The sequence below is a fragment of the Pimephales promelas genome, chromosome 5 (genome assembly GCF_988280905.1).
Source record: "Pimephales promelas chromosome 5, fPimPro1.hap1.1, whole genome shotgun sequence".
NCBI classification, from domain to species: Eukaryota; Metazoa; Chordata; class Actinopteri; order Cypriniformes; family Leuciscidae; genus Pimephales; species Pimephales promelas.
In genome coordinates this window covers 26431863-26503951 of record NC_142773.1, presented here as the reverse complement: position 1 = coordinate 26503951, position 72089 = coordinate 26431863, and the positions used below count along the sequence as shown (strand labels likewise).

Below are 72089 nucleotides of genomic sequence, written 5' to 3'. Positions count from 1 at the left end.
GGTTTGTTTGATGGTGGTCACCCTATTTTGGTGTGTATGAAAGAGGAGCTTCAAATATTGTGTTCTACAAAGAGGACTACTGGTCTATCGCACTGCTGACTGTGTGACTAATAGACAAAAACTAATTTGCTTCATTGTAATCTTGAAGGAATTGTCATGAAATGTCATAAAGCGGAATCGTCCACTAATGGTAAAAGTCTGCTCTAAAACCAAACGTTAGACACAGTTTCCATCAATAAATATTTTTTTCTTGCTGTCTGCTTGACAAGGATGACAAAAACCTGAGAAAGGCCTCCAGGGTTGTGAGTGACTCACACTATTAGTTTTAATGGCTTACTACTTACTATAAAGCCCAGCACAAAAATCTGCGTTACAGCACAGTGAGGTCATACGTTACACGGTGTGCCGTCGATGGACCCTGAGCAAATTTATCCAGACCTAGGTAAACGGAAGACCTTTGTTCTGTGATCACTCGTCTGAATCGGCAGGTTAAATAACTAACAGACTAACATTGGAGGAGAAAGACAACAGCTGAGTCTGGATTTGACAGGTTGGTAAATCTTAGCACAGGACATATGGCTCACACCTTACTCTCAAACATCCTCAGCCAGTCTGGAAAGTGTAATGTTTGAGCGTGTTTAGGAGGGAGAGCTGGATTGCGCACAATGTTAAACACTATTAAACACTCGCAGCTTTAACAAAGCAAAAGGAGCAGCAATGTTAACATGCCTTTTTAGTGAGCTGTCCGAGGAAGTTTACTGCTTCTTTCTGGCTGCCAGACTAAGATTCATACATGTTTCCTGTCTGATCTATTATTTCTAGATTTTTGACAATTAAAAAGTTTAAATCTAGTGGGCTACAGCAAGTTAGTGCTAGAAAACAGGGAACCAAGAGTTGTGACCGCTATGAGTGTGTCCTGTGAGCATCTAATACATTGTTACCACAATTGTTCAAATACATGAGAAAGTCTATGTATATATGTGGCACTTAATATAATCTGATCAGATCATAATGGGATGGGCCCTGGGGCACAACAGTCCAGTGTTGTTATTGAAAACTAAAAATAATTCTAAAACAACTTAAAATGACTTAAAATAGCATGAAATAAAAATAGTATAATTCAAAAGTATAATATCATTTTTACTTTAGCCAAAATATTGCCTTGGTAACTAACTAAACAGTTGATCAATAAATTAATTCATTGATTAATACTAAACAACACTGTAATTGTCTCAGAGAATAAGCACCGGTAAACAATATGAGGTTGAAAATAAATCAAGATGTACGAGATCGGAATCTGTAAAAATCAATTCTAGTATCAACTAATGTCACATGTGTAACAGTTTCACTCTGTTTTGCTACTAGACCACATAAAGATGGAGAAACCGATACCCAAAATGTTTTTTTCCCCTCACATTTCTTCAATCCTAGAAACACAAAAGGACTACCACTAATACCCCTTTTCCACCAAAAAAAGAACTGATTCGGAACTGGTGCTGGTTCAAAGTTGGTTCGGAGTTGGAGTTCAACTTGCGAACCACTTCAGAACCTATTTGTTTTTCCACTGACTAGAGCGCCCAGGGAACGACGTTGTTACGTCACTGTGTACGTCGCCATACGTCTTAGCTAGAAACGCTTGCAAATACAACATTACTTTCGGATTATCTCTAACTCGTATACCAAGAAAGCTTTAAAAACAATTGAAATATGCAAGTCTTTTAATCTTTTCGTTTGATATGTAATTTTTTATGATAAGTTATGTACCCCTGCAATTGTGTCTTTTTTTCTTTCTATTTATTCGTTCTATATCGTGACTTTTCTTCTTTGCTTATAATGTCTTCAATAAAAAAATTACAAAAATAGAAACACTTGCGTTAACTTCAAGCATAACAATTACAAAGGCGGACTCCATCGTGTTTCTGCAAATGTTTCTCTTGGCTTTGCGATCCTTTATCATGGTCAGAAAAGATGTTTAGGACACATCTAAACCAGCCCTCGACGTAAGCATGACGTGGTAAAAGAACAGTTCTAGTCCAGCAAAGAGTTGGTTCCCGCTTTGTAACCAATTCTCCTGGCCGAGAACCAGTTCTTTGGCAGTCGAAACACAAAGAACTGGTTTGCGCGCAGGCACCGGCTCCGAACCGGCTCTCAAAAAAATGCTTTGGTGGAAAAGGGGCTTAAGATGTACTTCAACACCGTTGCTGTCTCATATGGCTGTTGCTGTCTCTTATGAAGATGTAATGCTAGAAATCTATCGGTCATTGCAGAGTTGCCAACTCCCATGCATTTGGCAAGAGACACATGCTTTTTGGCTCATGCTCTCACACGGGACCTGCTTGGTCTAACACATAACTTACATCACAATTATGTGCATATTTCACTCTTGCAACAGTTTTGCATCAATCTAGTTTATCCAATCATTCACATAATGCTTCTCATTAACTTACTACAATTACATGATTAAAAAAAGTACATTCAACACATAATCATCTTTTGCCTAAAATGCTATTAACAGCAACTACGCTAAAACTTCTCTTTTTGCTTCCCTGTTTCTACCTCAGGATGGGAGTCCTAAAGATTGCACCAGCTCCAGTTCAATCCAGCCAGGCAACCAAATTTGGCAACCCCGGTCACCATCACATCGTTAACCAAACTTCCGAGATACTTCCACCAATGTAGAAGTAAAAAATTAAGGGGATAGTTCATCCTATGATGAAAAAATGCATTTACTCTCGCTATGTTTTTCAAACCTGAAACATATAAATATAATTTGTAATTTTTGTGTTTCCACAGAAGAAAGAAAGTCATATTATTTTGTGTGAACTCTTCCTTTAAGCAATAATGATACAGAGAAGGCCGTGTTTTTACAGGTCTTATAGATAAAAAGGACTGCCTTAACACATGTGGACTGCATATATAAGCTTTGCTGTGCCTGTATAAACACACATGCAGACAATGGCAAGGCTCAGAGACAACACAGACAAACAGTCTCTGAAGTAATGTTAAACATTAGCAGACATCTCTCAACCGGTACTGAGAAAGTCAGTGTCCTTGAGAGGGGACAAAAAGAAATGGCCAGGTCATATTCCACTTCCAGGTCATATTCCACTAGCCTGGCTGCGCCCTCCTACGCACTTCCGCTCAATTTCATTGTGGAAATGAAATGAACCAGGGTCTGGTTGAACCAGGAGAATTTTCCACAGGACACTTTTTAAATCCTGGCAATTATCAAAACGTAATATCAAATATTACGTAGCGTCAGATCAGGCAGAGTGTTTAGTCTCCCTCTCAGCGTACAGCATGCTAACAGCTGCTGCAACCCTTCTATTTACTAGATAAGGTTTACAGGGGCAACGACTCCCCAAATGAGCTCCCAACACAGAGCCCAACAGTTCTCTTATTCCCAGAACCCTGATCACCCCCCCCACAACCTGGAACGGCAAAGTGCTGAAAATCTGATGAGCCTTGCCAATATCAGCTCTTAAACACTGAAATGACAGCATCAGATAACATTAAAACATTAAAAAGGCGGGGAGGAAAGATGGGATTTATTTGGGTATAAAAAATATACCCGTTTTTTCTCATCATAGCAGCTACACCATTGCACTTTGAAAAAGACATCTCCTTGCAGCAGATCTTCATTTGTGCACAATTCCTGGTGCTGTTTTGACTCTTTTACACATTTTATAAACTTCATCTTTATGAATCTGGGAAAAAATAGATAGCTCTAAAACCTCAGACACAAAGAAAATCCAAAGAAAAGAGAAACCGTGAAAGAATCAGGACAGAAATGCAGTGTTGGGTCGGAAAGGAAAGACGGATTGGATCAACAGTTAAGAAAGGATGCCGTCTGCTAAAGCAGGGTTGACAGGCAGCACTTATGACAGCCCGGTGTGGAGGAGGAACCAGTTTTATTAGCCAGCAGCAAAAACAGCAGGTCATCGCCCCGTTAGGCCGCTTGAGGAAGCGGCACCTCTATGAGGGTGGCAGTTTTAAATAGTGTCTAGACAGACTAAGTCAATTTTCAGCATGAAACGTAAACCCAACCACACAACAAAATGCCCCAACACATTTACAGTCTAAAGTTTTGTGCATTAATGGCAATTTCTTACTAGAAGGCTAGATCTCAATATATCAAATTGCTCTGATTATGAAAAATTGTATAATAAAAAACAAAATAAAAATCAGGATACTCCAATGGATTGGCCTATAATCACATTCTATGACTCGATCAGAAGTCACTAATTTTGGCTGATCTTTCGGACCAATCCCAATGCGTTTAACTCCACTTTTAGACATACTCTCACAAACATCCCAAAATAATTCCCCTCAGGGGAATCTCATGGGTATAATTCAAACTACATCAAATAGCAAGATACATTTATTTTGAGTATGATATTGGAGTTATTTTGACATTTAACTTGTAGCTATACCTTAAGCTGACTGTTTTCACACAGTATTATTTCCTTCATTTTTTTTCTTTCAAACAGCTCAAGCATAGATAAGGGCTTTAGAATGCTGCATAAAAGAAATTAATAATGAAAAAAAATGTATAAATCAGCTCCATAGCGAATTGCAAGTTATCAAGAGCTTAAGGCATTTCATTTCAACCCATAAAAGTAAGTAAGTAAGTAAAAGTTTATTTATATAGCACCTTTCACAGGTATAGGGCACAACAAAAACAATTAATATCATAAAATACACACAATAAAAAAAAAAATACCCCATAGCAAGGTATCCGCCAGAAGTGGGCACTCGTGCAACGCAAGCAATGACGTACATTTGAGTGAACGAGATGGAGGGAGGGGCATACAAAAGTGGACTTAAAAGCAGCTCTGAAGTGATGTTGACACTTACTTGCGCATGATGGACTTCCGGAGAACAAGGCCTTCTTCCAAGTCTGCCTCATTGGCCATGAACAGAAGCCGTTTCCCTGTGACGTCCACACCCACAAAGTCCCTCTGTTCTCCTGCCACACAGCACAATTACAATCTGTCATAGCCATAGCAAGCTCGTAAAGTACTACTGCGAGATATAGTATAGTCAAACTGTATTTTGGCTTAAGACACATGGCCAGTCAACAACCCGAAAGATCTGCAGGAATGCAAAATTATACAGGCCATTGGGATGCATATTCAGTTTATATTAGTGAAAGAGGAAACGGTCAATAAATAGTAGTTTGGAAACGGTGCAACAACAGCACTCGTTCAAAACCACACCATCTTTTTCCTTGTCAATCACATGTGTATGAGTGATAGTACCTCCTTTCTTCTTGCCCTTTTGGCCAGGGACAGTCTCTGTGAATTCATGGACTTTGCTCATGAGCATCGACAGGGTTGCGTTGTGTGCACGAAAGAGGTCTACAACCTCATGCAGGGCAACATCCGTTATCAAATCACAGCTCACCACCAAGATGTCTGTCTGTGGGAGAGAAAAGGAGACAAATCCTATTTAAACCAGAATAAAGACAGAACAATCCAAATTTTCCACCCACAATTTGATTTTAATGTCCACTGGAAGGACGTTATGTTCTCTACACATAATTACAATGATTACATTCAGGGATTTAAATGATCAGTTGGGTTTAAATACTTGAATAAAAATGTTCTTTTGTGGCAATGGACAATTTTTTCCAATTATTTGCTACGGACACTCAGCATAAAAGAGTTCAATATACTATACAAACATACTTGATCACAACATAAAGCTCCGACACCAGGTCAATTCAGCCCAAACTGATCATTCATTAATTGTCATGACATGACCACCAACATTTATATTAATAGCAATTTCATCTTCAGAACCAGATTAAAAGTTAAATGGCCAAATGAATAATGCCAGTACAGCGATTAGTCGATCAAACCAGAGGCCATTTACATACAGGAGTCTTAAAACTACAGTAATTAATTAAATACCAGTGTACTTTTACAGAAAATAATACATACACACATAATAAAAATAAGAATTAAACGATATAGCATGGTCAAAGAATTCAGAAAAGTGGCAGTGATCCTGGAGCACAACTTGTGCTGCGATGTTAAAATTAGCTTAGCAAGGTTATTTTTATAGCCGGTTTGGGTCGGTTTTCATCTAAATAGACATTTTAGGTTCATCTTGCCATGGTTTTGGTCAATAATTCAAGGTCAACTTGTCATGCTATTTCATGCTATTTCAAGTTTAGACTACTTAAATGTTATGTTGTTCTCTTAAAACTGGATGATACATTATGACAACAACCAGGTTTTCACATATTTTAAAAGAAAAAGAAGTTCTTGCCAATGCAAAACACTGTCACAATGCTTCAGACCAAAAGATATTTCCATGGACTAAAGCAGCCAACTTCTTCTATAAAGACTCATGGTGATGGTCAGCACAGCAAAAGAAAAGTTTAAAATATGATGTGAGAAAACGAGAGACCAAATCTCTGAAATAAGCACTGTGCTCTGCCTCAGTTTGCGTGTGCACATGTGTGCCTAAGTGTGTGTATGAGTGAGCACAGGCATGGAGGGGAACCTAGTGATAAATCCTGCTCGCCTTTGCCATTGTTTCTGTTTGAGTTGTCTGGTTGCCATCTGGTCTGTCCATCTCAGGCATGTGGATAAATAAACATGGTAGCGGCAGTGGAGAACAGCCCGTTAAAGCGTGCCTGGCTCAGGGAGAGCTGCATGCCTCATTGGGGAGGCCCAGGGAGAGGCCCTGCCGTGACGCTCCGCTCCGATACAGTTCCGGTTCTCTTGTTCTGGCCCTAGGGCAGAAGGCCCAGGAGCCACCGGAGCACACATGCTCAAAAGATAACAGGGTGCACAGCGCTGTCCGTATAGAATGAGCTGACTGTGCTACTGAGGAAGGAGAACAATCCCTTCCCATTGACCACTGCAAACGCAGAATGACTTCAAGCTAATGCACTTTTAAAACCTCACAAATCCACAGCAAAACCAGAGTCACACACATTCTGCACTAATGTGTACATATTCTGCACTAATTTGGAGAGAAAATCTGAGATGCTTCAGACTTCAGCTATTGTAAAACGTATTAGTACTTATGACATTATTCGTCATTCTTTGTTCACAAAAATAGGAAACAATACAATGCAAAACAGAAAAGATGTCCATATCATACTTATTAAAGCACATTCAAAGCAACAGCTGATACATTACTTTTGATCACCCATCTACTTAAATTACTGCATTGTTTGCCAACCGTAAACTGTCAACAGCTAGACTAATGAACTACATAACTTGGCAGAAGAATTGTTTATTATATTTATTTATATTGAGCATATAATACTACTGTTGCCGGCGTTTAATTAAAGTAATCAGACCCAAGGGGCTGTGCTTTTCAGCAACGTCTATCACAGTGCTTCTCAAGCCAGGGTTATTTTAGTATCATCGAGACACTATTATAGATTTTATTAATACACTGAATTGGTTTTTATTTTTTAAATTTTCATTTAATTTTTAGGTACACTATGTAATTTTTTTCTAATAATAATAATAAAAAAAAAATCAATCAAGTCAATGCATCAATTATTCTTCTAAAACATGTTTGCGTCTTACCTTATTTTAAGTGTTTCTGGGTGTCACAATGAGTGAGAAAGGTTGACATGATGGCACGCTACATCTCAAACCTCTGGGAATCATCCATTTAAAAAAAAAAAAAAAACAGTTTGGCAAACAAACAGAGGAGAGTCTGCTGGCAAAAAGATAATTATATAGCGGCTACTCTGTCCTTGCTAAAAGCCGCTGAGCGACTTTCAACATTTTGACTCCAAAGGCCCCTATTGTCCACAACAATTTTCAAAGGCCTCATGATTTTCCAGTTGCTTATATTTTACTGGTTACAAATTTAGCATAAGGATCTTTTTTTAAAGTACTAAAAAGTTTTACTTTCAAAATTGGGCTACCATATATAACCACCTTACCCAAAACCATGGTGTTGTAAATATTGGCTCTGTGAATTTTGTCTGTTGCCAATAAATGACCAAACAAAAACACATTACAGTTGTACCAAACCATCTCATTGTAACTGCTTAATTCTATTACAAAAGAGAGAATTGACCTGTTCTGCATAAGCTTTTTTACATGTTTTTTTTTTTTTTTTTTTTTTTTTTTTTGTATAGAATTTCTGGGTTAATGTGCTTCATTTAGTGATTTCTGAATTAAAGGCTTGTTTAAAAAAAACCTCCCTCCTTATTTTTAGATATTTACAACAAAATGGAAAAACTGTACACACATTGTACACAGTTTTCCCTGTTTCTCAGTTACCAGTTTAATTTCACTGAATTAAAGGGGTAGACCACACACAGAAACAATTCTGTAAATTATTATATGTAAATCATATTCTTTTTGCTAAAGGGGTCAAAACAGACTGGATTCCACTGACATTCATGATATGGAAAAAAAACATGAATGAGGTTACTTAAATGACAACGTTTTTTTTTTTTTTTTTGTGAACTACCTCTTTAAGAATGGTGACTGCTGTGGTTCAAAGTAGCCAATGGGCAGGCAATGTCTGGAATTGTGTACTCCGCTCTGTGTTTCTTTTATTTACTCTGGGACTGAAGGCAAAGCAACCACATAAATGGCTATCGCCAAAACATTCACAATGACTTCAGTCAACCAGGAATGTATGGGATGAAATGCAAAAAAATGCCACCAATGCCAGCCCACCCATCGTAAACCACCCAAGTAAATCGATCTGTCGCTGCAGCTCTAACCACTTAACATTTCATAGCCGGGGTTTCTATTTTTGAGGGGACTCGACAAGTGGCCAAATGCCTGAGGCCTGACAACGCCGTGCCCTCTTGGCCACCGGGAGGGGAGCAGTGTAGGAAGGCTGGATCAGCGGCCTGTCTTAGTCGCAGAGCCTGTGAAGGTCTGGAGTGGGCGTCAGCTGTTGGATCATCTGAGCGCCACTGCTGCTGACGCTGGGCCTTTCAGTAGGCCGTGGTTCTGCACTGCACTGGAGGAGAGGCACAGGGAGGTCAGGCCACCCACAGACACTTCCAGTTCTGCTTGGCTGCCCCCTGGGACAGCCAGGTGAGACCACCCAAGAGGAGAGCAGAGGAAGAGATGGGAAAAAGAGGGTGGAGAGAGGAGGACAGGATAAGAGGGAATAAAAAGGAAGGGAAGGAGAAATTCGACTCACACTCGTCTGCCACTAAAGACACTTGTAGTTAAGCTTACAATTGGCTGTCATGACTGTGTTAAGTTGTATTGAATACAAACGCATTTACATTGCAAATTTCACAGGCAGACAGACAGATAGACAGAAAGTGCTATTCAACACTGAGAACAAAAAAAAAACATTTTGACAAAGTTACTAACTGAAAAAAAAAAACCTATCAAGTCTGTCAAGCTGAGAGCAACTGAGGACATAAGTCTTGGTTTAACTCAGTGGCATTCACAAATATTACTTGTACAAAAAAAAAAAGCAATGCCATTCAGATTTACTTTTTCTAGACCACTTGGTACAAACAAAGATGTATACGTAGTTACGTCCTGGGGACGCATTATATAAAAAGTGTTTTTGATATGCATTTTACTTTGTTAAATTGTTGTTGGTTATGCTCTGTCAGGCCGTTTCTCAATATGCCTTCTTGTCTGTACTTGTGTTCTTGTGGACTTGTAAAACGTCATCAGTCGCGGCCCAAGTACTTTCCCAATACACAAGTTTGCATTTAGACATGAACAGTTAAAAATCCCGGATGTGTTCTTGATACTCCCATCAGTTGATATGCATCGGTTGGTAACTTGTGTGAACGTGACGGCAGAAATATCCCATAATTCATTTCGGCATTCGCGGAAGGAGCGGGAAGCAGAGAGAGGCAGGTCAAAAGTTACCTGAATATTACCGGCGTTTTTTTCCCGCCGTTGCCTAGTGATGTACACAAACAAACAACAGAAGCAGAATTAAAATGAGACGGGTGATGCTTTATTGTTATGAATATACATTACATTGTAGTGTATGTAGAGTAATCCCTTAGGCTTGGGCACTGCAGACGGCGTCTGTGCGGGGGTACTATTGCGCAATACCAGCAAGAACACATCGTCTCAAACTGTCAGCAGCGTTCTGTGTGCTCGTCACCTCGTGAGTTCCCAAGAACACAAGTCCGTTCTTTGCATTCTTGGTTTTGAGAAACGGCCTCAGTCTCCCCCTTACTCTGATTGCTGCCAATTAGGCACACCTGAGGCTCGTAAGGAGAGTTTCAGAGCTAAAGAGCAGAGTGAACACTGCTTGAGGAGGTTCACTTCTTCCCTGCCCCAGACTTGTATGTTGCTGCAACTAAGGGTGCTGTCACACTGGCAGTTTAGTCCGTATGAAAAATCGCTAATGTGAATGCTGTCAAGGGACCCGGGTGCGCACTGGGGTACCGAACTCGAGACTACCTGGAGGTTTTCTATCATGCGCCGTGCACGTTTGCAATGACGTAATATGCTCGCAAACACACCACGGTTCGATAGAATCAAGTTGAGTGTGAGACCAGACCAACACTGCAGGGGGCGCCGGGAACAAACGCGCTCGGGCTCAGACCACAGCAAACGAGCTCAGTGTAAATGCCCCTTAAGTGTGAAACTGGTATGTTGTCCCCGTGTACAGTTGAGCTTGTTTTTGGTGAGACAATCTCTCTTTTTTCCCTTCTTCTTAATAACTTAGTTTGGTAACTAAAAGGTACTGTATATTAACTTTTTGTTTGTTTAGGAAAGCAGAAGGGAGATTGAGTCACTTTTTTCTTTTTATATATTAACACTTGTTTTGGTTAGTCACGAAGTGGAGGGAAGCATATTCTTTGCTTATTCTACTTTATTCTATTTTGAGGGAAGCATTTTCTTTTACCTGTGTAGGTCATTTAGTTTTGCTTCCAATAGTAAGCTTCCTCTTTTGTTTGTTGTTTTGGTCTGACCTCCTCCTGAAGATTGAAAGCTTCCATTTTCTTTGTTTAAATACAAGAAATGATTTTACTTTTTTTATCAAGTGTTGGCCTCACATGTCTGGGGCAGAGGACTGAAGGGAACCCTCCACACTTACGTTTACGTTCTTTTTCTTAATTTAAGTTTGTTACCCTCTCTCAACCCTAGACAGGGAGTAGATGGTAACAACGTACATTTTTCAGGAACCATTAGTACACAAGTCGTTCGGGAATGACTTGATCCCAGTGAACTTGGAGCCTTATTACTAACAAAAGAAGGCAGAATGCTACACAACACGAAGATTATTCCGTTTCTGTACAAACATTGACTCAATGCATCAGAATGAACTCAAACACAGGCTCATGAAAGAGAGCCTTAAGAGTTGGGCACTCTGTCAGATGCTTCCATTATGTCCGTGGTGTTTGCTGAAGCAAGGGAGTAGACTATGTGTTTACGCCGTACAATAAACAGGGATTTAGGGCCCCTATTGCCAGCGCTCATCTCTCAACACGTAGTGGGGCTGTTCGTGCACTGGAGGGCTCTGCAACTCAATGCTTTTAATCTCTCATTTCTCTCCAGGATTAGAAATAAAAGCATCTGTGCTGTTAGCGTGCACCAGCAAGCCCTCCTCCTCAACATTCCCTTTCCACTGCATTGAGATTTATTGAGAGTTAATCTCCTGTGATGAGCGTTCACACATGTTTAAGACATCCCACTCTCCGAGATTTTACACTTTCATAAGTTTTATGCGCAAATTAATGCATCACAATATTTTGACCCAAGAAAGAAAGTATTCTTTTAGCAGCTGCTTCTATCCAAAATGATTTCAGTGTATAGTGGGGTGCAAAACTTTTATTTTGTATTTTTCTAATTTAATGCACCTACTTTCATTACAAATTATAATATCAACATGACAATTTGGTCAAAAGTTTACAATTTGAAACTGATAAAAGAAACACCCTTTTAAAGGGATACTCCACTTTTTTTGGAAATACTCCTTCAGAGTAAAACTGTTGAGTTTTACCTTTTTTGAATCCAATCAGCCGATCTCCGGTTCTGGCCGTACCACTTTTAGCATATAGCTTAGCATACATCATTGAAGTGCACAAGACCAGTAGCATTTCTCTCAAAAAAATTACCAAAGCGTTTCGATATTTTTCCTATTTAAAACTTGACTCTTCTACAGTTACATCATGCACTAAGACAGACGGAAAATGTGAAGTTGCGATTTTCTAGGCTGATGTGCAGGGAACTATACTCTCATTCCTGCGTAATAATTAAGACACTTTACTGCCGTACCATTAGTGCAGCAGGCGCGATGACTACACAAACTTAGTCCCGGTCGCATTAGAAGCTGGGGACTATTTTCAGGTGCTGCGTCATAACATTACGCCTGCTGCACTCATGGTACGACAGTGAAGTTTCCCGATTATTATGCAGGAATGAGAGTATAGTTCCTAGTCATATCAGCCTAGAAAATCGCAACTTTACATTTTCCGTCTGTCTTAGTGCACGATGTAACTATAGAAGAGTTAAGTTTTAAATAGGAAAAATATCAAAACACTTTGGTAATTTTTTTGGGAGAAATGCTAATGGGCTTGTGCACTTCAATGATGTATGCTAAGCTATATGCTAAAAGTGGTACGGCCAGAACCGGAGATCGGCTGAATGGATTCAAAAAAGGTAAAACTCAACAGTTTAACACTAGGGGAGTTGTAAAATGAGCATATTTCCCAAAAAAAAGTGGAGTATCCCTTTAAGGTTGCAATGGATTTCCTGGATCAAACTAAGTACCTGTGCAAAAAACAAAACCCAAAAAAAAAAACATTCAAGGTATTTGATACGAGAAAACTTCAGAGACCATTTTAAACTAATATTTTAATTATTTGTATATTAAAGAATTGACAGATTTAGACAGATACTTTTTTAAAGTACAAATTTAATGAGACTGTGATATTTTCCACAGTACTTAAAGAGTACAATACTGAAAGCTCATGGATCACCACTTGTGGGGTTTGATCCAACAGCCTTCTGGTTACTAGCCTAGATCTTTAACCTCTAAACTACACCACAGCCAAGGAAAAGCAAATAACACACACAGCAGTATGTTATTTAACTTATCTTCCCATTCCATCTACACAACAACTCTCACACATGTCCAGTAGACCCATGAATGCCAGTTTTAGGGTTGAAAAAGGGTTCTGACATCATGTGTTTGTGGAGTTAGTGGTCTCTGGCTGCTGGGCTTTCAGCAGGAGAAGGCACTCTGTGGAGTTGGACCCATCGGTGCGGGGCAGCACGGATCAAAGATCCCCCTGTAGAACACAGGATCTGCCCCTCACATCATTCCACTGACCCCAGGCCAGCTCATAGGGGAGACAGGTGAGGCTATGTTTACGCCTGCCAGGCTTTTACACGCTTCTGGGCACACGCTCATGCTTACATGGACGTGCATGCTCATGCTGCAATTATGTTTCTTCCATTTAGTCACCATACTATGCTCTGAGCATAATGTTTTTCAGTTATGAAAATCCATCACATCATTGTGTTGCTAACTCTTTTATGACCCCACCGTCATCGCTGGGCACTCCTCACGTCAAATGAGTTGCTACATCAATAATGGCTACAAACCAGATTACAAATATTATCTAGGCAGTTCTTTAAAGCAGTGAAATGCTACATTTCTTCTGTAGATAATATCTTTATCACATTCAACATCATTTCACAGTCCAAATATAAGGTATAAATTATGATCACAACAAGGAACACAATAGCTTTCCAGTCTTGATCGTCTATGCAGTTGATAAGCGAAACATTTCTTGAAATAGTGCTGCTAGATGACTAGAGAAAACAAGAGAAAAAGGGCTATGGTGTTCCCTTTTGTCAAAAACGTCAACAGCCATAATACACTTTTGATTTTGGCACACCCCCTGTTGATCTGACTGTCCATGGGCAGGAATACAAAAATATGGATGTTTAATTGTCAAACTTCTTTGATCTGCCCAAGAGGCAACATATAAACGCTAAAAAAAACAGGACCCAAAACTGACCTCTGAGGGACACCGTGACACAGAGGCCCAGTCTGAGATCTGTTAGTACCCAGGTAGACAAATTGTGAACGATCTGAGAGGCAAGCTTTAAACTAGTCTAAGGCCCCGTCCACACTACTGCGTTTTCGTTTAAAAACGGAGAATTAAAACGAAAACGATCTCCGTCCACACTAGCGTTTTACCTGCGTATTAGAATTTATCTCCGTCCACACTAAAATGACTGAAAACGTGGATCACGTGACCATTCACCAACACTGGGCATGCGCGCGCCGGTGTAAACAGTGGTTGGCGAATCAGGGAAAGATACGTCATGACTGATGACACCCAATCATAGAGCTGAGCGTGAGCCTCTGCGTCATCGTTTGTAAACTCCTCCGTTTTGTCTCGTCCACACTAAAACGCCCTCCGGAGATTCAAAACGCAAAACGCAGCTGCAGCGTTTCTAAACTTCTCCGTTTTAGGTCTTCGTTCTTCCCGTTTTAGTGTGGACGGGAGGTGCAAACGTAGCAAAAGGTCTCCGTTTTTAAACGAAAACGCAGTAGTGTGGACGGGGCCTAACACAGCTCCAGGCAGACCAGTCCACATATGCAATCTGTCTATATGCTGTGACATATGGTATCGAATGCAGCACTAAGGTCTAACAAAACCAAATTGGCACAAACCCCAGAGTAGGCTATAACGAGGAGGTCATTCAGGACCCTGAGCAGTCTCTGTACTGTGTCCAGATTAGGGCTGCACGATTAGTCACAATAAAACCGCACGCGATTTGGCAAAGGCTGCGATATTTTATGCCCCAGCTTTTCAGTGCAGCACGGCTGACCGGTAGTAAATTCTGCTCCATTTGAACGCCAGAGGGCGCTCTCACGCCGACACGCCAAATATGCCCCGCCAGAAGTAGAATGCTGCGCATCATTCCAGGAAATCCCTATCGCTGTAGCTGAATAAACAGAAGATTCAAATGCTTTGATTGATTAAACATATTTCACAAATTATGCTCATCTGTCGTTATGAAGTGAGTTTGGAGTAAATACATGTTATTAAATGTTGTCTTTTGTTGGACAAGAGGTTCATAAATGCTTCCCATGTTTGGAAAGATGTTTGACGCCAGTTGCTTTTTCAAATGCACGTTATAAGCGACTCACTCAACTCAGAGTGCTTTCAGATTGAGCAGTGTTTATAGAGCGTATAACAATGACGAGCTGTGATAAAAGATAAATCGCAGCCTTTTCAATTTCAAAATCGCGATAAGCCATCTCGATTTAAGTGCGATTACATGTAAATTGCGATTAATCGTGCAGCCCTAGTCCAGATCTAAACCCATATTGAAAAATTTCTGATAGGCTATTCGTACAGAGATGAGTAACGAGTTGGCCAACAACCACATGCTCAAGCCCTGTTGCTAGGAAATGTAAATTGGAAATGGGTCGATAATTTGACATATCGGTGATATCGCTCCCTGGCTTTTTAAGAACTGGTGTAACTGCAGACATTTTTTGAGCAGAAGAAACATTCCCTGCATCGAGTGGAAATAGCAATAGCAATGATGTGGGGTACATTAACAGGCAGACAGTTTTTCTAAAGAGTTGTAGGGAATTCATTGACAAAACAAGTTTAGAAATAAAATCTAAATCAAAAGCACTGAAACTTGAAAAAGAGAGACCAGAGAGATGCAACAAGTTCAGAAGCATCCTCACAGGCAATAGCGTTATAAATATTTTACATTTTCGTTGTAAAATAGTTGAGAAATGCGTTATACTGCTAGGTGGTAGGACAGTCAAACTGCAAGGTTTAATTCGATTATTGACTTTTCAAAACAGAACTCAACATTTGAGATGTTACTACTAATAATATGCCACTTTTGTAGCTTTGAGAGCATTATGATACTCAATCTGGTGCTGGTCAAACATTGATCTATGAACTGTTAGGCCAGATATTATTGCTATACCAAAAATGTACTGTCGATTAAAATGTTAAAGGAGCTATATGTAAGATTGTGGCCAAAACTGGTACTGCAATCAGTTTCAAATTACTGTAGAGCGGTGTATGCCCTCCCCCCTGACTCGAGGTTGCCAGATAGGCTGCAGGATCCAACATTTTTTATCCCACACGTTTCTATCTGTAGCTGTGGTAACTAGAGCAGAGCTGGCAACCCGGATGCTGCAACACTACTGACTTCGTGATTGGTAGATAGCTGGAGGGTGGAGCATCAGACCAAAACACAACATGACAGTTGAGGGCTGCAACTTCACTTTTTGAATGACAATATCCTGGCCGGACTATTGTTGTCAGTGATACAAATATTTGAAATGAACATGATTTCTTAATGTCTAGTGACATATCAGGGCCAATTTATGATTATTTGAAATACATTTCTTACATACTGCTTCTTTAAATTTGATATTACATTCATTGTGTTTGTAAATAAACAGGCTTGGAAACCCAATGCACAGGACAATAGTGACACCAGAATAAAAATATACACGATATTGAAGCTGAAAATACAGAATTAGTTTAGACGAATATGCTTGCACTCTGTCACTCTCTAAAATAATGTAGGCCACTTTTAATTGGTAAAATAAGACATTTGACATTATCAGCAGATTCAGCACCCACAAATATTCCCTCATTGCATTATTATACATTAAATATAGAAGTTTAATGTAGTACTGACAATACATTTTTTTTATCTCACACAGTCATTTTGGGTGAACTATACACAATAAATATTGTCACAATCCACGATACATATTGATGGATATTTTATTTTGCGATATATTTGCAATACAACATAGTTACACCCCTACCAAACAGCAAAGCACAGTCTGATTTAGATGATTGTTTGCTCCTTAATCAGTTGCTGATTTAAGTAAATATTCTTTTAATGAAGTTTAAAAGGACCTCTTATGGTAAAGATAGTTTTGCATGATGAAAATGAGCGCCTGACTGAATTCATTAATTCATGTTCAACAATCACTAAATGATCGCTATGCTTTTGCCATAAAAAGAAGCATAAACAAAATGAGGGGTGTCTGTTTTGTCAGTTTTTGTGACTAACGTTTCTTTAGTATAACCATAGAGTATAAAAGCCAATATAAATTGTCGGTATAACATTGGAGTCTATGATCGGTGGAAGTAATCCAGCACCCCAAGACCTTCACCGGAAATACCACCGTGCATATAGTCCATTGCTTTTATCATGAAATGATACCAATCAGAGCACACAGCAAGTGTGTTTTTTTATGAGCTACGCAAAGTTGTCAACAGAACTCAACTACAAGCACGCTGGAAGTAGTAGCAAAATAATGAGTGTTGCTTCTTTTACTTGGTCCTACATGAATGCAACCAATGAGAAACCACAACGACCAAAGGGTTTTCATTGAGTCCCATCTTCAACTTTTGCCAAATCCCATAAGAAGGACGGCAAACACATCTTTCCGATGGACAAAAGCCTTGATTGCAGTTCTCTGTTCATCTTTTAAAATAAATGCGCTGTCGATTTCTTTCACAACAGACACAATAGCGGAACCTATACATCTCAATTCTCCAGCTGCAGTCACCTTTGCGGGAAAGCAGTTCAACCCAAGCGCTCTTCGATACCAATAACCTAGCATTAAACATAGCTAGTTTTATACATGTAATGTCTATTTTTTTTATTGTCTCCTCTCTCTCCTTTAAGAAGTCTTAATCTTCTAGATCTAGACTGTACCCAATTATTGTATCCAGTTAATTCTATCTCATTTTTGGAAAGTCAATGTAATCTTATGATATCGACACTTGACGCACCTTGATCTTTTGCTGGATGTGTCGAAGGGCATCTGCAGTGCCCATGTCAGATTCCTCCTGAATACACACCACATCCAACTTCATCTTCACGTCCGTCTTCAGCCGTTGATCGGTGCCCAGGGCCTTTTGAACCTCTTTAGTAGTGATGACAATCACCTCTAGAAAAAAAACAAAAACAATAACACTTAGGTGAATTAAGGATCAGATGAATAGAAAGTTTAAAAGAATATCATTTACTTAAAACAGAAATCTTTTGTAACACTATGAATGTATTACTGTCACTTTTGATCACTTTAATGCATCCTTCCTAAATAACAAGTGCTAATTCTTTAAAAATAAAATATTACTGTCCCCAAACTTTTGATCGGGTAGTGTAATTAATAAAATTAGATTAGAGATAGTTTATTACCATTCTATCCATATACTACAAGTATACAGTGCAACAAAATATTCTTTCAGTAGGAGTGGAGCACAGTTTACAAAAATGACAATAACATTATAAGGACACACGGTGAGTAATTCACTGTAAACAAAACACTGTAAACAGTTCTGACATGATCATTCGATTTTGTGGGAAATGGAAGAGATATTTTTCCTTGACACCATTGGTTAAGAACAGCACGCATTTTACCTGTGATACCTCAGACTTGTAAAAATATATTAGACAAAACACCTTCAATCGAGTTGTGAGTTATTTGTGTTACCCGTTGAAACAGACTTTTGGCCAACTGGATGAATTTTGTCCTAGAACCCTGCTTTATTGCGTAAACATTTTCTAACGAAGCAGCTTACTTACCATAGTTTGTGCTAAAACTTGTAAAAGCTAATTGCAGGTCCTTGTTGGCTGGCAGTCTGGCTGTTAACAGGATAGAATGTGCCACACATAAAGCTGCATACTGTACTGCTGGGCAGGCAAAGGGCCATAGCCACAAACTCCATACCAGCTGGATCTCACCGTAAGTCAATACAGCTAGGTGTGAACAATAAACATTTCATTATCATGAAGACATTAAACACAGATTCTCAAGAAGGTACACCTTCTCTACTGGCTCTCAAATTTGCTAAAGCAATGAAGTGAACAGAGAGTTCTAAGTTATCAATTTTGGATAGAACAAAAAATAAATATTTCAATATTTTAAATGTATGGATGATTGTTTTTTCTTGTATTGTAGCATAAACTTCTCTAATTTATGATATATGTGGCTTTAGGACAAAGACCATTTAACCATAAGTAAGGAGGATCAGGACTGACACTTAATTCAAAAATAAAAATGGAAATGTACAGATTAATAGACAGTTAAAACTGTCTACAATTAGAAATAAATTGGCCACACTTTAGATTAGGGCCCAATTCTCACTGATAACTAACTACTAAGTAACTTAACCTTTGCCTCAATAAACTTAAGGCTTAATAATAGTTAGTAAAGTATTTGTTAAGTTTAGGTATTGGGTAGGATTAAGGGATTTAGAATATGGTCATGCAGAAAAAGGCATTCATCGGTGCTTTAGAAGTACTAATAAACAACCAATAGCCTAGTAATAATATACATGCTGACAAGCAAGAACAGTGAGAATTGGCCTCAAAAATAAACTAATGTATTATCAAAATTTTTATATGCACATTTTAAATTACAAAAATTACCAGCTGTTTTTTTGTCCATTTGCCAATTCCTTTTCTTTGTCATTTTGTCTAACGCTGTTCTTTCATTATTTGTCAATTAAGTTTTAAACAAATCCCATTGGAGAATTCACTTGCGGAGGGCAATCAATCCATCATTTTTTTTTTTTTTACGAAAATTATATATTTATTATTTAAACATTAAAATTAATTAAAAGGTTTTAAATGTTTATTATTTTTAACCATTTAGAATGTGATTATTTCAATTTTATAACTTACTAGCACTATTAAAATTGTTGCTAGTGTCAACTAGGCAATACACCTTCACAAAGAGTTTCCATTTAAGCACATGAATTTAGGGCACATAAAACATTAAAATTTAGGACTTATAAAATAAAATATGCTACCAAAAAAAACCCCCAGCAAAATCTAGTTGGTTTTATCAAGCTCCTGTACCCTGACAAAAAGAGTCTTGATACTAAAAATCAGAAGCAAAATGGGTGCTGGTCTGTGCGAGTGGGTGTAATGTGGAAACCATGCCATTACAGAATGCCAATTGTTAAAATGGCCCTACCTTTCCCATTTAGGAAATAAGGACTTTATTAGTTCAAATAAAGCAGCCTGCGAAAATTATTACCACCTGCAGCTTAAGTGTGTAATAAGCAATTTCAGCATTTTGTTAACCACACACACACACACACACACACACTCATCAAAACCCGCCCCCAAACATGTCATCCAATCCAATGTCAGCTAACCTATGCAAAGCAATTGACAGGCATAGAGTTACTGTTTCTGGTAAAGCAATAGTCAGTCTTTTTTTAACAGAACTGTCAGTAAAGTTAATTATTTGTATTATTTATTAATTCAAAAATAATAGTCAAACCATAAATTAATGGGAGAAATCCAGCTCAAAACACTTTCCAATAAGAAAATAAAATTAAAACCATGTAACAATAAAAGACAATGTAATTGTAAACCAAATATTTCAGAAACTAGACTAGCTGACATCATGTATGCTATGAAACTGCATTTTGTATTATTATTTCATTTAAGAATATAGATTGTATTGTCCTTGTTTCCGATTAGTCAAAAAAAAAAAAAACAGAGGGGGGGATGTTTTGAAACCTTTTTATTTATAAAAATAAATCATGAGAACATGAACTTCATCACTGCATTTGCAGGAATTGTAAAATATTTTTTCTTATTAATTCATGAAGTAGCCTGACGCAATATTTTACCCACACATATGAACTGATCATGCACAACGAAAAAACATGCTATTAATAAATGAAGGAAATATATAAGCCTCTGCTGAACACGGATTGATCGCAAAGTTAAACCATCACAGCAAAATCATCTGTGGTAGTCAATTCGCCTCATTCGCACATCTACCACGCTAAACGCCTCAATCGTGTAAACGCATCTTTACATTGACTTGAAGGGATACTCCACTTTTTTTTAAAATAGGCTCATTTTACCACTCCCCCAGTTAAACAGTAGGCTTTTACCATTTTCTAATGTATTCAGCCGGTTTTTTGATATTTAGAAGAATATCAGTAACCAGACAGTTTCTGGAAGTCTATTGAGAGGCTGCGGCTGCTAGTAGAGCCAGCTAAAGTAGCACATTTTAAAATAAAATGTACTTTAATAAAACCACGGACCCCTAATAAGTTTAGTGTAGTAGCACTGATGACTTGGAGGGGAGGGGTAAAAATTATTAAGCAGAGGCAGGGATACATTCACACAAAATGTGGGCGTTGATCAAATTAAATTAAGTGACATACATTATCTAAAGAATTCCCCTTAAAATAAACATTGTAAAGTAATTTCAAGCCACAATGTCTTATTCATTATTCTTAGATCTGTTAACAGCGGTCAAACAATCTTCTGCAATGTGTCAAGCAATCTTCAGTGATTTGAAATAAATTTGTTCTAGAAGAACACAGATGAAAGATGAATATATCTGTGGATGAATACATCTATGAATATATCTATTCATAGATATATTCTATAGTATATTTGAATATATCTATAGTATATAGATATATTCTAGAAAGATGAATATATCTATAGTATATTTTAGTGTTTTATTACTTTATTGTGTGAGTATTGTATTGTTGTGTATCTATCTTGTAAAGCACCTTGGTCAACCTTGGTTGTTTTAAGAGTGATATACTTAAATAAAATTGAATTGAATATCCATAAAGCTCTATAACAGGATATATCCTAAAACTATACTAACATACTACAACGTTTCTGATATGACAGTAGCCTATATTTACCTTCAAAGCCCACTCTCTCCAGCAGGTTGAGGGGGTACCAGATGAGGGGTCTGTTTCCCACAGGTAGCAGAGGTTTAGGGGTGTTATAGGTGAGATCCATCATCCTGGAGCCTCCACCTGCTGCCATCAGCACCGCCTGCAGCTCCATCCCTAACACCTGCAAAACAAACAACACATTCAGTCTTCGACATCAGCACTCAGAAAACACTGAATCAGACTGACAGATATGGAGCTTTCTATGATTTAACATTCTTTTCAAGATATTAGTTACTCCCGACATGCCTCTTGTTTCATCATCTACACTAACTACATTAGTGAGACGTTAGACGTTCAAACAAATAACCGCTTCTGAACTTATTAGTTATTAACGTTTAAAAAGGTTTAGAAACACACAGTCGACTCACCTTTATTGGTCGTCCAAATGAATATAATGAGTATCGAGTTCGTGCACGTGAAAATCTGCAACACTGTGTCAGACGCTCATGTGGAGCGGTCTGTCACTAAACTCGCTATCTTCAAACACTTAACGTTGCTGCTAAAACCGATAGAATCGAAGTATTTAAACACAATGAATACGAATAACAAAAAGAATACCTCTGGATATGTTATATGTATTAGCCTACAATAACTAACAAGACATTTTGAGATAATGACATGACACCGTAACTATTAAATAGGTCGTACTAAAACAACGAACAGAAACTTTGGTTCCGCAGAGAGATCAGTTCCTCTTTTGAAGAAAATAAAAATACAAATAAAAAAATAGAGGAAAGCGTGAAAATGGTCTGATGACTTTCCCTTTTCTATTATTTGTTTATTTTAATTTGTATGTATTCAAAGATAATTTGAACTGATATTTGGATTTATATAGTTTATATAAAGTTATATGCTTTTGTTGTTGTTTTATTTTATAGCCTACACTAGTAAATAATACTGTAGTCTTCAAACAAGTTGTTTGCCTAAATGTAAAAAGGGCAAAAGGGTGTTTACAGCATTAAAAAAAAAAAAATTGTAAAATATATTTGTTTTTGTGTATGCATTATGCAGTGACTGATTTTTTATTATTACATTTTTGCACTTTTTTGTTGTTGCATAATTTAACCAAGTAAATGATTTTAAGAAGTGGTTACGTAAATGCTATTCAGCCTATGTTTAAATTAAAAAGAAAAAACGTGCTGACATTTAAAAATACGGATTACAATAGGCTAGAATAGCCTACACATAATGCAATATGTTATGTAAACTATTATTTAACAGTTTCATAGCATCCGCCACTATAACAACATAAATTGGCAGAAAGAATATTGAATACTTCTTGGAGTGTTTAAATGTCAAATATTAATGTATTATTTACAGCATAAAAAACAACTGTAGCTATAAATATTTGGGCAGAATATTACCATGGTACTTTTTTTGTAATAGATTTTTCCTTCCCACATCAACAATACTCCCTTGTCTTAAAGTTCACTGGGAACCTAAGTGTATAGCCTATTAATAATATGTCCAGTTTCATAGTCAAAATTTAAAGTCTTCTCTCCAGCCCATTCCTCCACCCATCCCCTCAGTCAACAGACATGGCCCAAACCCCAATTCACAGACCTCCGATGTAACAGCAAATTGAACTCTGGGAATGTGGCTTAGCTTTGTTTTCTCTGGATAGGAGATGAGCTTCATTGGTCGCTGCCTGCAGAAGAAACTTTGGAATAACAGGGCAGGCTGCCTCCATTAGAAAAAAAAAAAGTAGAAAGAAAAGTTAAAGAAAAGGAAATATTGATGTTAAAGCTCTGAGTGTTTGTGTGCTGAATTCACACCTTTGCTATGTCCCCTAACACCAACTGTTTGTGATTCACACTCTCCAAAAACTTTGCCCATGCATATTATCTTTTCTTCTTTTGTAAAGTGAAGCAATATTTTTTAAAGGATAACCTGAGAAATCTCATATGGATTACATGACCCAAGTTTAACATCTGGTGTAATGCCTGAACGGACTGCTGCAATTTCTGTGGGGTCATCATGTTAAATGATCACAAACAGAGAGCAAAACAAACATTCTCATTTACATTTTTATGTCCAGCTAAACAAGCAGATCTGCTTTTTGTTTGGGCTTTGTGAAGAAAATGATATGTTGGTGATGTGCATCATTGAAACTATTGGTTAAAACAGATGTGTAGTACAATACAAAATTGGCAAACATTTTCAACCGTTGTTCTGTTTATCCTCAGATGTTCTGTGCATTCTAGCTTTTAAACGACAGGGACAATAAAACATTGAGTGGCTTATTGCTGATAATAATATTACTGTACGATGAAAAAAAAAATATTTAAAACCTTATTGGACATTGTTTTTTATACTGTAAAATCATTTGCATTGGTAAAAATATTTACAGTATTTGAACATCATTTCTCACTTCTTCAAATTTCAAAGTTAAGGTCAGGGGTGCATTTTTACATCCATGCAATCTGGGAACCATCATCTCTGCAATCCAGCAATAAGAGTTTTTATGTTCTAATACCTGTGATTCGTCTTTATTTACAAGCTGTTCACTACATACAGATGGCAATATTTTTGTCATTACAGCAGCGGGCTCTGGTTCAAGAAAGGCTGTAATAAAAGTCAGTCCATGCCACTGACACTTCTTTAGTAATTATCTGCTCTTTTACAGCACTAACATATGATCGTAACAAAATATTTAGGGCTTAAGACTAAAGGCAGCCATAATGGTGGCATGCCATGGAGGCTTGGGGCACAGAGAGGAAATCTCTGAACAAACACATATAGAACAAAGTCATTGATGATGCTGTTGAGATGAACATGCACAAAACCTTTTTTTACAGTAATCTTTGAAATGCAATCTGATTACTGTAAAAATAAACTCAAACAATGAGATGAGATGGATGGATGGATGGACGGATGGATGGATGGATGGATGGATAGACAGACAAATAGATAGATTTTACCATTTTAAAAATACATGAAGAGTTCAGATGCAAAAGCCTCTAAATGCCATTTGAAATTTTCTTCTTTAATGATGATTTTTATCAAACTTGTATATTTAAGTTCAGTAATTTCACTTAAATAACAATTAATAGGTAATTATCATTGCCATTTAAGTGAAATCACTGAACTTACAGTAAATATACAAGCTTGATAAAAATCATCATTAAAGAAGAAAATTTCAAATGGCACTTAGAGGCTTTTGCATCTGAACTCTTCACATACAAATATATACAGTAGTCAGCATGTGAAATGGATCAAAATCAAAGTTATGGATGGATGGATGGATGGATGGATGGATGGATGGATGGATGGATGGATGGATGGATGGATGGATGGATGGATGGATGGATGGATGGATGGATGGATGGATGGATGGATGGATGGATGGATGGATGGATGGATAGATAGATAGATAGATAGATAGATAGATAGATAGATAGATAGATAGATAGATAGATAGATAGATAGATAGATAGATAGATAGATAGATAGATAGATAGATAGATAGATAGATAGATAGATAGATAGATAGATAGATAGATAGATAGATTTTACAATTTAAAAAAATACATACAAATATATACAGTGGTCAGCATGTGAAGTGGATCAAAACCTTTCATCAAAGTTATAGATAGGATGATGGATGGATGGATGGATGGATGGATGGATGGATGGATGGATGGATGGATGGATGGATGGATGGATGGATGGATGGATGGATGGATAGATAGATAGATAGATAGATAGATAGATAGATAGATAGATAGATAGATAGATAGATAGATAGATAGATAGATAGATAGATAGATAGATAGATAGATAGATAGATAGATAGACAGACAAACAGACAGACAGACAGACAGACATTTAGATACAGAATATGAATGTTAAATATGACAACATGAAAGTTATACAAAGTTATACATGAATTTTGAACAAACCCTTGGTCTTTCTATAGGACAACTTCAATGAATTTATTTGATCCACTTCAAATGTTAACTACTGCAGCATGAATTGTAATTTGTAAAATTGCATGACTTATGTGGTTTAAATATGCATTCAGGTGTGAAACTGCAAATTTTGTGACAAATCCACTGAGCCTTATGTTATCAACACAACTGAGCCAGACAATTTGCCATTGGTGCAGTCAACATAAGACTTTCACGGGATAATGAGGCTAGATAGATAGAAGCAAAGCAGAGTCATAAGGCTACCACAGACTTGAAGCTCTGCCTCGATTTCCTCTGATTTCCTATTCCTGGCCATTGCAGCTCTTGTAAATCATTCTCAATTCCCTTAAACAAGCCAGTTGGATTAGGTTGGTTTAGATCATAAACATTTGCAGGGCCAGACCACCCAGGGAGTGAGACTCAGGCCTGACCGCTGCCTCGCTGCAAGCCACGGCCCGGCCGAAAGCACAACACGCTCAGTGTGGTTTGTGTTTGCGGCACTTCCTGGACACAGAGAGAGAGAGAGAGAGAGAGAGAGAGAGAGAGAGAGAGAGAGAGAGAGAGAGAGAGAGAGAGGGCCCCATCTGCCATGGAAACAAAAACACCCCCCACCCCACCAACTTATTCACGGTCAGCCACCGATAGACTGTGACATAGATAAACACGCTGGGCTCCACGGGCTCCATACTCCTCTGTCCTGTGCATTTCAGAAAGCCCTTTTTCATTCACTGCTCCTGTGGAAAAAAGAAATCTGCCATTCACAAGGCTTTACAGGATGGCTTCACAGACATAATAATGCACGTGAAGACAGAAAAGGATTCTTGTTATGACAAGTGAAGGAACAGAAAAACATTTTGTGTTGTTTACAAGTGAGATTAAGGATTACGTTGGTGTGGTCTTCAGTATAGTGTGCAAGTGAGGCATTGCTTGACTCAAAGTATTGGGTTAGAAGAACTAAGGAATTAGCCAAGAGTTTGACAGAGTCTGAGCACATGGTTTTCATTAATGCACAATTGGACTCTGCTGTAGCAGGTCTCCCAGTGAGTGCTAGTTGACATGGAGGTTGAACTGTGAGAATACACATTCACAGACCCATTAGCAACTGATAATGGTGCATAAATCATGACCACACAACTGCTCGATTATAGTTTTAAACTGAAGCACTGTCTGTGAAGGTATTTTCAATCGTTATAAAAAATACTTATCTTAAACTGTGTTCCGAAGATGACCGGGGGTCTTAAGGGTGAGTCATTAATGACATAATTTTTATTTTTTAGGTGAACTAAACCTCTAAACACAGACTTTGCAGGGTGTCAGAACATAAACCCCTTCAGATTCCTTGTAACGCTTGGGTCCGGTGTGGCAGTGGTAAGACACATCCCAGTTGTCCCAAGCTACAGGCCAGTCTGGAATGCTGCTCCCTTCCAGAGCTTGGTGCCAGGCTCCCTGTGCTAGGTGAGTGTCTTTGGCAGGGTTTTGACTGTTTTACATGCTGTCTGGGCTTGGCTTGCATCATATCTCAGTTGGTTAATGATTGCTATAACTCCTAATTGTGGCCAGGGTCCAAAGAGTCACAAGCCAGACCTGGGTAATGAAAGGGAGAAGAAGAGGGCATAGGGAAAGACAGAGGGAAAAAACAAACAAATAAAGTCACAGATTACGGGTACAAATCATAAGAATAGTGACATAAGCAATGAAACATGGATTCATGTTGTGATATGTTTTTGTAAAGACTAAATATGTTGAAATAAGTTCTGAAATGGCTTGCTCTCATTGTTCTGTTGTTTGTGGCTATTTGCTATTTGTATTTTTAATATTTTGGCATTTGGGCATTTAAATATAAATATAATCAGAAACCTATGATTTCAAACATCTTACGGTGGTTTCGTCTCGATCGGACTAACGGTTTTGAAGATATTGGCAATGTTTTTTAAGCGCTAAATCACAACGCTACACAAACCATGAGATGAAACCTAGCATGTTTGGTATCTGTGGACTCGGCAAAGATTCTGGAACCCAACGAGATGACTCTCGTGAAAATAAGTCAACTACACCCAGAGTTTTAAGCATTTAAAAAAATAAAATTTACCACTAGGTGGCCTGGAGATAATCTGGTGCAATTTTGATGAAAATTTGACAAAACGTCTGACGAGTTCGCAAAAGTAGGTTTTTTGGACAATTAAAAATGGTGGCTTTGTTGATAGGCCTTATGGTTTAAAAGTTATTTGCATAATATTAATGAAACTTTGGACAGGTGGTGGTGATAGAAGGAATGAGTTAGAGACACCAAACTTGGTGTATTTATTGTTAGGATTGTCCTCCATCAGAATGTCAAACCATAACAACTTTACCGCAAACAGTTCCATGGGCTGCCATAGACGCCCAGTTGGAATAATAAGAAGTAGAACAGGAACAAATACAATAGGTGCCTCCGCACCTTCGGTGCTTGGCCCCTAATGAAAGCCGAGGAGACTTACGTGAGTTGATAAGTTGATTTATCCCCATTTTTATGCTCTCGTTCATATAGATTTTCAGATGCTTTTAGAAGACCGAGACTTTTTAGGTTGGGCAAAATCTGCAATCTCTGACCCAGTTTGTGGCTGCAATATGCTGTGTTTCTTGCAAACTGGCATCCCGGGGTGTCGAAATACTATTGGGTATATTGGCAGTGGGTGAAATCACACAGACCAAAACCAAAACAGACATTCCAATTCAGAAAGCATATTTCAAAGTAAAATAACTGGCTATAGAAGTGTTTTTAATCATCTCCATATATACCAATTGGATTCATCATTCTGTCTCCTCTCCACCAGTAATCTGGTGTGTGGTGAGCATTCTGGTGCAATATGGCTGCCGTCATATCATCCAGGTGGATGCTGCACATTGGTGGTGGTTGAGTAGATTCCCCCTCTATGTGAAGCGCTTTGCGTGTCCAGAAAGGCGCTATATAAATGTAATGAATTATTATTATTATTATTTTTCAGAGAAACGAGTATGTGAACTCAGCATGTTTCCTAATATAAGCAAACATATTATGGTATTTGTATGCTTTAGTAGAGTGAAAAAGTAACATACATCATCTTTAAAATGCCATTTTTTTCATTAATTCAAATGTAAAAAGTTAAACTAATTTTTGGACATTTTTATTTTTGGATATTTTATTTGACACTATACTGAACCTTCACATTATGTAGCCTACTTTATTTTTAAAACAAAATTAAATCTTTATAATTATTACTTTATAAATCAATATTATTTAATTAATCTAAAAGTACTGTTTTTTACTGCACAGTGCACATCAGTCCACCCGGTTCCTGTGATCTCCGTGTGTGACTACCTTGCCTGTGTCCACCCCAAACCCATCGGCCTGTGAGGTCTGTGACCACACATGCTCCCCACGCCGCTTCAAACATCATCCGCTGTCTCCAACGTTGTGCCCACACTATCTCTCTGCACGTGGGGAGCCTGCCTCCAGGCACCGAACACCGGGAATTTCTTGAGAAAAAATAGCATTATATCTTGCAGTGGCTCATTTCGGTTGGGGAATTTTCTTTTAATTATGAACAAGGCACATCCAAGCAGTGTTTAATCACTAATTTATGGCCAACTTGTCATAGTTGTGGCATCCTGTGATATCTTCTTCCCACAGTGGCTGATGAGACAGTCACTGTTCATTGGTGGTTGACTCGCGTTTATGTGTAATTGTGCCCGTTTCATCCAGCTGGACTAGATCCATCTTTTAGACTTAAGAAATAAAGCGTTGAGCAGATTTATAAAGGTTTGATTTATCCTTGGATGACAAGACAGGGAATAGCTTGCAGATTCCACGCCAAACACAACGGACATAATACTAGTGTGGTTTTGTGATGAATTTTTGATGTGTGGTTTGAGTTTTGTTGTATCAATAGAGAATCTTTCACCTGCCTGGATAATACTCTAATGCGTCTGTAATGAATTACTCAACATGCTTGGATCTGAACGTAGAAGATGAATGAGGGAAGACACTGTGTAATGATGACAGGTATAATGACGCCCCTTAACGACAATAATTATAGATTTGCTGTTCTGTATTTTTGAATGTCTAGTGCCCCCGGGAAAAACGCTGGTGTTTTGTCCCAAACACACTGAAGGGCTTTTGATTCTCTCTCGTCGTAATTAGACTGATAAGTGTCAGAAAAGTCCTCAGTGTCTCGTTGTGGTTTAATGGAGATTTCTTCTGCGGGCACTGTGAGCGAGCTGTCAGACTCAGACACCCAGCTGGCTGTCCTGAGAAATTTACTCTGTGGCCTCTGGGCTGATATCTGGCAGCATCTCCTCCATTCTCAGAGAATTCCTCATTCTCCCTGTAGCGGCTGCCAGGCTCGGAACACTGTCGGAAACGCTGCGGCTTTGGCTGAGCGCTGTGTGAGGTCCACCTTCACTGTGTGAGCAGTCTGCTGGCAGAACAAATATGGGTGGGACTTCTTGCCACACACACACACACACACACACACACACACACACACATCCCACACACACAGGCTTTCTCAAATCACACTTTAGGATTTCATTTACTAGGCTAATGAGGCCAGGGCTCAGACTGAGTCACGGTTAAACCGGCATTTTCTGCAATACGCTGTGAACCAAACACTTCTCTCTTCCTATTAGCCTACCATTGAACATGTGTTCAGTCCTTCTTTAGGTTGTGGATTCGGATGTATGTCACAAATTCAGAATAAATTTCATTGCAACCCATGGCACCCATCTTATTGTCAATTATTGATCATTTACATTTATCAGGCTTTTTTAAAAATCCAAAACAAACTACAGTGCATTCAGAGTATACATTTTAACAACTATGCATTCCTCTCAAATGGAATCAAACTTTTTTTTAAACTTGCATTCCTCTGAAACCTTAGCCTAGCACTTGCATGTACAACGGTTTTGTACATCTTTGCCTGCTCCTTTGAAGGTATCTTAAAGTAAAACGACTCTATTTAACAAAGCTCATACAAAAAACAACCTGTTAAGCACCTGCCTACACTCAGACAATGTTACTAGATAATGTTAACGAATAGCCAAATAGCTAATGTTTACCATTAGCATTTAGTTCTAGCTCCATCTAGCTGCCACTTTTCACAATCCAATAATGTCTATACTGTACATCATTATTTTTCAATCAAATAATCTATCCATTATTTTTCCAACAAGTCGATTGATATCGATAACAAACTGCCCGTCCACACAGAGGACGATACTTAGGCCTAAAGGTAACGACATGATATAGGTCTAAAATTGTTCTTAAAGAATAGCAGAGTTCACAGCTTACGATAACCGCACAGAGAAACGATAATTGAATCACTCACAGAACTTTTATCTAGCTGATGAACGATAAAAACAACTGTATTGAGCTTGAGCATTAAGTGACAGTCAAAAATAGACAGAACGACATGGTGCGGATGCTAGTTCTAACTCTTTATTATACATAGGTATAACGTTACCTGAGCAAACATTAGATTCAGTGTCTATTTTTATGCGACTGCTCCTTTAGTGTAAACGCACAGGGTGATGTTTGAAAAGCATCTCAGGATGACGCACGTCTTAAAATAATCATACCCAAACTGTAGTAAAGCCACCCAAGCAATGTTTTCATGTTTTCACTGTGGTCGTGCACCTTTGTGTTTATTATTGAGTGCAGGTGAAGTAAGATGTCCCCGGAAGACTATTTGAGATGGAACCATTTAGTTTTCTGTTGAAATAAATGTTTACAGCATTCCAAACATTTTGTGTGAGACAGTATGTGTGGTCCTGTCGGCACCCCGTGAGAGGTGATGTCTTGTAAAGGTGTGTTTCTGTGCGCCTGCTTGTTTTACCTGTGTGTGGTTACTTATATGTATATGAGAGAGAGAGAGAGAGAGAGAGAGAGAGAGAGAGAGAGAGAGAGAGAGAGAGAGAGAGAGAGAGAGAGAGAGAGAGAGAGAGAGAGAGAACTATGTCTGAGTCTGTGTGTGTGGGAGGATGTCTGCACATGTGAGTCTCATAACTTTTTAACCAAAGTTTACACTCTCTCTCTCTCACACACACAGACAATTAAAAAAAGGGGACAACACATCTGTTTTAGCACTTACTGTACAATTGTGCACTTACATTCTTTTAGAGATTTTAAATACTCAGTTTTACAAGAAGACAGTCCTTTTTTTCATTACGAACCTTTAATTTTTGGAAGAATGTATTTTTTAAATATTCATTTGGTGTCTATTTATTCATGCAAACAGACGTGTGCTTGCATGTATGGAAAAGTAAGAAGGCTCCATTGAGACTGTAAAAGCAACACCATAAAATGCAGGGAAGCAATTGTGTGAATTAGGAGACTTTTATTATACAAAAAAGAGGAAAAATTGCCAAGTTCCACAACTTTGCTTCAGTAGCAATTTTGATATTTTCCTTTTGCACAGCGCCCCTTTGTGGTCAGTTTGTGTATTGCATGAGAAGGAGATGGGTTGCAATTTGCATCAGTCTGCCTGCACAGGGGCCGAGGGGCCTGGGGACTAAGGAGGGCCCAAAGAGGAGGGTCCGGGGATGAGAATTCCTGCCTGCTATGGCTGGTAGCAGCTTCCGCTCACTCTGGGAAATCGGTTTAACTGGAGCCATCCTGTGAATCCCCACGCGGAAATAAATCATTTTTAACTAGCCCCCTCACACACCATACTGCGGCACAGAATCAGGCATGCGTTTCGGCCCTCTTTGTGTGTGTGTGTGTGTGTGTGTGTGTGTGTGAATGTGCACATATGTTCTGGGTATACATAGCAGTGTCTGTGAGTGTAGGTGTGTATGCAGCTGGATCTGTCTTTAATTCCACTCCCTGGAATAATGGTTCGCTCCTACGCAAGGGGTGCTTTATGTTGTCTCTGAATGAACACTCTGTGCAAACGATAGCCTACTGTATGTCTGACAGCTTCTACCCCACATAGTATTTTTTCCATCTGTCTTGGGCCTGAAAGAAGGCAGTGCAATACACTTATAAATAACACATGCATGACAGTTGTGAGGACACTTTTAGTAGCTTTCATAAGCATGCTGTCATTCGCAAAGTTCCTAGAGCAGTATTTAAAAGTCTCTTAGTCAATGACAAGCACACATGCATGGAAACCTGAGGGTCTGACATGACTGTTAGATGGTAGAATTTTAGGTTGTTCACTTAAAAATGAAAACTTACACTGTAATAATGAATATGTTTTAACTAATAAATAAAATTGTGACAACAGATTACAAACAATATTATTAATTAAATTGAACAAATTAGAATTGAGTAATAATTAATCAAATTATTCCTTAAAAGTTAACCATTTAAAATGAGTAAAGTTTACACCAAAAAATTAAACAAAAATATCTGAATAACAGAGAGACGTCAAAGAAAATATGTCTTTCATGTTCCACAGATAAAAGAAAGTCATATGGCCTGGATCGTCATAAGGTTGATTTGGAATGGTGACAGAATAAAAATTTGCGGGTGAACTATTCATTTAACCTTTTATCTCAATATGATCTTATTAACTGATTAAACAAAATAATCCTGTCATAATCCAAAATGTATGATAATGTGTGTCATTTTTTTGTTTATAGAGTCACTAATGAAATATTTTCAAAGCTTTCTCTACTTGGATCTATGAAAACTCTGTCTGGACTGTCTGTCCATCTCTGCCTTGCTTTTTGTCCCTGTCTTGAATGTACGCATGGGAATGAGACAAGAGCAGGGTGCAGTGGGTTTGCTTGGCAGCTGGCATGCCAACAGCACTCCCATCACCTCGCTGACTTAATGCCAGTGGGAGTGAAACAAAGACCACCCCAATTCAGTGCACCATCCCCTGTGATCATCAACCCACTGGACTATAGTACCAAACCAATGAAACTGAAGCATGGTGGACTGATTACAACTCCAAACTTTTGTACAGTTGTATATAATAGCAAATATTAAAATACTTGTATAATATAATATGAAAAAATATTAAAGTAAAACATTAAAGTAAAATTATTGGGGTTAGTAAAATAATAAAAGCCTTGAAATTATTTTACACACACACACACACACACACCAAAACTTTTACTTTAATATTTTGTCTGCTGAGAAATGCCAAGTTTTAGGCAGTATAAACACCAGAGTGAGTCTGTAAAATATATTATTTGCTTCAACTGACCACATTTACAACTCACAAATCATCCCCAAGAGAAAGATATGTGGTATCATATATGCATGTTATTATCCACCTAGGACCGAGTTTGTATTTTTGTACAAGTTACATACTTTTTGTGGGTTACTAAATGGTTCTTGATAATTCAACGCATCGTGACCAGTTTCCTTTTTCAGACTGGAGCAACAGATAGAGCTTTCACTGCTTATGCTCAGACTGAGGGCTGTCATTAGTGGAAATGGTCAACCAATCAATGGCTCAAATGTGGTCAGTTCAGGAAGGGGGATTTGCTCGGATTGAGTGAAGCGGTTGGGACTTTCCAGACCTGACTGTACTGATGCTGCTCCCTCTCTGCCTGACCATATATTTGGCTTATTAAAAGTAATTTTATTCAGAATTAAAGGCAAGTTACTCTGTTCCACAGCCTGGTTGACGACATAAAGTCATACTACCTTAAGGTGTGTGTGTGTTACAAAAATAAATATGTTAACAGTTATTATACATAATACCCTTCTATTCAAAAGGAATTTCCTTTTTTCTAAAGGAAAATAATACTTTCATGATCCAAGAATGAGTTCAACTGATCAAGGATGACAGTAAAGACATTTATAATGTTACATAAGAGTTCTATTTAAAAAAATTCAGAAAACAAAAATGTATCGGTTCCATAAAAATACATAGCAGCACAACTGTTTTCAACATAAGAAGAAATGTTTCTTTAGCTAGAATGATTCAGCTTTGCAGAAATAGATGACATTTTAATATAGCTTTGAAGCTTGAAGATCCTGCCTTACAGCATAGCTAATGAGCGTGTTCACACATCTGTGACTCCTGATTAATGATTGCCCTCTGGTGGGAGACTCAGACCATGCTTTCAGTAGCTTCATTCATATGATGCCTTCAAAGAAACGACAATCTGTTTTCTCTGTTATGATACAGTAAACTTTCAACTTGGTTTTCAACCAAGGTCCTGGTAAATACATGGGGACATATCAGATAAATATGTAACTATAACACTTCTGTAAAACATTTCATGACATTTTAACTGAATGAACATAATGTGTTAATGTAATAGAATTTATTAGTTTACTTTTTATTTATATACTATTAATCTATTTATTCATTTAACTTTATTGTTTTTACCATCTCTGGCTCCTCTGGATACATATAGTCTTAATCATACACTACCATTTGTACGTTTTTTAATGCCCCAGGGCTGCATTTACTTGATCACAAATACAACAAAAGCAAAAAAAATACTATTTAAAATAGCTTTTCTATTTTAAAACAATTTTAAATGTAATTTACTCCTGTGATGCAAAGGCTGAATTTACAGCATCATTGTTCCAGTCTTCAGTGTCACATGATCCTTCAAACATTCTAATGCTGATATGGTGAGAAATATTTATTATTATTGTTAATGTTGACAACAGAATTTTATGGAAAACGTGGTATATATATTTTTTTTTTTTAGGATTCTTTGATAAATAGAAAATTCAAAAGAGCAGTGTTTATTTGAAGTGGACATTTTTGTAACGTTATAAATGTCTTTATTGTCACTTTTGATCAATTTAATGCAGCTATGTAGTGGAACAACCTGCTAAGAATAAGTCATTTGCCCAATTATAACTCAGCCCTTATGTCCTCTCAAGAGTGGGACCTCCAGGTCCAGTGGCCCCTCCCCCCCACCCAAACCTCAGCTGCCCCACCTCCTCCTCCCGCTCACCCTCATGCTCTTTTCTACTGGTTGCCTGGGCAATGCCTAACAAAGCCATCATTTCACCAATTTCCACAGAAACAGGTGCTGGTACAATGGCCGCTTCCTTCTGCACTGAAAGAGAAGGTTAGTGAGGTTCATGGGAACTCGGGTGGACAATCTCGGGGCTGTCCAAGTGTCGTCCTTAGGCTCTGACATAAAAGAAGGCTAATTTGTTGTCGCTGTTTTCCCAGGAGGGGGGGAAAGGAGGGGGACACACATTTTTTTTGGAGAAACAGACCTTGTGATATCAATCTCAGAGTAGCCGAGAGCTCTTTTTCTGATGTGCTTGACGTCCAGTGTTTTGTCTATGTAGAATGACACATGTTTTATGTGTATGGTTTTAAGTCAAAGAAGCCAGGACAAAAGCAGAAGTGATGTCATTGCTATGAGATGTTGCATTGGCTATTTAATGCTGGGATCCACCTGCATTGCACACTATTCCTGGTCTCTTCTGCCTTCCTCACACCTCAGAACTGAAATCCAGGGGTTGCTGGCAGCACTGCAAAGTTTGGATATTTGAAGAAGGGGAGGATCCTTTTTGCATAGTCTTAAATTATGATTTGTGGAAACCATTTCAGAAAACTTTCATAACTGTACGAGACAATGTTTGAAATAATGTTACATCTCTCTCTCTCTCTTTTTTTCAGCAGTTGAAAGGCAATTCAGGTAAAAACATAAAAGTATATAAATATTAGACTTATTTTGCAGTATTAAGATTGAAATTAATCACATTTTATTATATTATAAAATTATATTATGAACTCTATTTGTTTTTTATAAACATAAATATTGCAGAAAATGCAGAAAATTTATTAAAAAAAACTCTCGTGACTGTAAGAAATCAGTTAAATTTTCATCATGAACATTAAGTTTCATTAAGTAACAATGTTTTGGTTTATTGTTTGATTGTCTTGTGAAAATATAGTAACATCTCTTCTGTTCGTTTATGGTATTTGCAGAGTTCAGGCTGATTAATGCAGTGTCTATTGAGAAGGTCTTGTTTACCTCTATTAGTGGTGTTGTTTGCCCCCACAACCCTCCTATGGTTCAACTTGGGGGCCACCAATGCACAAAGTAAAACACACTACAAAAGAGTATAATAAAACATGCCACTGAACAGGAACGGGGAGAGAAAGAGAGAGACTGCAGGAGAGAGAAGCGAAAGGGAGGGGAGAAGTCGAGAGAGAGAGAGAGAGAGAGAGAGAGAGAGAGAGAGAGAGAGAGAGAGAGAGAGAGAGAGAGAGAGAGAGAGAGAGAGAGAGAGAGAGAGAGAGAGAGAGAGAGAGAGAGAGAGAGAGAGAGAGAGAGAGAGAGAGAGAGAGAGACTTATAAACCTGTCTGAAAACATTCCAATAAACAGTGGAAGAATGTAAGCTTATTTGAGTCTCGTCTAGAATGTCTTTGTCAGTAAATACACACCTTAAAGACAGACACAAACACGCAAATTCTTAAAAGGCAAACATCAAGTGCAAGTGGAAAAAAACCCCAAAAAAAACCATGATCTTATAGTCCTATAACACAGTTTAAAACATGTTTCAATTTAAATGTGTAAATGTCCTTTAACACAGCAACAATATAATTTTTACAAATAATTGTATCATCAAAAATAACTGGACTGAAAACAATTATGTTGGATTTATATAGAATACAAATGCACAATTTTTGCAACACACTTTTTAAGTTAACCCTACTTGAATCAATTTTAGTTAAAATTAACAAGAAAACCTTTGTTGCTTAAATATATGATTGCACTTAACATTCTTTTGAACACAATAAATAAATTAACTTAAGTAATTGCAACTTAACATTTGAGGTCATATAGATTTTAAAAACACAATTAATTGAGTTGAACCAACATAAAAATTGAGCTATAGCATTGACATGTGATTTTGCATTGACATCAATGTAATTTGTGTGACTAAATTATTTGGCTTATTCAAGTAGATAAAAATAAAGAATAAAAAAAAAAAAAAAAAAATAACTATAGGAAATTTACCCAAAAGTCCATTTATATGTCAAATAGCCACATAAAGAGAAAAAGTGTGAAATTACTGTCTTTGCAAACACTTGAATGTGCAACTAACAGTGGTGGAAAGAGTACTGAAAAAACATACTCAAGTAAAAGTACCATTACGTTCCAAAAAATGTAGTGTGAGTAGAGTAAAAAGTACTTGTCCAAAAAACTACTTGAGTAAGAGTAAAAAAGTAGCTTATTTAAAAGTACTCAAGAGTAGTGAGTATTGAGTACTGAGGTGCGGATTCTACCCCTTATAATAAACACTGTGCACTACAATTTATAAATAAAAAAAATGCACATACTGGCATTCACATTATATTTTGTTCTTTGTAAGAAAGATTGAAGAATATCTATTATCCATCTTTTTAAAATGCATCAAAACAGTACACTCATCACCATTTAAATCATATTATTTGGGGGGAAAAGCATTTAAAATTAGGCGAAAAGCCACTGGGCCTGAGCATGTTATTGTTGCACATAAAATATCAATATTCATAACTGTGCAAAGAATTCAAAAACCTTTAGAAACTCAGATGATAGTTCAGCATCACACACCAAGAGATGGGTTAAATAGAGAGATTAAAAAATACCCAATTTCTCTCCAAAACGGTACCAATGTTAGTGTTTTGATAAATGAGAATCACTAATATTATCATATTACCTCAACAAATGCACTGAAAAAGGCTAAGATGAGCTAACACTAATTACACACTTTTATTCCATGCTATTAAATATGTTACAATTTAAACGTAAATGCATTGTTCTAGAAGGGTGGCATCATCCCTTACATTTTACACGGCTACATTTACTCACATTGTAATGCTGATAATATAATTTGTAATAAAAATTGTGCATTAAATAGGGAAGTTATATCCAGGAAACTTTTACAAAAGAAATAAACACACTTTGTCTCTGAAGTCTCGGCGAAGCTGTTTTATCAGCAGCATCCACCAAAAAAAAAAAAAATTCAGCATGAAAAATGTTTTTGCGCAAGTGCACTTGCCAAATGAAGACGGATCATATAATGGATCAATCAAAAAACGCTGTTTATTAACGAGCTGTGCTAATTTATTATTAAGTAATGCAGTTCAAGTTAACGACATGGTGCACTGGTTCTGAATCTGGCGGCATGGCGAGCGCGAGACGCGGCAGTGCACAGATCGTGACGCGCATCTCTCCTGTGATTGTGAAGTAAACGGGAGCGGGAATTCATCGCATTATGAACTCGTCTCGCAATTCCCCCAACCTCAGACCAAATGTTAGGCCATGTAGACAGGCCAGCCTATATAAATATCATATTAAGCAGAAATGTGAAATGTACCTTAGCATATTAGAGGAAGACGCTGATATCTGGATTGAATTGATGCGTGATGAATGCACTTCCACAGCAGTCACGAGTAACAGCAGGAATAGGCGGTAAGTTTTCTATGCTTAATTTGAATTGATGACAGTCACGAGACCGATTACTCGATCCAATCACGTTGATGGATAAAAATAAAATTAAAACAAGCATGTAACGAGTAACGGCCACAAACAGAAGGAAAATAGCGGAGAAAAAGTACCGATACATCACTTAAAATGTACTCAAGTAAAAGTAAAATTACACAATTTTAAACTTAGTCAAAAAAGTACAATTTCTGAAAAAAACTACTTAATTACAGTAACGTGAGTATTTGTAATTCGTTACTTTACACCCCTGGCAACTAATATAAAGTGCTTTTATGCTGAACCAAGGTCTGAAAACTCTACACGTGAAGCAGTGTTATTACTCTATCCTATGGTATTTATTAACTTTTGAATAGTATTATTTTATTTCAGTTAGTTTGCCAAGTTCATCTAATATTTATGTTTTATTTCAATTAACAAAAATATTGTTTTATAGTTTTAATTTTAGTTACCAAAAACATAAACGTGATGAACCTTCCCAAAAACAACTCCCAAAACCTCAAACTCCGTTTACATCAAAATCTACTGTAACTTTTATGTGCTGTTTTGATATGGCTGGTAACAGGAGAACATTATTTAAAGTAAATTATCCAGTTGAAGTATTTGTAAAAATTAAATAAATGTACAGCTTAATTAAAATATTTTCTGGCACTTTTGGCACCGTAATCGTATGAACAGATAAGTTGACTTACAGGACTTGTATTTTAAAAAGCTTGTTTCCGGTCCTGTCAGGAAACTCCTCTTCTGGAAAATAAAAAAATAAAAGTGGATGGTGTCCCGTAAACCGAGCGGTTGTCTTGATATTATCTGGCTAAATCTCGACGACTTAAAATTCAACCTGGACCGTTTAAATGGACAAATAAGGTGAGGGAATAACGCCTCTTTTGCCATAGTCCTACAATGAGTATCGCCACCTGTGAAAAGCTGCTAAATCAAAACAAGTCCAGCACTTCGCTAAGCTAGAGCTAAGGGACACTCCGTTAGCCAGTGTGTAAACAGTGAGTCTCTTTCACAGATAATATCACTACTTTGACGTTATGTGCATTAGAGCTGTACATTTATTTTCTTGGTTCTGCCTAAAGGAAATCTGCTAGTGCGTAAGGTTTGAATAAGGATACTCTGGGCCCTGTCAAATTGGTTATCATTATCAACAACACGAGAAATATTTCATTTGCCTATTTTTAAAATGTCATTCTAACGTCCATAACATCGAGTTAGTTTGTGTATATATTTGCCTGATTGAAGTCACATTTCTATTTTGCTGCATTGTCTTAATTCAGCATTTCACTCTCCAGATCAACCATTTTACTCACACGAGTTTAAACTTAATTAAATAGGTTTTAGACGGATATCACAGCGGTTAAATGGCAATATATAACACGTCTAAGTTACTCTACATGTATTTTTTGTTAAGGAATGTTCATCACATTCCGATAGAGTCAGTGAATTAATTTGTGATGTATGGTATGGGCGTGTGTTGCTGTCATATTTGCTTTTCGTGCTGTTTTCAAGCTTGTTTGCATAGAGTTCAAACTGCTTGATCTCTAGATAATCATTTTTAAGGTAGCAACTTTTTTGGTGCAATATTCAGATTGCTCATGCATGCACAGATGTGTCTGTAATCATGTTGGCATGCTTTGAATGTATTTTTAAGTAAGGGTTTTAATCTTTTAATTACTTCTTATCTGAATTAGGGAAGTATTTAAAATTAAAATGGTCACTTCTTATTTTTTTATGGAATGTTGCAGTATTTATTAACTGAATGATTTATCTATGCGCTTCCCCTCTCTCTTGTAATGATATTTCTTCTCTGAATCAATCAAATCCCGCCCTACTTTTTTCTTGTTTGAGATTTGGGTTACATCACACTATATATATATATATATATATATATATATATATATATATTAGCAGATACTTATTCATAAACATAATCTTACATTTTTTTTTTTTCCTAAGGGGTACCAGTGCACGCCTAGATACCACAGGAATGGATATCACAAGTCGTTGCACCCTGGGTGACCCCAACAAGCTCCCAGAGGGAGTGCCTCAACCTGCCCGGATGCCCTACATCTCGGACAAGCACCCTCGGCAGACTTTGGAAGTCATCAACCTGCTCCGCAAGCATCGAGAGCTGTGCGATGTGGTTTTGGTGGTGGGAGCCAAGAAGATTTATGCACACCGTGTGATCCTGTCCGCCTGCAGCCCCTATTTCAGAGCCATGTTCACGGGGGAACTGGCCGAGAGCAGGCAGACGGAAGTCGTCATCCGGGATATTGATGAACGAGCCATGGAGCTGCTCATCGACTTTGCCTACACCTCACAGGTATGCATTTCTATTGCTGTATGTTCAATATTAGAGCTGCACTAAATGTTCAAGTATTGTACATTTTTATATCAAGCTGCAATGCTTGTATTGAAGTTCAATATTAAACTTTAAACCAGCTGATGTAAATTGTGTTGTGGCCTGCAGGTGACCGTGGAGGAGGGAAATGTGCAGACTTTGCTGCCTGCTGCTTGTTTGTTGCAGCTGGCAGAGATTCAGGAAGCCTGCTGTGAATTCCTCAAGCGCCAACTTGACCCCTCAAACTGCTTAGGCATCAGGGCCTTCGCCGACACTCACTCCTGCAGAGAGCTGCTCCGTATTGCTGATAAATTCACTCAGCATAACTTTCAGGAGGTAATGGCTGACCTCCACACACCCTCTATTGTGTTGACAATGAATGTTCCATGACTTTGAACTTAAGTCTTTTTGTTTTCTTTTCTCATTTGTTTTTGCTGTCTTTGGTTGTGGAGCACAGGTCTAAATGTCCTCTCTATTAATCATAAATGCAATTACAATGTAGCTAACACTTTACTGTAAAGTTCAATAAGTTAATTTTAGTTTATATATTAGGTCTCTGTTAATCATTTAATTTATAAATCTATTGTTCACTGAACCACTGCTAATTTATTTTGTTCATAATACATTCACTTTAATTTATACATTTACATTTAGTCATTTAGCAGACGCTTTTATCCAAAACGACTTCCAACTGAGGACCAAACCAAGCGAGTCATCGTGAAGAGGCAAAAACAACGCAAGAAGTGCTCAAAATACAAAGTTCAAACATTGTTCGGAGTAGCATAAGCCAGATAAGTGAGGATTTGAAGGAAAAGGAACGATTTTTTTTTATTATTTTTTTTAAAAACAATGTAAAACACTTTTACAATGTAAAATTTTATACAATGTAAAACACTTTTTAAAATATATTTTATAATATATATATATATATATATATATATATATATATATATACACACACACACACACACACACACACACACACACACACACACACACACACACTGTGTGTATATTTCAAACCTTATTTCTTTCTTCTGCTGTACTCAAAGGAAGATATTTTGAAGAATTCTGGTTGTAATTATCATAAGGATTGTTACATTCCTGGAAATGTAATACATTTCAGACAATTTAGAAAAAAAATGCTATTTCAGGCCTTGAGAAGTCATCGAAATAAATAGTCAATATAAATGTTTTTTAAAATAGTAATTTAAAATATTTCTTCGGTTTTTACTTTGAAAAAAATTAGACTGATCAGAAAGATCCCTGTATGTGCCTTAAGTGTGACTTCCTTGTTTCTAATTTTAGCCATGGACTTAACCTTTCCATCAACTAGTTTAGAGTTTCCCTGATGGCCGTGTAACCCTGTTATGTTTGACTCATGGGAAGAGCCCCCATTGCTGGTATCAAATTACCACCCTCCTTATTTCTTTATTTAGTTTAAAAGGGTCATGCATTGCTGGTGTTATGGGTTAAATTCCCAGGAAAAATATAAACTATCTATGTATGACCCTGTGAATATGTTTATACAAATAATTGTGATCTGCTTCTTGAAAGGAATTGATACCTGTCACATGGCCTGTTCATGTTTCTAATAATGTGTGCCTTTTAGGTGATGGAGAGTGAAGAGTTCATGCTGCTGCCAGCCAACCAGCTGATAGACATCATCTCCAGTGATGAGCTCAATGTTCGGAGTGAGGAGCAGGTGTTTAATGCTGTAATGGCCTGGGTTAAATACAGCATTCAGGAGCGCCGGCCTCAGCTGCCACAGGTCGGATATAAGCATATGAATCACTATAGACATACTGCTTGTTGACTAGCTGAAGATGTTACCATATCTATACCAATTAATAGTCACTGTACTTCCTTGATAATAAATCCGAGAACAGGGCTACAACAACCACAATGAAATGACCTTTCAAAATAGATAATGCTTTACAATGAACTCTGTTAAAGAGCTACATACTGCAATTTAGTTCATTTTTTAAAAAAAACATCTTTTACATGTATATTATGTTATTATTTAGACTTAGATAAAATTCATGAGACATCGCATCCGTTTTTGTGATGGCAACAGGTTCTGCAACATGTGCGTCTTCCCCTCTTGAGCCCGAAGTTTCTGGTTGGGACAGTGGGTTCAGATCCTCTGATCAAGAGTGATGAGGAGTGTAGGTACGTGTGAATAACAGTGCTATAAATTACTTCAATAATTGGACTATTGTAGTATTTACCATATCATCCACACTGGCCACTACAGATTAATTTTACGAGAGATCAATATCTAATAAAGACCATAACTGAACGAACCGTGATTGTTTTAACTGCTATTGGTCTCTTTACTGGTCAGCTCATTCTTATAGAAAAGTTTATGTAGTGAGACCAGATTTTTCTAAGACAAACTTTGAAAACTTTATGTTAATATATCTTGACATAATTTTGTGTGTATTTGATATTCAAGCGCAACAAGCCATGAAAGACAACTGAACTGTCTGTTTATATAAAAAAAAAAAACCCTGAAATTTGTATATAAAACCTTTTCAGGTCTATGAAATTTCTTGTTTTAATGTAAATTTTATGTATGTGTATATACGTGTGTATATATATCAGCACATATTAATCAACACTTTTTGCTCTATTAGGGACTTGGTCGATGAAGCAAAGAACTACCTTCTGCTACCACAAGAGCGCCCCCTAATGCAGGGGCCCAGAACCCGACCCAGAAAGCCTATTCGCTGTGGAGAAGTACTGTTTGCTGGTCAGTTTTAGTTCTTATCCCACTGATTGATTTTTTTTTTTTTCACTTTCGAAGATTTTCATCTGACTTAAGCAGTCGTGCGACGCGAGTTCTGTTTTGTGACTGTTGTCCTATCTGCCAGTGGGAGGTTGGTGCAGTGGTGATGCCATCTCAAGCGTTGAGCGCTACGACCCCCAGACCAATGAGTGGAGGATGGTGGCGTCCATGAGCAAACGGCGCTGTGGAGTTGGTGTCAGTGTTCTGGATGATCTGTTGTATGCTGTTGGTGGACACGACGGCTCGTCTTATCTCAATAGTGTGGAAAGGTGCTGCTTGAATTATACAAATTAATCAGCATTTATCTAGAATCTAATGAATAAATCCTCACAGAATTAAATAAATTACATTTTTATGGATAAATACGAGCTCTACGTTTCCACCCTCTGCTGGATCTCTCAGGTATGACCCAAAGACTAACCAGTGGAGCAGTGATGTCGCCCCTACTAGCACCTGCAGGACCAGTGTGGGTGTTGCTGTATTAGGGGGTTACCTGTATGCTGTGGGAGGTCAGGATGGCGTTTCCTGTCTCAACATTGTAGAAAGGTTAGTATTAAAATAATTAGATGATTATTATCTAAATATATCCACGGGCATGCCTTGCATTTTCATTTGGTAGGGGATATAATGAGATATGTACTTTATATATATATATATATATATATATATATATATATATATATATATATATATATATTTATTTATTCATTTTTCTTTCAGGTATGATCCGAAAGAGAATAAGTGGACACGTGTTGCCTCAATGAGTACCAGACGGTTGGGTGTGGCTGTAGCCGTATTAGGAGGTTTTCTTTATGCAGTGGGCGGCTCAGATGGCACGTCCCCACTAAATACAGGTAAATACAGGAAGATGTAGATGCAAAACTCAGTAACATTGGAGTCAGACCAAAGTGATCAGATATCAGGATTTCTATTTTAAATAAATGCTGTTCCTTTTTTTATTTATCAAAGAGTTTTGAAGAGAATTCAACAAAAATATTAAAGAGATTTCAACATTGAAAATAATAAAAAAAAATGGCTGCTTAAAATTAAGCTTTACCATCACAGGAATAAATTACATTTTTAAATAACCGTTTTCTAGTTTATTATATTCTAAAATGTTATAATGTTTCACAAAATGACAGGTTTTATTGTATATTTCATCAAGTAAATGCAGCCTTGGTGAACTTGAGAGACTTTCAAAACATTTAAAAAATCTGACTGATCCCAAACATTTGAACAGTAGTGCTGATTGCTGAATTTCTGGTATTCTAAAGGAAATAGAGAATGTTTATTAACAGTTATTTTGTTGGCAGTGGAGCGGTATAACCCGCAAGAGAACCGCTGGCATACGGTGGCACCCATGGGGACCCGTCGGAAACACCTGGGCTGTGCCGTGTACCAGGACATGATCTACTCTGTGGGCGGCAGAGACGATACCACAGAACTGAGCAGCGCTGAGCGATACAACCCCAGAACCAATCAGTGGTCCCCTGTGGTCGCCATGACGTCCAGAAGAAGCGGGGTATGTGATTCTTTGATCTCGTTTCAGCCTCTTATAAAAGAATTGCCCAACAAACAGATTCTCTCTTTTGTTCTAGGTTGGTTTAGCAGTAGTAAATGGCCAGTTGATGGCAGTTGGAGGTTTTGATGGTACCACGTACCTGAAAACTATTGAAGTCTATGACCCTGATGCCAACACGTGGAGGTAAATACGCACAGGATTTTTCAAAAGTTTGGGGGCAGTAAGATGATTTAAAAAAAAAAAAAAAAAAAAAAGGTTTATTCAACAAGGATGCATTAAATTGATCAAAAGTCACAGCAAAAACTTTTATGTTGTTACTATTTTTTTCTATTCATCAAAGGATCCTGAAAAAAAGTATCAGCTTTTCATTTCAATGATTTCTGAAGGGTCATGTGACACTGACAAATGGAGTAATGGCTGCTGAAAATTCAGCTTTGCCATCACAGGAATAAAATACGTCACTGTTTTAATGTATTTTTGATTAACTAAATGCAGCCTTGGTGAACATAACAGACAAATGTTTGAACCTGATTCACATCATTTGTGATTTGCCAGTCATTAATTGTTTTTTTTCCCCCACTCCTTAAGGCTCTATGGTGGAATGAACTACAGGAGGTTGGGAGGTGGCGTTGGTGTAATAAAAATGACTCACTGTGAATCACATATATGGTAACAACTACAGTATCCATCTCACAGATGCCTCACCATAGCTCGTTCCTCATAAAGACATTGTGCATCATGCAAGAGGAAATCCTGGTTAAAAACTGAGTGATGTCTCCAGTTACTGAGATGGCAAACCAAAGGTATACCATCTCTGGCAGCTGCTCTGAGGAGACTCACCTGTACGGCCATAGAGCATCACTACATTTTGTTTTTACATTTGGTTTCTCTTTCATACTTGAGCATAGCCTAAGGTAACAATTTGAAGAGCGAAGCAGCAGCCGGAAAAGCATCAGTTTGTTTTTATGGATAGAACTAGGCTGCTGTCGGTCTGTTTGACTGCGTTGAAGAATTACAGTAACCTGAAACACATCACTGGGGACACATCACAGTTTTTCTGATTGATGTTCTGGTCTGAATTGTTCTGGCACTGTGATTTCTTTTAGCTTTTTTTTTTTTATGAGTTGTACACTGAGCATCATATGTTCCTGCATTCGTACCAGATGTAAGCAGATTAGTTGATCTTTTGTTTAAATCCTTGGTGTACTGAAATATTGCAATCTAACGAAGGCTGTTGCAGAAGAAAAGAAGTTATTTTTGAAGCAGTCAAAAACAGCTTTGATGCATAACCAATTTGTTTACTTTTGATACAACTGAATGCATCAATGAATCAGTCCATGCACTTTAATCCACTAAGATTTTTTTCTATTGAAGTCTGTATTTTTTTTCCTTTAAAATATAGTTGGATGTATTGCAGGGTTCATCAAATCAAACCCTAGAGGGCCAGTCATGCACAGTTTAGATCAAACCATGATCGAACTCGCCTACCGGCAATTTTCTAGTAACTCTGAAGAGCTTGTTCAGGTGTGTTTGATTAGAATTGGAACTCAACTCTGCAGGGCAGTTGCTCTCCAGGACTGGATTTGAAGAACCCTGATGTATCGTTTTATGCAAGTATGAGGGCTAGGGTAAAAAAAAGTTTCTGAAATTTCAGAACAAACAGGTTTCTATTTTTAGCAGCCTGTACGTATGGTCAGAAACGTGATGTTAAACTTGTTACTGAATATGAGATGAATCTCTTTGAAATGTTCAACTGCCCTTTGATTTTTTTTTATGAACACTAATTTTCCCCACAGGACAGTATCGCGTTCTATTTTGGTGTTGAAAAACGGTTACATAAAGTATATCTTCCATGATCTTACCTTATTTAATTTTAAAGATGTTCAACTGTCTATACATTTCAAAACTTTTAAAAATAAAATAAAACAGGAAAAAATATCTAAATGCTTTAAGTCAATTCTGAAATTGTGTTGACAAGTGATCAGTGGTTCTCAAATATTTTCTCTGGTACTTTTATTGTAATGATGACAAAGCTGCATGTTTTAAAATATTTTTATTTCTGAAACTAGGAGTGACAAATTAATGTGATTAAAAACACTATTAAAACATCAATACATGTTAATCTGTTTACAGGTTAGAGATTAGTTAACTTATTAGCTTATTAACTTTAGGTTGAGAACTAATGGTTTAGATTTTTCAAATCTAGATTAGTAAAAAAAGTTAATTTAAACCTCATACAAATTGGGGGTTTGTTGAAATATACCTATATATAGAAATACAAAATCAACTTTAGATCTGTGCTTTATTGTAAGACAAAAGGTTACCCAATTATAAAACATTGTTATGCACATCCTAGGTCATTTTCTGATGTAAATGTTTAAATGAAAGGATGTGTCATGAGTGCAGATGAATCAAAGTAATATCCAACAACAGAAACAATTTCACAATTTAAAATCCAAAATAACTTAATCCCTCCAAGTTCCAACAAAATCTGCTTGCAAGTTCTACCTACATACTTTGGAAATCATTATACATTTCAACTGTTAGATGCTGACATTATTGGCACTGAAAACAAAACTTAATAGGATAATTTCAGAAGCCATAAACCCTGTCAAACAAAAATCAAGCCAGCCGCAACTCATTACTAAGTGATTTACATACTTTTAAGGGTACAAAATGTTTGCATTTAATATCAACATATGTTACAATATACTAATTACAGATATTAACATATTTGTGTGAACTATTTATAAGCACCTATACATATAGTAGTGATACATTTACAAAGTTGACAAATTAAAAGTATTTGTGATAAATGAGTTGCATCACATTAATATTAGCCTTATGGACTGATATACATGTTATTTATCTTGATAAACAGTCTTAGGAAAGAAAACCGGGATTCAAAAGCAGAATAAAAACGAGCTCAGTTTTAAAAGCTAGAAAACAGAAATATTTTACAGCACAAAAAATAAATATGACACGATAAGCTTTAAAAGATATAAAAGTTTAGATGTCATGCAAAACAAAAACAGCAACAAAAAAATATTTACAAATCTAAAATAGAAAGATTTTAGGTTAGCATTTTCAGAAGGGCACATTCTGTCAGGAGGGTAAGCAAGGTGGTGATGTAGTCACTGTTTCCGATCTGAAAAGAGAAAAATAGTTTTAAAAATATCAGAACATACTGTAAAGATATAACTAATGCTAAATATACAATGAACAGAGAGGACACATAGCAATTACCTTGATTTTCCCATCAAGCTGTGCTGATCCCAAAGCGGTAGATACTTTTACAAGCGTACCAGCAGACAGGTAGATCTTGAAGTGTCTGAAAAAATGAGTCTCCAGCCCGTTCATGAAAGACTGGACCTCTTTAATATCGATCCGGTCATCTGTACTCTCCTCTGCGTGAATACTGTTCCACAGCTCCCATGCATCCTGTGGATTCACCGTGTACGAGACATCCAGGGGTGGCTGCGTCGGAAGGCTCCAGGCCAGTTTCAGATACCTGATATTGTAGGTGGGATGGCAACCAGTCCACAAAGCAGCAAGCCAATTGAGAGTGGTGGAGTTTAAAGCCAAAGAGCCAAAGTTGCAATCAAAAGCTCTCTCGAACCAGGATTTAACCAGGGTCGTAAGAGACTCAGGTCCACTCGTGCAAAACAAAGGCAAGCTGACAAAATCTGGAGGCAGCGACCTCAGGTACTCTGGATTCCCATTGACGCACGTTAGCCAACCACGCCAGACAACTTTCGGTGCATCTGCTGCTGCGGCAAACACAGGTTTGGATTGGATCTGAGGGAATAAGAGAAAAACGGCATGAATGCGGTATATGTATAAAGTATTGTTCAAGATTTGTGGTTGGTTTTAATGTTGGATGCATTTATTTGATAAATACAGCAAACAGTAATATTGCGAAATACACGTTTCCTAAAAATGGTGTTCAAGAGTTGAAAATGGTTTTGATTTTTTTTTTTAAACCATAATGCACCCACCCTCCACTATTCTTTGGTGAATAGGAACTTCCAAATAATGCCATTTTATAACAGTAAAAATATTTTTACTTCAATTTAAGAATGAAAGGGATAGTTTACCCTAAAATTCTGTCATTATTTACTCATCCTCAGATTTTTCCAAACCGGTTAACATTTCTATGTTTTGGTGAACGCAAAAGAAGATATTTTGAAGAATGTGGGAAATTCAACAGTTCTGGAGCACCACTGACTTCCATAGTTGTTTTTTTCCTACTATGGAAGTCATTGGTGCCCCAAAGCAGTGTCGAAATATCTTCCTTTGTGTTGAGCAGAACAAAGAAATGTATACAGGTTTGGAACAATTAAGGGTGAGTAAATGATGACAGAATTTTTGGATGAACTATCCCTTTAATTTCTTAAAAACAATAACAATATCTTAGTCTGTTAGACTTACCTGAATGAAAACAGTCTCAGCATCCTCATCCGTCTCAGCCAGTCCAAGAACTGCAGTAAATGTGACCTTGAATCCCTCCTCTAACCCGACTTCAACTGCAACTCCTTGCTGCTTCTCTGCTACGATGAAGGCTGAGAGATGCTTGGAATATGATTTTAGCTGTGTATGTCTGAAGCAATGCAAAGGAGTGACATAGGACAGCTTCCACTCATTTTTCACCAGAAGAGCAATATGCTCGGGGTCAACCTTGTTCTGTAGAAAGAATAAATGTATTTGTCACTCAAGCAAATCTATGTCAGAAACAGCATTTTGAGGTGGAGTCATTTCCATGGTTTCTTACAGTGATGATTTGTGATTTGGCAGCCCCTCTACTGGTTGGGATCTTCAAGACTGTTAAATGTCCTGGTGTTTGCCAGAAATATGAGGGTGCTTCCACACAGCTCCGGCCATAACTTTTGCTTCTGCGAGTTACAGGTCTGCTGGCAGGTGTACCGACGGCACTGCATGGTTAAAAGAAGCAACAGGGACACACAAATTTTAATCCTTTCAGTGTTATTTAATAAAACGTTAATGGGCTGGTTTCACAAACAGGGCTTAGATTAAGCCAGGATTAGTTAGGACCTTATTACTTCAATTCAGAGAGGTCTGCTCACACGGGTCAAGCACGTTTGGTTGAGATATTGTTTCAATGTGATAATGCTGATCAGTGTTTACATGTGAACAAAAGCCTAAATTCAATCCGTTCATCATTATATAGTGACCGACACTTTTTTCTGAAGCGTCAACTTATCAGTTGCGTACAGACATGCGTAACGTTACGTTAAAGTTAGCGGTCTATGAACATGGATTAAGCTCTCATATTTTATTAAAAGATCTTTGTGTTCCGAAGATGAACGAAAGTCTTACGGGTTTGGAACGACATAATTGAGGGTGAGTAATTATTGACATCATTTTCATTTTTCATTCAACTATTTAAGTAGATTCAATAAACGTGCATTAGAAAATAAACATTTACTGGTGTGCTGCGCATCTTGAGACAAAACAACGGCACTAACATAACAGTTACTATTTTACGATATGTCAATGCAAATTGCTTTCGGTTAAAACAGTTATAAGTCGTAACTATACGTTTAAAATATAACGTTAGCCTACTTAAAATGTCATTTTTTAGGTTTAAAGCATTTAATCACAAAACAAAAGACAACACTTCTGACAATCGCGATTATTAGCAGTTCGCTTCCACCACTAACTAGCTACATGATTGATGTTTTTAGTTTTAGGAAAAAGCTATGTGTTGATTTAAAAAAAAATAAATAAATAAACCTGCGGGTCAAAATTCCCTTCTAAGACGAGCTAAAAGTTAGAATCCACCGTACCTGCCTCTCCCCTCCATGATGAACAAAACACACCGAGCCAAAAAAAAAAATCAGGAAGAGGATTTGAACATCCCGCTTTCCCATCATGCAACGGGGCGGCGCAGGAACACTAATCGATTGCTGCTAGCAAGGACAAATGTGTATCATATATTTTCTACATTTAGTTTACTTTAAACCATATTTACCTAGATCAATAATTGGCGGTGACCAATGTAAAAGAATGGCCAAAAAATGTAATATAAGTTACTAGTTGTCATGTTACAATCGATTACATCTAGTTTGATTAGTCTTGTCAAAGCATCCATTCATGCCTGATCCATGCGCCTGGCTTCATGTAGCGTACGGATCCACTTCGCAACTTTCATGATTCAGAATGTCATTGAAAATCCGACCGGACTAATATTTATTTTGATGAACTTATTGTCATATGTAATTATAGATTGACGTAAGTTATGTACAATATTAACGTAAGGAAAGAAAAACAAAGATGACCGTCTGTGTTTCATAACCTGCAATAATGTAACTGGATTTATAGAACTACAACCGCGTACACAAAGAAGACATGTACAAAACATGTACACAGACAAGTGGAATAACAGCCCTAAAATGTATATTTTCAAAGAGAATAAATGTTAATTGTAGCCTGGGACACCAAGACCTCTCATACCGGACAATGGCAAACAAATACAGACTCTTTTTTCTTAGATCATCCCAGCAGGTGTTGAGGTGTGTGCACAGCACAAGATCAGTACCTTCCATGAATCAAATTTACTCCACAAAACCATCTCTTCCTCCAAACTCTTTGGCACGGGCTTATGAATTCTCCAGAACCTGCTCTACTTACACTTCAGGTAATGTGACCTTGAACAAGGCTTTGTATTTGTTATTGGCTATTTTTAAAAGCTATTTTCTTCTCCTTGTAGGTCAAAGCAGTTTTTCACAGAGAAGCCACACATGTGGAGAACTGTGCTCCAGTCATATAAATGAAGAAGTTACTTTATGTGGCTGGATTCAATACTTGAGGTTTGTATGTATGCTTGTTTCCATCACAGAATACAAAAAAAGGTAGTTGCACTGTTTTATCTAAAAATCGGACTTTTTTTCTCAAGATTTCTCAATTTTATAGCTCAATTCAGACATTTTTTTGTCCACAATCTTTGGAAAAAGCGTCAGACTTGTGACGAAAAAGTGAGAATTGTGAGATTTATTCCATGGCTTAAACAAAGCAGCAAAATAGTGAGAGGTAAACTCAGAATTCAGATTTAAAAAAAGTCAAAATTGCTAGATGTAAACTCAGAATTTGGAGGAAAAATGTCACAATTGTGAGATAGAAAGTTACAATTACCATTTAATAACAATTTACCATTTTTTGTTGTTCTGCGGCAGAAACAATCTTCCATAGGTTTGAGACACAATGCTTAGTCTTTTCAATTATCACTGGACTACATCACTATAACACATTCTCTGTTCTTGACTCATTAGGCAAGATCTTTTTGTGATCTTGAGAGACTTCAGTGGACTGGTGCAAATTCTTATCCCACAGGATGAGGTAGCAAACCAATTCTCTTTCTTATTTTGTGCTTTATAAACTAATTCTGATGCTGCCCAAATGTTGGTTTATTTATTGGTGATTCATTTTTTTAGTCTAAATCTGAACTGAAGAATGCTTTTCTCGGCCTCACGGTGGAGTCGGTCATCATGGTCAAAGGACGGGTCAGACGTAGACCAGAGGGACAGGAGAACAAGGTTGTTATGCCTGTTTAATTCCACATAAAGAGACAGATCTGACACTGTACTGTTCAGTGTGAAATGTGTGTAAAATTGTGCTTTTTTTTAATATTAGACAATGTCCACTGGGAACATTGAGGTCTGTGCTGAGAGCTTGGAAGTGCTGAATACCTGCCGAAAGCTGCCGTTTGAGATTAAAGAATTTGTCAAAGTAAGTAAATATGATTAAACAAAGTGTTGCATGCATTACTTTTTGAATTCTATTTGTAATTCTATTTTTGCCTGCAATATTTCTAAGGCAAATCTCACAAAGAACAATCAATCAGAAGGAAAACATATGTGCATCACCATTAAAAAATGTTGGATCCTACATTTTTTGAAAGAATTCTCTTATGCTTACCTATTCTTTATTTATTTGATCAAATACACAGTAAAACAGTAATAGTGTGTATTATTATTACAATTTACAATAACTGTTTTCTATTTTAAATTATTTAAAAAAATAAGTTATTCCTGAGCTGAATGTTCAGCAGCCATTCTTCCAGTCTTCAGTGTCACATGATCCTTCAGAATTCATTCTAATAAGAAACATTTCTTTCTATTGTTACTGTTAAAAACAGTTTGACTGGTTTATAATTTTTGTAGAAACCATGGAAGATTTTTTTCTTCAGTTTTTTTTTTAATAACGATATCAAATAATTGTTTTATCCATGAATGCATCCTTGCTGAATAAAAGTATTAATTTCTTACTGACCCCAAATGGTAGTGTATGTTTTGCAGAAAAAATATAATTTTTAGGATTTTTGTTATTATCATTCTTATAACCATTAAACAAATGTATATTGCAATACAGTAATTGTCTTTTCTGGAGACAGTGTTTTAATTTGTATTGCTGTTATTAATAAAATTAGTGTTAATTAAAAGCAAGGCAAGACCTATAATGCAATAAAATCTAACTAGCCAATGCTTCAGTCTACACCTTTTTCAGTTACTATTATGTCATTTATCATGAAAAGTTGTCTGAGGACCAGAAATGATTTTTTGTTGAATTGAAAAAATCTAATTATATATGGCCCTGGAGTGTTTCTTGACTGTGTTTGATAGTCACTCTCTGTCATTTGCTGTGGAATAGCCAATGCATTTAACTCTAGATGGATGTTATTTTTATTATATGAAGTTTATTGACTGTTTGTGAAATCCCTTGATACATTTCATTTTAATTCTTTTTTTTGTTTGCCTTGAAGAAATCTGAATCCCTCAGGATGAAGTATCGTTATCTTGATCTTCGGTCAGCCAGGATGCAGTACAATTTAAGACTGAGATCACAAATGGTGATGAAAATGAGGGAGTACCTTTGCAATTTGCATGGTGAGGATTAACAGTGGAATTTTCAAACTTGTGCATACTGTACATTTGCTTAGTTAATGTACCCATATACTCACTGAGCATTACCTGTCTTTTCCCAAGGATTTGTGGATGTGGAAACACCAACGTTGTTTAAAAGAACACCTGGGGTAGGTATTTTTTTACGGTATGAATTTTTCATTCGTATAACCAAAACCAAAGAATTAGATATACAAATAAGGTACATTTATATCACTTACGAATGGGACAGAGTGCAATATGGTGGGATAAGACCCATCTTCTAAGAGTCAATCAGTACTTCAGCTGCTGTTAGAAGTTTCGGTAGAGAAACAGACATTGTTCTGAGACTGCTAAGAACTGCACACGCGCATTGCCTAGCATGAAAAATAAGCTTTTTTTAAATGCTATTTGAGCAACATTTATTTTACAATCCACGCAAGATGTTGTTTCTGATTTGAAATATGTTATTTAAATGTGGCAGTTTTTTAGATTTCAGGATTCCCCCATTCAAATAGATAGGATGCCTGAAATAGCTTCCCAGAGGCATTGCAAATATAGCTGCCAAGTGAACAGACTTTTCATTGAAAGAGACTTTGCCAAAACTTAAGACCATTTGCTAAATCAGATACACAGTATTTTGTATTTCATAGGAATCTATGCTGCGCTACTCTGCATATTGTTTCAGTGTGGAAATGTTCAGAAAATTATACATTCAAGTTACAACAGCTGTGCTTGTAATACAGATGAACTCCAAGTGATGAAACTTGGCCATGAGCACTAAGAATCTAAGTGTGCTTATTTATTTCTTAACTTCCAACATTGTAAATTGCTCATAAAACAAATATATTACTTACTGAGCTAAATCCAAAAAATAGAGAGTACTATGCAAAATGTAGCTCGACGTTCTAAGCATAAAAACATTCGTAACTGCAGAAACGTTTCATTCATGAGAACTTATTTTTACAATGCTTCTGCGGTGACTCATGCTTCTGTTTCTTGTTTCCTGCAAGACACCCCTGTAAGGCTTGCCCAAACAACAAACTACAGCTGGTGCAAAATATTGCCAGATTATTACCCGAAATTTTGTGAGCAATCGCATCACTCTGGCTTTCTCCCTCGGGCTTTGTTCTGCTAAGAGCTTATACATCTGTTTCAAAGTGTTATAACTTTTAAAGTTTTTGATGCATATGTATGATCGTTTGAATACTACCCACTTTATCTGGTGTGACTGGAAACTTTAAATTAATCATGGCTGAGTGAGAGCAGTGAGTGAATTTATACAATGGCATCGGTACTAAAAGCTTTTTTTGGTTCTTTTTTTTACTTTCACGCATAATGTGTGACCATGATGACACTTAAAAACGATAGCATATTCCAACTTTGAGATATGCATAACTACAGTGTTTTTTTTCTGTACTGTTGTCACATTCATTTCAGTGCATCACAAGAAAGCTTTCAGTTAAGGAAAAGTCTAATTTGTGAAATAAAACAACAGGGACTGGTATTTGCTGCAAGGTGTCTTTAGTGGCAGACGATCATCTGGAATATTAGAATGCCTGCTAAATGGCTTAAATATTAAATATGAATACAGTTTTAGGTGATGAATAACGACATATCTTACCTATAGGAGAACTGTCTATATACTGAAGCATCTATGTTTACAGTTGATAGATAGATAGATAGATAGATAGATAGATAGATAGATAGATAGATTTTTTTTGCACTCTTAATATTGAAGAGGTTCATCCCCCTTCATTGCTGAGCATTTTTTTCTGCATTGTGGCCAGTTTGTAGATTGTACACACATAAGTTCTTTGAATTTTTGTGTTTTTGTCAATTTCCTGCTCATTTCCAATGATCGTCATTTTTAACCGAAAAGTGTGACAATTTTTCACATTCCAAATGCCATAAAAGTCATCAAATTTCGGACCATTCCGATGAAGCTGCGTTTTTTTTAGAAATTCAAAGCAGAAAATTTTCCGGTCAGAAATGACCAAAGAGCACCTTAAAACACTTTTTAAAATATTTTTCCATGCTTTTTCTCACCTCATTATTTTTGCTTCTCTCTTTTATTTTTCATAATGTGACTTTCATTTATCAGATTGGCTAGGGATATTCTGGCTGATTTAGTTCTGTCAGAGGCAGGAATACACACTGTTTATTCAAGTGTAACTGTTTTTCAGGGTGCCAAAGAATTTGTGGTGCCATCTGGAGACCCTGGGAAGTTCTACTCTCTTCCACAAAGTCCACAGCAGTTCAAACAACTTCTTATGGTGGCTGGCATAGACCGGTAAAAATCAGATTTAATATCATATTTTCTTGCCTTTTTCTAATACCTTTATATTGTTGTCAGATGCTTGGCACATTCACTAAACTCTGCTTTCACTGAACGGCAGCCCCTTTAAAACAACTTTTGGCCAATATACTCTTGGAATCAGATGGTATTATTCGTATTATTCTATTAGCAGATCTGGAATTTGCAGGACAGCATTTGTTCCAATGCTGTATGAAATGCCAAAACAGTGACATGTATGCGCCATGTACAGTGTGATATGGTTTAGAATGCTGCTTTAGATTCTTGCTGTTTTTTTTTTTTTTCAAGATTTGTCTAATTTGAAATTCAAAGGCAAGACTTGTGAGGTGGTATTTGCACATCAGTCACTGAGAGGGTTGCTGCTGCTGACATGTTTTGTTGTCAGTGGTTGTGTATTAAAGGGGTCTAGGGTCCATGTGAGTAGTTGACAAGGACATATTCATACTCAAATGATGCTTCGCAGTCCAGCCAGTGAAATTCTAAATAAAATGTTGGAGCCCAACAAGTGTACAAATATGTAAAACTGTTGCAATGAGCATAAGAAGAATGTTTGCTCATCTAAAAAATACATTATTACTGTTATTATTACAATTCTGTCTGATATAAGAAAACCTTTTTTCTAAAGAAATTAAAAGAAAAAACACTGAAAATTAAAATCAATTTGTTTATCAATATATTGCCACAATATATTTACTAGAGAGAGAGAGAGAGATAAATGAAATTATTATTGTTTTTTTATAATTTATATATTTTTTTATATAAAATTTAAATAAATGAAGATGGTGAGGTGATGGCAAATGTAATATGAATGTAAATTTGTAGGTTAATCTTTTGTGATTTCTACTATTCACTACTATTCTACTATTCTATTCTATTAAATTACTTTTATAAGAAACGTTTTCTCATCTGGGCTGGGCTTGCTTGTTTATTTTTTAATAAAAAAAAAAATGGATTATATTGAAAATGGTTCTATTTATTCTAATCTTTGCACATGTATCAGCCTGAAGGCCCCAATATACCCACAGCAAAGTTCTTTTTCTTTCTTAAGTTGTATCATTCAAATGTTTCATGGTTCAATAAATTAAATTTAGCAATATGCTAAAATAAAATTAATTTGTAATTTTGTCAAATTAATTTGTAAATTTGTTATTTTAATTTGTAATAAAATATCACAATATCACTTATTTTATTGTATTTTCGGTCAAATAAATTAGCTGTGGAGAGACTTAAATATTACCAACCACAAACATTTAAATGGTAATGTAAATTATTTATGGATTTATTATAAATATACAATATTTTTTCTGAGTGCACCTTTTAAATACTTGAAATAAAGTTGGAGTGAAATCAGGAGAACAAAACTGTGAGAGAGGGTGGCAACCACCCACTAGCATTGTGTTAACATTTTTATACAGGCAAGCAGTTCTGTCATTGTCAATTCAAAAAATGCAAAAGTCTAGTTTCTATTAGATTTTGAATGATAATGGCCACAATAGACCTATTTTCATTAAAATTTTGGCAGCACGTCTCTTTGAATTAGTAGTTGCGCTAAGCCAGGACTGCAGGCTAGTTCTTTGAAAAGTCTGTCAAATGAAAATGATATGATATGCTATGCATGATTTAAAAATGTCAGTCAATATTTGGCCCACAGTCACTTATATGCTGGTTATCTCCTGCAATCTCAGGTACTTTCAGCTCGCTCGCTGCTACAGAGACGAGGGCTCCAAGCCTGACAGACAGCCTGAATTCACACAGGTAATGATGTGCTAAAGGTTGGGTGAAAACATGCAGCAGATGTAGATGAATATGAGTGTTTCAATGATGTGACTTGCTCTAACTCTCATTCACGAGGGTTAGAGCTGCTAATAGGCTTTACAGGATTCTCACTCAGTCTAAAAATCAAGAACTCCAAAAGATCATTTTGGTTTTGTTCAGACAGGCAGCAAAAAATCTGATTTCTTTTTTTGTGCATTAAAGTCAAATCCGATTAATTGTTGATGATCTGAATTGCAAGAAAACAAACAAACAAACAAAAAAAAACCCAGTAAAATCAGGTTTTATACACTGTCTGAGTAAAAGGATTAGATTTGAAAAACAAATCAGATTAATTTGCAGTGTGAACAAAGCATTTTGGCTTATTTCTCTCTTTTAGGTGGATATTGAGTTATCCTTTGTAGACCAGGCTGGAGTCATGAGTTTGATTGAAGGCTTGGTTCAGTACTCCTGGCCAGAGGACAAAGGACAGATTAATGTCCCCTTTCCATCCATGACTTATGAGGAAGCCATGAGAGACTACGGAGTTGACAAACCAGACACTAGATTTGGGATGAAGGTGACCGCACTTTCTTTCTTTGTACACACTATCCTAGATTGGACGTAAGACATCAATGAGGTTGTTTGCATGCTGGCCGCCCTTGGCATCACGCTGTGCTGGCATCCTGTTTCCCCACACATCACAGATTTTCATGCGGTGCTCAACAATTAAAAATGAATCTCTCATGATACTTTCTCTTTTACTGTTGTGCGTCCTGAATGCATTCACTTCTGCTCCTAGATTTAGAGCCCTTTGCTCAATCTGTGGTGTTTTAGCATTTAGAAAAATAAGAGATGAATAGCAAATACACTACTGTTTAAAAGTTTGGGCTTAGTCATTCTTTTTTTAAAAAAATTAATACTTAACATTTTTCCTGAGAAACAAAGTCTACAGTTTTCATGTAGATTTTAAACAACTCAACATTTATAATTGTGTCACTGAAAACTTGAGTATTGGCTGCTGAAAATTCAGCTTTGCCATCTTATAATTAAATTACATTTTAAAAATACATTCAAATAGAAAACGGCTAAATTAATAGTAATAATATTGTACATTATTTCTGTTTTTTTTTTTTTTAGAGACTTCTTTCACCCTAATCTTTTGAATGGTAGTGTGTATATACTTTTATTTTATATTTTTACTTTTCTATTTGTTTGTTATATTTAGATTTTTAAAATACATCTATCTTTATTTCATAAGATGATGAAATTATATTACTAAAGTACTACATTTATAAATACATTTAAATGTTAACAAGCATCTTGTTTATACATTCTCTTTCTGTATTGCTTTCTTAAGGCTGATGTAATAGTTGTGGCCTGTGTGGCAAAACTTAGTTAATTCTGATGATGTGTTTTCTTGTATTCAGCTTGTGGATGTCACCACAGCATTCCAGGGAACGCAAATCGAATTCATTAGAAATGCACTTCTTGAGCCTTGTGGCTGCATTCAGGCTATCTGTGTCCCAGAAGGAATGGTAAGTGTAGAATACAGAGATTCGGTTGAACACTATTGAATCCACAGCACAGTGTTGTCTGATTTCCAAACAAAGTAATCTTTTGAGTTTTTTTTTTTTTTTTTTCAGTGATTAAAAACTGCCTGGTTTACAAACAAACAATCATTATTATCATAGGCATACTATAGTGATTCAGGTTAAGACAAAAACACGGTTTGGATTCATGATGTACTCACTCATTATATAATTTTTGTAAATTCCTTGTCACCGGGAGGGCACCAAACCAGAAATGTGTTAATTTTAACTCGTATTATAATGGAAATCAATGAACATAATCATTCATATAAATCACATTATTGTATTTAATCACTTTAAAAGATGACATTCTTTATAAAGTTTTTACCGAATGTGTTGAGGATCACAAATTCTGCCATTCATTTCTATGAGAGGTCGATCTCTTCCCCCTTTACACTGTCTCTGGAACAGGTGAAGCTAACTGTGTGTGACATTTCTTCCACAGAAACACCTGAAGGGCAAAGACTTGGAGTTCCTCAAACAAGCAGCCAAGGCACAGTATGGTCAGGTGAGTTTTGTGTCTGCTGATGGAACGCTACCAGCATTCAGTGTGTGCAAATCATGGGAAGTCTCCTGAAATATTTATCTGAAAGTAATCAATAAGTCAGGATGATTTGGTGGTAAAACAGTCAAATGTAACACACTGCATACTTTCCCCGAGGCAAGGATTGACCTCTCTAGAGGGTCATGTCTTTAACGTGTGTTGTAGGCCGTACATGGAGTCTTATAAAAGGAAAGTTAGATGTAATTAATTTCCTCCACCCCATACATTCACAATTCTTAGCTTGTAATGATTTATGTTAATTCATGTTATGCTTTGTACTGAGATAAAAAATAATACTAATTTGCATTTTGTCTCAGTCTGCTCGTTAGTGATGATGCTAAGGCAAGAATCTCTATTGCTCATCTCCTATGAGCCATTTCAAGTGGATACGAAACGTATCACACAACCAGTGTAGCCCAACCTATTCCCAAATAACTGACTATTATAATTTGTTTCTTTTTGATGAATTCAAAACCATAAAACGTGATCAGTTAGTTCAAATGAAACCCAGATGATTGACCCTCATGAGTCAACCTCATGATGGCATTTTTTTGTAGTAGATAAAAAAAAAAAAAAAAACGTTTGCAACCAGTGTAGTCAGACTCCCAAACGACTGACTGTTTGGAGTTTGACCCTTTTAGTGAATCAAAACCATACAGCGCAACCAGTGTAATTGACTGATTACCTGGATGAATGACTCTGATGAGCTGGTACTTTTTAGTAAATCAAACAACTTACAAGTTGGGTTAGTTCACCCAAAATTAAAAAAAAAGAAACTAATAAACTTTTACTCACTCTCATGTCATTCCAAAAACCATAAGTCTATTGTTCATATTGAAAACAGAATTGAATGTATTTTAAACAAAATCTGAGAGCTTTCTGTCCCTCTGTTGACCGCTACGCAACTACCACTTTGACTTTATAAAAGTTCCTAAGATCGTAAATCTAATCCATATGAATCGAGCGGTTTATTCCAAATTTTCTGAAGAGACACTATCACTTTATATGATCAACAGATTGAATTTAGGTTTTTATTCACATATAAACACTCATCATCAAGCATAAACAGAAGCTCAAACATGCTGCTTAATACTCGCGAATGAACCTCATTGGTTCTCGCACTTCAAGCAAGCGTGCTTCAGCTTCTAATTATATTACATGTAATTGGAATTTGACTTTTGACTTGGAATTTGTCCTCTGCATTTAACCCAGTGAGTAGTGAACACACACACCACACTGCAAACCGTGGACACACACCCGGAGAAGTGGGCAGCCATTTGCTTGAGACTCAATCTGACACTGTCTGACTCTGTCTGTGCATTTATCAATTTTTATATGTGAATAAAATCCTAAATTCAATCTGTTCAGCAGAGAAAGCAATCGTGTCTCAAGAAAATTTGGACTGAACCACTCAATTAAAATGTTTCATTTTATGATTTCTTTATGATCAAAGTTCATAGCTGTCAACGGAGGGACAGAAATCTCTCAAATTTCATTGAAATGTATAACCTCATTTGTTTTCTAAAGATTCTTATGGGTTTGGAACGACATGAGGGTGAGTAAATGACAGAATTTTCATTTTTGGGTGAACTAACCCTTAAATATCCTTCCTAAAAAATACATCTTGATCATATTTTTTTACTGAATAAACTTAAATCTAATTCCTGTCAAAAGGAGAACGTTGTGTTAATAATAGGCTCTTAGTCAAGTCAAGAGTAATGATTAGGGACAAAACTTTTGAATGTTTAAAAGGTTAGTTCACCCAAAAAAGAAAATGATGTTATTAATGACTCACCCTTATGTCGTTCCAACCCCATAAGATCTTCTTCGGAACACATTTTCGATGAAGGGACAGAAAGCTCTCGGACTAAATTTTAAATATCTTAAACTGTGTTCCGAAGATGAATGGAGGTCTTACGGGCTTGGAACGACATGAGGGTGAGTCATTAATGAGATAATTTTCATTTTTGGGTGAAGTAACCCTTTAATGTGGACACCACTTCGGGTGACTCAAAATTTCTGGCTCATTTTACTTTATGATGCCGTACTTCTCTCTCTCTCACTTTGCTTCCTGTCAAGTCTTACTATCCAATAAAATATAGGCAACTTACCAAAATTAAATGTAATTTAATACTTATGATAGCTGTTCTGCTTAGTTTTCCCTCTGAAAATACTTTATTCTTCTGTCTGTATGTATAAATAGAAAGTGAACTTTAAGCTAGTGGCTTGAACTAAATGGCATCGTCAAAGATGATTGTCCATTGCTATCCATTTTAGTTCAGGTCTTGGCTTGGTTTGTTTCTGGGAAACCAGCCCGCAGAGTTCTCGAGACTGATGATTGCTCAAGAGTTTGTGCCCTATGCTGTCAATGGCAATTGAATATGGGCCGGTGGAGGAAATGGATGATCATTGCTGTGCTTGCACCGTGTGTCGTACAGGAGGTGAGCGTGGCTCCAGTAAGGGCAGATGGTTCACTGAAATCCCCTCTCAGCCGGCTGCTCTCGGACACGGCCAAACAGCAGCTGCTCCAGATGGCCCAGGCCAATGCTGGAGACCTGATCTTCATCACGGCCGGACCCCGGGAGAACGTGGTGCGTATCGGCCTCCATTTTGTTCCCTGTCTTGTGTCTTCACAGATTGATATAACTATGCTGATTCAGTTTTATTGATGCATGATGAGAGCTCAGCGAGCAAATATTTAAATAAAACTACAGTTGGATCACAAGTACATCAAGACATTTTGTGTTGGAGTATATAATTCAATGATCAGCATCCCTATTTATGATCTTCAAGTACCTTCCCATCTGTATTTGAGCCCTGAAGTGATAGATGACTAGGTTTTTTTTTAATGAATTTAATTTTTTTTTTTTTTAGAAAATATGGCTAAAGAGAGAATGCTGACATGATCTAATCACTTTTAAAAGAATAGTCATCTTTGCCATGCCTCAGCTTTCGCTCGGGTCTGGTGCAGATGGTGAGCTTGGCACAAAGTGAGACGGCTGTTTAGTCACAAAGCAGAGAAGTGGGAGATAGTGAGGCTAGGGATAACTGGCGAGCTTTGTGTGCTGTGGTTGTGGGAAGAATGGTGATGCTCAAATATAGTTTTAGAGATCTTGGCATTCATTAACCTTCATGTACCTGCCTCTAAATGCATGAATTGTAAAAGCCAGCTGTTCCATGAATGATAAAAAAACTGCTTGTCAGATTAAAAAATAAAATAAAATGACAAATTCATGGTTAGAAGTAACCGGGTGCTTTTCTGTAGTACTTCATACATACATTAATAATCATAAACATTCATAATCTTTGATGTATCTCAAAGGGATAGATCAAACCAAAAAGAAAATAATTTTATCATTTCCTCAACATCATATTTTTACAAACCTGTATGACTTGCTTTCTTCTGTAAAACACTGAACAAGATACTACGAAGAATGTTTCAACTGTTTTTGTTCACACAATCATTCATGGCGGTTGCTAGCCTGACTTCGTCATACTCATATTCTATTCAGAATGCGAGTCTGATACTTCTCCATAGGGCTTTGATTATGAGGCGTGTCTTAACCAAATTATTAATTACTAAAACTAAAATAGAAATATACCCCCTCCCCTCCAAATAAATTCATAAAAATAAATACATAAATAAAATTAAAATTCAAAAGCATGTAAAATGACTAAAAATGTATCTAAAATGAAAACGAAAATTGAAAATGTACAAAAAAAAAAAGCTAATTCATGTTGGTGATGCAGGTTCAAATCCAGCCTGCAACATGTCCTGAATCCATTACCTCTTTCTGATAATTTCTTGTTGCTGTTAATATCTAGTCACTGTTGACTGTTGTGTTTAGCTATATATTAAAGAGTAACTTTTTGCCAAAATTGAACCTAGGCTCTTTTTAAGTAAATTAAAATGTATTTTTTTCATGTATTAGCGCCGTCTGTTGGGGAAGGTGAGACTGCAGTGCGCTGATCTGCTTGAGCACTACGGTGTGCCTGTTCGTGACCCCTCTGTCTTTCACTTCTTGTGGGTGGTGGACTTTCCCCTCTTCTTACCCAAAGACGATGATCCAGAGATGCTTGAGTCTGCCCACCATCCCTTCACGGCTCCAGTCCCCGAAGACGTCCATCTGCTCTACACCCAGCCCCACAACGTATGTAGTGTCACATCACAGATCGTGGATCATCACAGATTGTCTTTTTTAACCTTACAGAATCATAGCACTGCATTTTGGTGGAAACAGGACAGGGCAAGACAGGACATCTTGATACTCATGAAGATTAAAATAGTAAATAATATAGACTGCTATCAGAAAAATAAGTTTAATATCAAAGCTGAATTTTCAGCAGCCATGGATCACTCCTGTTTTCAGTGTCATATGATCCTTCAGAAATCATTGTGATATGATTAGGTGCTAAAGAAACATTTCGTATTAATATCACTCTTGAAAACAGCTGCTATATATTTTTGTGGAAACAATCATGCATTATGTTCAGGATGCATTGATGAATAGAAATTTTAAAAAGAACAGCATTTATTTTAATTAACTTTATTAATGGTTTCACTTTCACTTTTAATCAATTTAATATGATCTTGCTGAATAAAAGTAGGGTTTCCTTTTAAAGAACACTTGTCTTGAATCCAAGTGTGCATTTTTTCTAGGGTTTTGCTGTTTTCTAAAATTTGCTTGTAGTGATGATTGTCTGATATACGATTAAATCATTCTTTAGAGTCATTTTATTCCAACAAATTAGTCTAAATTAATAGAGTTGGTCTGAATCAAAACAATTTTTACAAATCCTTATCCAGTAGTCACATTTATCCAGTAGTCACACAAAAGGATTGATGGGTTTTGTAACCAACCAATCAAATGAATTTAAGGACAAAAGTGAAGTTTCAGATGTGATCAGCATGATATCATCATTGTTCACCACAATGTATTGAATCATGACATACAGTAGGTTCCAAAAGACATTAAAAATGTTATCTTTTTAAAATACTTTTTTTTTTTTTTTTTTTACATTTTCTTTAAACAAAAATACATGTAGCATAATATTACATAACAATTGGTAGAATTTGTAATGAAAAAATGTGTATTAAATGAAAAGAAAAATACATAATAGAAGCATTTTTACTGGTGGTCACAAGCATTTAGACCCTATTATGTATTTTGATGTGCATCGTACAGTGAGGTAGTTTGTGACAGCACTAGTCTGTGCTTTTATCTCTTTGTAAGTCTACAGTCAATGAGCCAAGTCTATCATAGTAGAGGAATTGTATGATCTCGTTCAAAAGCTTCCCCTTCCTATTTATCTGCTTTGTCAGGTGCGTGGCCAGCATTATGACTTGGTGCTGAATGGCTGTGAGATTGGAGGAGGTTCAATTCGAATCCACAATGCCTCTCAGCAGCTCTATATCCTGGACACGATTCTCAAGGTAATGGAACAAGAGTGAAAAATTACATAGCAAGCAAAGTGCATCATTTAATGCTACTCTGACAGCGAGGTAAAGCACCTGTAATATATGTGTCCATATTGACTGCACTATTTTCTTATTTGTGACTCTCACTTAACACCCCCGCACCACCGACAACCCGTTCGGTCGCTGTGGCAACCCGTTTATCTATATTTAACCGTCTTTAAAGAGCATAAATGCTTTGGATCTTAAGAGCCAGGGAAAAGAAACATCACATTAGGGTGTTTTTACTCAAGTTGAGTGTGCTATCATAAGATTTGTGTCTACAAAGGAAATCCTTTTGAAGGTCTATTTACTCTCTTTGCACTAAAGTAGTTGTATGGAACTGTACGATTTATACATGCTGAGACTACGAACAATTCCCTTTCAAGCTGAAAAGGCTGTGAATTACAAGGTCCACTGTGTTTTTTTTTCTTCTCCATGCTGTCTGTGTTATAGGAAGATCCATCACTTCTTGCTCATCTATTGGAGGCTCTGGACTCCGGGGCCCCTCCTCATGGTGGAATCGCGTTAGGTGAGTGAGCATTCAATACATGCTATCTTGGACTTTCGCAAGGTTGTTGGGTACCACTGTGACGAAAGGCCTTGTTGATTACATTCTCCTGTTGGTTAAAGTGGAACGGTCATGCTCAGAAACTGAAATTGCTTGCCCAGCCAAGATATTTTGGCAGCTTTGTTTTAGTTTGAGACTGTAAACTGAAGCATGAAGTGCCCTTGATCATTCGAGAACTTCTGTTTGGGTTTATTTCTGTGTATGGCAGAACTAGAGCTGTTTTTACAGCTTGCATAACCTGATGATGAAGCATGTTCTTGTTTACAAAGTACAAAATGTCTTTAACATCTGAAAGAAATATGTATAATTATTATGGATACACTGATTTTAAAATTTGAATTATTTTTATGTGATGGCCAATAATGGTTCAATAGCAGATATTATAATTATAGACTATTTTGTTCCAAAAAAATAAAAAATAAAATTAGTTGTTTTAAATGCTACTAGTGACTTTATGAATCACAATATTATAATATACAGTGCGACAAATGGATATTCATTTTGAGATTTGCTATAGATTACAATTACAGTGTTATTAAATTGTGTTTTAAAGATTAAGTTAAAGTGAACATTTGTTGTCAGAAAATGTCATTTAAATGTAAAAATAGGGGAAATGAGCATGCATGAAAACATTCTTTAAATATATATTATTAAATAGTGTAATATAAATCCACTACCATTCAAAGTTTTCTGGTCCATATAATTATTTTTTAAAGAAATTAAGATTTGTATAAAAATAGATTTATTGATGCATTAAATTGAACAAAAGTAAAAAAATAAAGTTATTTATAATGTTACCCCCCACCAAAACTATGGTTTCCATAAAAATATAAAAATAGCACAAGTGATTTAACATTGATAATAAAAAATTGTTCTTAAGCAGCTTATTGGAATAATTTCTGAAGGATCATGTGACGCTGAAGACAAGTAATGGGTTTTATTTGTTAATTAATGTTTTTAATTTGATCAAATAAATGCAAATAAATGAAGAGGCTTAAATAAAAATATTGAAATTAATATTAATAATTTAATTTAATAATTAATTTAATTTAAATTTATATAATTTAAATTAATAATTTACATTCATTAAAAAATCTTACCAACCCCAAACTTTTGACCGTTAGCGTTAGTGTATATTTGGTTATATGAATTATATGAAGAAATTACAGATAAAAAAATCACTATGCTTAATCAATAATGTAACCAATAAGTTGTGCATTCCTAATAATTATAGAATTGCTATTTTTCTGCGGAACAGGGCTGGATCGACTGATCTCGATCATTGTAGGAGCTCCCAGTATCAGAGATGTCATAGCTTTTCCAAAATCCTTCAGGGGTCATGACCTCATGAGTCATGCTCCAGACTTTGTTTCTGAAGAAGATCTGAAGCAGTACCATATTTCTGTGGTCTGGCCAAGCACAGATACAGGGGATCAGCAGGACAACTCAATGTAAGCACTAAAATGCTTAATATGTGTATGAAGTTCAGTGTCGCCATCTGTGCCCATGCTGGTGATGGACTTCAGAGCAAAAGCGGCAGGATCACTTCCTGTCCTGAGAGAATTGAGCACCATTTTCAGAGAGAAGGCCATGTCTGTGTCCTCTACATCATGAAACTCTTCTCATCTGCTGCTTGAACAGGTCAGTCATGTCATATACATGCTGTAATTAGTGTTTTCAACTGTACATTTTTGAATTAAACTTGTTTTAGTGGAAAAACTATGAAATCCAGAGAGAGCATGGCTGAATATTTCAGTAGGGGGCAGTGTTATTCCATTCCATCTTTCTACATTGCTTCAACCTCCTCTCGACATGCCCTGTAATGAAAATCAAGCGTGCATCATATCCTACATTTCCCCCCCCGCACCACCAGACATACCAAATAAAGCTACATTTCAGTTTTTCTCAGCGATGCCTTATCTGCAAAAGCAGATGCTCATTTTTCATGCCCAGGTACAGCTACTCATTACAGCCAGTGTTGTTTTAAAACAGACCTGTGTGCTCGCCGCCATGCTGTGAACACAGTTCTTTGTGTATGACATGCTGTTTTTGACGCTCTTCCAATGACTTTTACTTAAGTACCCAATCTATTTACATTACCATGTTTACTTGGAAGTACCTACCCACGTTCAGTATGTTTCCATTAATGCTTTAGAGACAATTTCATTACCGAAGCTCAGCTATTTGATATAGAGCACTTCATCTAGGTCTGGGATCTGAATTACGTGACTATTGTCAGTGTTAATAGTTTATAAATGCGCGACCCTTGTTTTAACATTCTGATTTAACCTCTTAAAAGGGGATTCGTTTAATTGTTATCATTATTTAAGGTGCCAAACCCGTTTCATTTTCTTTCATGTGGACCACAAAAATATATTTAAAAAAATATTTTAGTTTTTCGTTTTCCAAAATAATCTTCTTTTGTGTTCCCTGGTTTAATTTATTATCTGAGAACATGACCCTTTGAATTGCACACAGAGTTTAGTTCCACAAATTTAATCACAGAATCATTGGCTAACTGTAAAATTTTTAGCCCACTTTTGGTCAAATAAAAAAAAAATAATAATAAACAATTGGTGGATTACTAGTACAGGTTTGGAGCAACAAAAAGGGAGTGAATGATGAGCATTTTGATGAGCATGTAAGATATATGGCACAATGATTTATATTTCACAAATAAAGCGAGTTTGTAAATATGCAGCTAGCCTTTTTTGATTATCCTAAGTTTGGTTACGCGTGTAACAAAAAGCTGCTCCGCTTGCATTATAATCAACAGACCTGTCTACACAGTTAACTGATGGCCTATTTCTATTTTTAAACACACTGCAGCTACTCGAGCTATTTTATTTTGCCGTCCAAAATGAAATGATTTACAAATATAATGTGTGTATTGATTGTGCTAAATCTTTACAATCAGCGCTTTAATCTTTATTTCTGTTCAAGTAACCTGACCGTTTGCATCAAAGCAAGTGCGATTTTCAGATCTCTTAACCCTCAGGTGCTCTTCGTTTCGGAGTCACACTTGTTATCTTCCCGGTCAAAAGTGACCGGACACCTAAAAATGAAACTTTCTCCATCCCAGTAAAACCAATGCAATTTATTTTTGTTCTATAATATTTATTCTTTTTAATTTACTATTTTGAGACAGTTTGATTGAATTTATTAATATTTATGCAATATTTATGATTTATTTTTGCCATGGAAAAGTATATATATTTTTCTAAATATATATAATTTTTTTTTTAAATTATGAATGCAGTATTTTAGTATACTATAGAGTCTTGGCCTTCAGAAAAAAAATATTTTTTGAAGAAAATTAGCACCATCTAGTTACAGTATAGAAAAAAAGCGTAGAATCATAGTGTAATCACTAGCCTTCGTTTCGGAGTCACACTTGTTATCTTCCCGGTCAAAAGTGACCGGACACCTAAAAATGAAACTTTCTCCATCCCAGTAAAACCAATGCAATTTATTTTTGTTCTATAATATTTATTCTTTTTAATTTACTATTTTGAGACAGTTTGATTGAATTTATTAATATTTATGCAATATTTATGATTTATTTTTTGCCATGGAAAAGTATATATATTTTTCTAAATATATATAATTTTTTTTTTTAAATTATGAATGCAGTATTTTAGTATACTATAGAGTCTTGGCCTTCAGAAAAAAAAATATTTTTTGAAGAAAATTAGCACCATCTAGTTACAGTATAGAGAAAAAGCGTAGAATCGTGGTGTAATCACTAGCCTTCGTTTCGGAGTCACACTTGTTATCTTCCCGGTCAAAAGTGACCGGACACCTAAAAATGAAACTTTCTCCATCCCAGTAAAACCAATGCAATTTATTTTTGTTCAGTTATATTTTTTCTTTTTAATTTTGTATTTTGAGCCAATTTGATGTTACTTATTAATATTTATGCAATATTTATGGTCCATTTTTGCCAATGAAAATAATACAAACTTTTTTATATATATACATTTTTTATTTTATTTTTTTTAAGCAGTATTTTAGGTTAAAATAGAGACTAGGCCTTCCAAAAAAAAATTTTGAAGGCAGATTAGCGCCATCTGGTAAGAATATGGAGAGAAAGCGTAGAACCATGTTGTAACCACTAGATGAAATGTACAGTTCTCTATGGAGAGGCATGTGAATTCCCCAGCTGTTCATGGACACGTTTACTTATTTTTTTTGTTATAGGTGTGTGTGTGTGTGTTAATTTCAGTATTGAAGTTAGTGTCACCCCTTCACTGCTGTGAGCTTTTTTTTTTTTTATTACAGACACAGTGGTTCATATAGGTGTGTGTTTATTTGTGCGTGTGTGCGTCTGTTTGTGAGTGTGGGTGAGTGTCAATATCACAATCTTGATGTTTTAGAGTGTCACCCCTTCATTGTTGAGCACTTTTTTCTGCATCATGGCCAATTTGTAGATTGCAAATTGTAGTTTGAAGTTATAGATTGTTGTTTTTGTCAATTTCCCATTCATTTCCTATGGTCGGTCATGTTTGACAGAAGAGCAGAAGTGTATCTCATTTTTTTACGACCACTTAAAGTGCTCGAATCATGACCTCAATTTTTTTGTGTGTTCACATACATGTTGCCATAAAAGTCACGAAGTTTCGTAATTTTCTGATGAAGCAGTGCTTTTTTTAGAAATTCAAAACAGATTTTTTAATCACAATTTATTGGTGTTTTTGTGTATAAAAGTGTGTGTGTGTGTGTGTGTGTGTGTGTGTGTGTGGGTGGGTATGTCTGTTTTGCACTCTTGATGTTTTAGAGTGTCACCCCTTCAATGCTGAGCACTTTTTTTCTGCATCGTGGCCGATTTGTAGATTGTACACACAAAAATTCTCAAAGTTTTTGTGTTTTTGTCAATTTCCCATTCATTTCCTATGGTCGGTCATTTTTGACCGAAGAGCACAAGTGTGACTATTTTTTTTACGACCACTTAGCATGCTCGGATCATGACCTCAATTTTTTTGTGTGTTCACATACCCAATGGAATAAAAGTCACCAAGTTTCGTAACATTCCGATGAAGCTGTGATTTTTAACATTTCAAAACATACATTTTTTCGGTCAGAAATGACCGAAGAGCACCTGAGGGTTAAATGGAGCTGATACCTCCCTGATCTGCATGAAGAAAATTGCATTTTTTCAAAGAATGGGATCTCAGGCATCATTATTCCATTCAGCATGTGGTGCAGTCTGTTAGGTATGAGTCTGAGAAGAGCTGCTCAACTCCAAAAAGATCTAAACATGCATCAATAATTGTAACACCCTGTTGCCCGGTTGACAGACACAGCTAGTCCCAAAATAAAGT

The 72089-nt window shown here is 36.6% G+C and overlaps 4 protein-coding genes across 4 annotated transcripts in view; 2 read left to right on the top strand and 2 right to left on the bottom strand.

Annotated features, from left to right (window-relative positions):
* eif2b3 (eukaryotic translation initiation factor 2B subunit gamma) overlaps nt 1-22337 on the bottom strand; it is a 39648-nt gene extending 17311 nt beyond the window's left edge. Inside the window, exons 1-5 of the mRNA XM_039654737.2 lie at nt 22051-22337; nt 21647-21803; nt 17744-17901; nt 5262-5421; nt 4858-4969 (exon numbers count right to left, since the gene is read on the bottom strand). Coding sequence (XP_039510671.1) covers nt 4858-4969; nt 5262-5421; nt 17744-17901; nt 21647-21794 — 578 coding nt within the window. The 5' untranslated portion in view covers nt 21795-21803; nt 22051-22337. The remainder of the gene's footprint in view (nt 1-4857; nt 4970-5261; nt 5422-17743; nt 17902-21646; nt 21804-22050) is intronic.
* Nucleotides 22338-39690: 17353 nt separating this feature from the next.
* Nucleotides 39691-47578, top strand: klhl20 (kelch-like family member 20). The gene is made up of 12 exons (XM_039654738.2): nt 39691-39847; nt 40943-41309; nt 41457-41663; nt 42940-43098; nt 43405-43499; nt 43967-44082; nt 44204-44387; nt 44521-44664; nt 44839-44972; nt 45432-45640; nt 45717-45823; nt 46229-47578. The coding sequence occupies exons 1-12, from the start codon at nt 39753-39755 to the stop codon at nt 46311-46313; spliced, it is 1902 nt and encodes a 633-aa protein (XP_039510672.1). The 5' UTR covers nt 39691-39752; the 3' UTR covers nt 46314-47578.
* Nucleotides 47579-47679: 101 nt separating this feature from the next.
* cenpl (centromere protein L) lies at nt 47680-51529 on the bottom strand. Its single transcript, XM_039654739.2, has 5 exons — nt 51448-51529; nt 50412-50571; nt 50072-50323; nt 48887-49438; nt 47680-48788 (listed from the first exon to the last, which is right to left on the bottom strand). The coding sequence occupies exons 1-5, from the start codon at nt 51462-51464 to the stop codon at nt 48714-48716; spliced, it is 1056 nt and encodes a 351-aa protein (XP_039510673.2). The 5' UTR covers nt 51465-51529; the 3' UTR covers nt 47680-48713.
* Nucleotides 51530-51738: 209 nt separating this feature from the next.
* dars2 (aspartyl-tRNA synthetase 2, mitochondrial) lies at nt 51739-68680 on the top strand. The gene is made up of 17 exons (XM_039654749.2): nt 51739-52298; nt 52371-52470; nt 52930-52996; nt 53092-53193; nt 53291-53386; nt 54420-54543; nt 54643-54689; nt 56724-56830; nt 58540-58609; nt 59007-59186; nt 60037-60144; nt 60644-60706; nt 63181-63333; nt 64675-64893; nt 66066-66176; nt 66654-66729; nt 68027-68680. Exons 1-17 carry the CDS (start codon nt 52010-52012, stop codon nt 68221-68223), a joined length of 2109 nt encoding a protein of 702 aa, XP_039510683.2. The 5' UTR covers nt 51739-52009; the 3' UTR covers nt 68224-68680.
* Nucleotides 68681-72089: the final 3409 nt, after the last annotated feature.

Bases quoted from the DNA above. Each gene is read 5' to 3' on its own strand.
- dars2 (XM_039654749.2), top strand. From the start codon at position 52,010: ATGTACAAAACATGTACACAGACAAGTGGAATAACAGCCCTAAAATGT. The intron at 53,194-53,290 runs GTTGTTATGCCT...TTTTAATATTAG, and splicing joins CAGAGGGACAGGAGAACAAG to ACAATGTCCACTGGGAACAT. The intron at 58,610-59,006 runs GTAATGATGTGC...TCTCTCTTTTAG, and splicing joins GACAGCCTGAATTCACACAG to GTGGATATTGAGTTATCCTT.
- klhl20 (XM_039654738.2), top strand. From the start codon at position 39,753: ATGGTGTCCCGTAAACCGAGCGGTTGTCTTGATATTATCTGGCTAAAT. The intron at 39,848-40,942 runs GTGAGGGAATAA...TTTTTTCCTAAG, and splicing joins CGTTTAAATGGACAAATAAG to GGGTACCAGTGCACGCCTAG. The intron at 44,083-44,203 runs GTCAGTTTTAGT...CCTATCTGCCAG, and splicing joins TGGAGAAGTACTGTTTGCTG to TGGGAGGTTGGTGCAGTGGT.
- cenpl (XM_039654739.2), bottom strand. The intron at 50,324-50,411 runs GTAAGAAACCAT...TTCTTTCTACAG, and splicing joins CCAAATCACAAATCATCACT to AACAAGGTTGACCCCGAGCA. The intron at 49,439-50,071 runs GTAAGTCTAACA...TTATTCCCTCAG, and splicing joins CTGAGACTGTTTTCATTCAG to ATCCAATCCAAACCTGTGTT.